General features: G+C 41.9%; 1 protein-coding gene across 2 annotated transcripts; it reads right to left on the bottom strand.

The window, feature by feature from the left end:
- Positions 1 to 27377: 27377 nt before the first annotated feature.
- On the bottom strand, positions 27378 to 61517 carry LOC148008847 (protein MANNAN SYNTHESIS-RELATED 1-like). 2 transcript variants are annotated; one of them, XM_087673989.1, is made up of 6 exons: positions 61098 to 61515; positions 60623 to 60773; positions 60291 to 60361; positions 29313 to 29398; positions 28607 to 29189; positions 27378 to 27882 (listed from the first exon to the last, which is right to left on the bottom strand). In XM_087673989.1, exons 1-6 carry the CDS (start codon positions 61218 to 61220, stop codon positions 27583 to 27585), a joined length of 1314 nt encoding a protein of 437 aa, XP_087530115.1. In that variant the 5' UTR covers positions 61221 to 61515; the 3' UTR covers positions 27378 to 27582. The 2 variants fall into 2 exon arrangements, with proteins under 2 accessions (XP_087530115.1, XP_087530116.1); XM_087673990.1 differs by having other exon boundaries at positions 27603 to 27893; positions 61098 to 61517.
- Positions 61518 to 72089: the final 10572 nt, after the last annotated feature.

The raw sequence follows: 72089 nt of genomic DNA, 5'->3' as shown, positions 1-72089 counted from the left end.
ATACATCACCATATATGTCTGAAACATAGCCCGAAAAGCATAGGCATAAGTATACATGAGTAAAATGACTTCAGCTTAGCTATGTGCAACAATGATTTACTATTCAAAACTGAGAATTTCAGCACCAAAATCAGCTCCAAATGCTATGCCAACACATCAACCATCAAAACCAAGCATCAAAGCATGTTCATATACCCGAAATGGAGCCTTTCCAAGTGCCAATGGAGGGGGAGAGCTCCTGTTGTGACTGTCAATGCTGAAGACATATATGGGAGGGCTGCTTCATTTTGCCAACTGTATATGCTGATCTTGGGGCTGCAAAAAATGGTGGCCAAGCTTCGGAGGGGTCCGGTTAAAGCTAAGGAAGGCCTCAAACAAGCTCCAGCAAGTCTTGTTCAAAGGCAGTGAGATATGAAGCAAGGGAGCTTCAATGGTGGCTGCCCCAATCTTGTTTACAACTTGTGAGACCTGAGAACTGAAGTAAATCCTGAAGAAAATGATCCTATACCTCTAATGTAATGCCCTAAAGGTGCCCAACAATGCTAGGAAGGTGCTCGAGAAGCCGGGGAGTGACGGGAGCTCGAAGAAGTCGAATATGGCTGCCAAGAAGGAGACCCAATGCAAGTAGGGAGTCGATGGGATGCAATGCCACGAACCGAGCTCAAGAGTCAAAAAGCAAAGCTCTGATACCAGTTGAAAGGGAGTGACGGATCGAAGGTTGGACTCGAGAGCTATGGCGGGAGATTAAGAGCAAGAAAGGGAGAGACTAGAAATGGGAACTCGAACAGTCACAATGTGTGACCAGGCCTTCCTTTATTCAAATTATCACTAAAAGAATAAAGAATAAAGTGATGGTGATGGGCACCCGCCACCTGTAGTGTGTAGTGGCGGTGATTGTCAGTGTAGTAATATAGGGGTGGCTAGGCAGAGGCGCCTTTATCCCCAACACACGTGCATGTACACGCACGTGCATGCGCACACACATGCACATGCACACGCACACACACATGCACACATACGTGCACGCACACCCGCACACACGCACCCGTGCACGCACGCACGTGCCCGCGCATGTACACTCCTGCACACGCACGCGCACGCGCACGTACGCATGCACGCACACACGCACGCACGTACACACACACACACACACACACACACACACACACACACACACACACACACACACACACACACACACACACACACACACACACACACACACACACACACACACACACACACACACACACATAGAGCCCATAGAATTTTATCCACCATAATCAAATCCCCTTGCTTCTCATGCACTAAAACCAACAAAACTCACATTCCAATTCTACAATCAAATGAGCACCATGAGTCAAGGCACCTTCACAATGAATGCCTATGCTATCCACTACACTACTTCCACTCAACTTGAGTAAGGCACTCAACATATGTGGAAAATTCCACTCTTAATGAGACTATTATTATTGCCAAACATATGGATGTGGCAAATATGCTAAATGCACAACTACTACTACAACCAATCAAGGCTCATTACACTAGACTATGTCATGAATAACAAGCACCTTGAGAAACAAAATGGTAGGGTTCCAAATCACTTTGGCCCATACTCAATATTGTAGACATTGAAGAAATTTTGCTTTTCATGCATGGAGGAAAAACACCTTTTATGTCAAAAAAGTTGTGTAACAATAGTAGAGTGCCATTACTTTTACAGTAACACAAAAATATCCATCCCTCAAGTCCAAAGTCACAAACTAGAGCTAGCCTAATAACCAATTCACAGGGAGATGATTACATTTTTTGCACACAAAGAACTTGAGTATAGGATTCCAAACCCTCCTCCCATTTGCAAACTCTTGAACTAACCATCTCAATGAACACCTTCACCCCACCATATGACTTTATTTGAAGATATTTGGCCCATGTATTTCAATAAGATTGCAAAATTTCTTCACATGTTATATAATCATTGAAAGGTCCTTGCATAAAAAGTGATTAACCATATGAAAGGTCAACATAGGTTCCATGTTCCATCTCTCTCTCTCTCTCTTTGCCCTTCTCTCTCTTTCATATGACATATTATCCTCTATTAATAAGGTATACTTCAAGTTGCAAGAATGAGATCAATGGGAAATTTGTGCCATGATTGATGAGTAAAATCAAACTATTAAGGGTCAAAAAAAAAGGGGATTGCATAGTTAAGCAATTAGTGGCAAGTTCTTTGAGCACAATCTTTGATTGAATAATTGCCTCCCAATGAAATGGAAAAAAATGCACTTGCAAGTTCCTTGTGAAATTCAATTGATCTATAATTATCAACCTTTCGACCCCTTATTTATAGTAAGCTTTTGTGATACTTCATCACACCCATTTCGCTTTCAATGGACCATCCTACTAAATATAAGTCATTGCAAACTTTATCACACCTTCCCACCTAACAATCTAGTTAGGATAAGTGTAATCATTATCATCTTGTTTGTAGGTTGGATTCATTTGGTCTTCAATAAATAATGTTGCATAGCCATCTATATTAATAGTTCCAAAGAAGAACAAGAGGCATTGAGTGTATCAATTGCAATAAGCTAAGTTCCACCATCAACGATCTCTTTCTTCTAACTTTTAGAGACTAAGTGGTGGATGGCCATGAGATGTGAAGTTCACTAAATTAGTTAAATAAAATATGTGTTTTTATAATGTATTAGGAAGTGTTCATTTATGTCGTTATGGTTAGCTTAAGAGATATGCAATCCCTACCACACAACTATACTGTGAGTGCTTTTGAACATTTAAAGCTGATTTGGAGCTCATGGGATCATCTGCATCATTTGGATCCTGCGTGCTAGCCAAAAATTAATTATATACCCATATAATCTGTGTTCAAACACCTAATATATCAACCATTGTATATAGTTTAGACAACTTTAGTACCCCTTAATTAGAAAATTATTGGAGAGTATCTTTATATAATTTTCTCTCTTAGAATTGAAAACTCCATGTTGAAGAGATGTACTTATAGACAAAATGTGTCCAAATTATGTCACTAGTTTGAATTCTATCATTTCCTACATGAATAAAATGTGATTAGCCAAGGATGGAATTAAATCTTGCAAAGGACAAGGTCTCAAGTCTTAGTTCCAAAATCCTATCATGTGCATTTATAGTTTGTAGAGCCTTGTCATTTGCAAGTGTTTGTAGTGGATTTATCAAAGAACAAACAAGTTGTTTTAGTCTTATTTCAACTATCCACATGAGTTAGGGTTCTTTATAATGACTATTAAGAAATAATAAACTACAACCCTACACATTATTTTGCACTTAATGATTTGCAATTTTCCTATACTCAACATTGTGTTCTTGCCATATTGATCTCTACCTTTCTCTTCATGGCTCTTCCAAGGAAAATGCTTAAGTGTGAACCTTTCTCTCCCTACCTCTTCCATCTCACCAATGCAAATGCATAAGACTGAACCTATTTTAAAGTTGTGAGAAATGGCCAAGCACCTAGTCCTATAAACTATTGCGATCATCTTAGAAGGTGAAGAAAATAAAAGATTCCCATGAACAAATCATGTAATGCAAACCCAATTGCAAAGCAAATAACAATATCTTAGCACATCCAACAAAAAACCAAAGCCCTAAAAAACAAGGTAAATTCCTTAAAGCAATAGCTACAACAAAAAGAGGGTTGATCACAGATGAACAGATGTTCACAATAATTTGAATGATACAAGTAAGAAAATTACCATGTAATGAAAGATCTAATATAATTTAAAAGAGGAAAAGAAAATATCAATCCCAACATATATGCATAAGAAAATTGACTTCTTAATGTGGCTACTAAAGCATAAATCTTATTTATGTACGTTTCTCCACTATTGAAAATATAATGGGCCTAGGGGAAGAGCCCCCATACAATTTCTAGGCACTTAAGAGATTATTTCTCTAAGGAGCTTGTGAGTATCTACTCAAGAGAGATCTTTAGACTATAAGATGAGGTTGATCCTGACATTCTGCTACTTGAGCTCAGATAGCATTTTAGTGAGGCCTTAGATGTAGCAATAGGTACAACCTTTCCAAGTCTTGCATAATGGTCTCCCTCTAGGATGATGCCCCGAATAGCTAGTATGATGAGTGTTGCAAGACTAGAGATTGCTTATAGGGCAAATGATTTTTACCATTGAGCATTAGTCTTTTCACCCAAGCATCAAATTATGGGTAACAATGAGAGGAATGAATGGTGTCTTGTATTGAAATCTAAATTCCAATTTCTTATGTGGGCCACACACTAGCCAAGTTGTGTGACTCCATCCTTTATCCAAACCTGAGTCAATGGGTAGAGAGAGTGGGCCTCATAACAAAGGGATATGATAGGTTCATGAGACACATTTCAAAATTGGATCATGTCTTCACATTAGGAGCCATTATTGAGGAGGGTGGAGCCCATGGGAGATATATGTATATTGTTGCTTTGTGGACTTTCACAAAGCTTTTGATACAATACAAAGAGCTAGATTGATGTACAAGGTTATATGTCATGGGAGTACCTAGAGAGCTCATATAGGAATTCTAGATGATTGTATCAATAGGGTGGTTGGCATAGTATTGACATCTTAGAGTCTTTCAACTACTACTAGGCATTCCGCCATTGGAGAAGTAAGGATGTTCTTGCTCATTGGCACTTTTTGGAAAATTCATTGAAGAAAACACTTTACATAAAGGTTGCATAATTTCTTACACACTCCATATGCACCACCCTCATTATCATTACCTTGAAATAAAGTAATTTTGAGAGAGAGAGCATAATGGTAGAGGGTGCAAGCTCATCCGTCTCATCCCATACATTTATATCCACATCTTCAAGCCTTTTCCCTTTACATTTGGTAGGGTTAACTTGCTTTTTTTATGCCAATACATTATAAATCAATTCTTTTTTACACCAATACATTATAAATCAAAGGAAGGATTTTGAGCACAAAACAAAAAGTGAGCAACATGTGGCAAAGTACCATCTCTAGTAGAGCTTCATAGTCTCTCCACATAGTTGGAGTGACACAAACACAATGTCTTGAAGACTATAGAAGGTAACGTTCATTGAAAGAATGCTATGTTTAAGAATGCTAGAATTACAACTTCATGAATAAGAAGCATACTTTAAGGGTACAATCTCAAATTTAATGCAAGGATGACATGTCATAAACAAGAAGCATGTCTCTACATGTGATATTTAAAATGTTTGTACACATAGAATTGTAATAGATATGAAGGAGAAAAATCATAGCAACATAGCTTCATATCATTGCACGTTAATGTGAGCATGTTTAGGGTTGCACTGCCACATCTCTCCATAAGTTAGAAGCATCAAACCCTCATTCACTCAAAAACACACTATTAAGTATAAGTATCAATATTGCACCATACGTCTCTCTAAGTAGGCACATTGACTCTTCATCCTTCTAGAGCTTGAAATAGTCCAACTTTTATCAAAGCAACTTGATGAATGAATAAATTTGGCAAGGGATTCAAGCCTAGAATAGTTAAGAACACTTAGTATTTATGCTTGTAGGAGCATAAACTTGATGCTTTCTTTCTCTCTTTTGAAAATCATCCCATGTGTGACAAGGAAACGTTGCAATTGATATAATGTAAGAAACACCCAAAGCTTTGCTCCCTTCAATGCTAACAAAACACATGTGACTCATTGCACAACACAATGTCATTAGGACTAATATTTGTATCTTGAGTTTAATCCTTTTGAATATTTTTCTTAAATTCTTTTATCAACCTTCTTCTTTATTTAACTAGCTTTCCATCTTAGTATCTAGGTTGATATCACTAGGAATGCTTGTAGAAATAGATGTAGGTGGAGCTCATAGATAGCAAGACTTTCAAGAAAAATCCAGTGTTACCTTTGATGGAAGCAGACTTGTGCCCTTAGATCCACTAGCCATGCCCTTGGCATAGAGCTTGGTGGTTCTACAACATGATGCTAATCAACCATCCACCTACAACATGATGCTCATCAACCACCCATAAGTGTGTGCTTGAGGTATTGCAAAACCAAATGAACCCCTTAGTGACATCACCAGGATCCTTCTATTGACTACAAACATTAGGTGTAGGCAGGCCACAACCATCATTCACATCAATATTACATATATTCTATCCACCTAGATTGGAAAATATGCCAAAACATAGCATTTTCCTATTTGGTTCAATTCTATGAATTTTCCATGATGTTTTCAGTACCTTTTTTTTGCTTAATGGTGAGCACATGTACTATTTGTGATGAAGCATGTTGCACACCACTATCACAATAACAAACTATCCTCATCCAAAACTAATGAGGGATGCACGTGTTTTGAATGCTTTATGTGAACACTATGCAAATCTACACTTGTCTTTGGTATCTCAAGGAAGGGGTGGCTCAGTTAGTATGCCACCTTAGTTACTTGAGTTTGGTTTGAGACCCATATATAGGGTTCTTCTATTTCTTTGTATGAGAGTTCTTTTGGCTTATACAACTAAGAAGAGAAAAACAGTTTTCAGCCTCCACCTTTTGTGTGTATTCCCCCATTGTGCAAGCAAGAAAGCTACAAGTGAGACTCCTTCCTTCTCTCCCACAATCTTGACATGGTATCAGAGCCTTGTTCGTGGTAAGGAGCTCAAGAAAGCAAGCCAAGCTCGCGGTGTTCTGGTAAGAGGAGCAGTGTTGCTTTCATTTTCTGTTTTGGGAGCAGATCTCTGCAGGTAGCACAGCCGGAAATTGCAAGAGTGCATTGTCTCAGGTTGAGACGCCCTTCGCGGTGAAGCAAGAGGGCACTATATGCTGCGGGCGTGGGCTTTAGCCCTCGACGACCCTGTTTTTTTTATTTGAGGCCATTTCGGGGCCTGTTTTGGAGGCGGAAGTTTTCTGCACGCACTCAGGAAAAGGCCATGTTTTATGCTGTGCGACCACTGTTCTATAGGTCGGTGAAAAGTTATTGTAGAAATTGCATCGTATGCTTGTGCGCAGAGAGATTGGGAGTTTCAGAATCATCCTTGGTTCCTGTTTATGCAAAATCGTCACTAAGAAGTGACTGTGTGGTCAAATACCACTTTCGCCAGTTTTGCAGATTTGCCCTTGTGAGGGTGAAGCTGAGTTTTTGCAGTGACAGAATTTTTCGCAGTGTTCTGTAATGGCGTCTGATTCTCTTTCACAGATTGTAACTGAAAAGCTTGACAAGAACAACTTCCAGGCATGGAAGTTTAGAATGACGAATTTCCTTATGGGAAAAGGATATTGGGAATTTGTTGCAGGAAATGAAGAAGAACCAGTTCTTCTTGATGTTCCCAATCAACAGCAAATGCAGGCATTCAAAGCATGGCATGAGAGAGCCAGGAAAGTTATGTACTGGCTGTCTATCAGCATTTCAGACTCTATAATTGTGCATATTCAGGATGCAAGTATGCCAAAGGAGGCATGGGATACTCTGTCAAAGATGTATAGTACAAATACGCAAGCCAGGAAAATGCAGCTCAAGCAAGAGTTGCACAATGTGCAAAGAGAAAATATGAGCATCAATGACTACCACATGAAGGTGAAGAAGATTGCAGATGCACTTGCTTCCATTGGGTCGCCAGTGGAAGATGATGATTTAGTTTCTGTGACCTTGAATGGTCTAGGAAAGGATTATGCACAGTTTCGGACATCCATTTCAGTTCGTGAAAGATTTTCTGATTTTGAGGAGTTGATTGCTCTTCTAATTTCTGAGGAGCAGAGAAATGGTGGTGCATCTTCTTTAGGAGGAACTTCAAAAGAAGCTGTCTTCTACTCAAATGCTGGAAGAGGTAGAGGCAGAGGTAGAGGAGGCCGATCTGGAGGCCGTGGTAGAAATCAGAATATGCAGCAAACTCAAGAAAACCAGTCCTATGGAGGAGGACGTGGTAACTCTAGAGGAAGGGGGAGCCAAAGAGGTCGTGGTGGATGGCAAAGATGTCAAAATGCAAACAGTAATGTTGAATGCTACTACTGTGGTAAAATGGGTCATATGGCTAAAGACTGCTATAAAAAGCAGAATGACATCATGAATGAAAAACTGGAACAAGGGAATTATGCATCTTCTAGTAGACAGGGTGATGACAGAAATGAGCATTTGTTCATGGTGCAGCACATGAACAATTCTGTGACAAGTGCAGAAGAAAGCAATGATGTATGGTATCTTGACTCAGGTGCATCAAACCACATGACAGGTCATACAGAATGGATGGAGGATGCAAGGAAAATGGAAAAACCAGGATTTGTGGAGACTGGTGATGATACTGCACATCTTATTGTGCAGATTGGAAAAATTCCCTTGTCTATGCAGGATGGGAAAAAGAAATACATGTCCGATGTATTTCATGTCCCAAATATTACCAAGAATCTAGTTTCTGTTGGTCAAATGGTTGAGCAGGGCTTGCAGGTCAGATTTAATCCTCATGGATGCTTTGTTGAGGATATGAAAAATAAAGGTCGCTTGATAGCAAAAGGAAAGAAGAAGGGCAGAATGTTTACGTTGGATGCAGACATGTCTGAATTGAGTGCAGCAATGTTTGCACATGGGACCGGTGTAGTTGCAGATATTGATATCTGGCATAAATACATTGGTCATGTTAATGTACATCGACTTAAATCAATGCAAGCTCAAAATATTGTTGCAGGATTGCCCAAATTCAAGGTTGCAGAAATGCATAAGGTATGTGAAGCCTGTCAGTTTGGAAAACAGGCAAGGAAACCATTTCCTAGACATGTTCAAGAGAGTGAGAAGCCATTGGAATTAATCCACTCTGATGTGTGGACTACTAAAGCTGCATCTCTTGGAGGCTGTCATTATTTTGTCACTTTTATTGATGACTATAGCAGAAAAGTTTGGGTGTATTTTATGAAAAAGAAAAGTGAAGTTTTTGGGCATTTCAAAACTCTTAAAGCTATGGTTGAAAAAGAAACAGGCCTGCAGATAAAATGCCTGAGGTCAGATGGAGGGGGAGAGTACCTCTCAAATGAGTTTGCAAGGTTCCTGCAGGAGCATGGCATAAAGCAGCAATATTCATGCAGTCATACCCCACAACAAAATGGAATTGCAGAAAGGAAAAACAGGCATATTGGAGAAGTATCTCGTGCCATGCTCAATGAAAAAGACTTGCCAGATTTCTATTGGGCTGAAGCAGTTGCTACAACAGTCTACATAATGAACAGGACTCCCACTGCAGTAATACATGGAATGACTCCAGAGGAGAGGTATACTGGTAGGAAACCAGATATTTCTCATTTGAAAATTTTTGGTTGCATTGCCTATGTACATGTGCGAGATGAGTTGAGATCCAAGTTGGATCCAAAAGCTGAGAAGTGCATCTTTATTGGTTACTCTCTGCAGCAAAAAGGGTATAGATGCTATAACCCTTCTACTCGTAAGTTTACAGTGAGCAGAGATGTTGTTTTTGATGAGATGAGTAGCTGGTATAAACCAGTAAATGTGATTGATGATGTAGATGCACAAAATGGTAATGCTGCACAGAATTCACAGCAGCAGTCACAAAATATTAGTGGACCTGGAGCATCCTCTAGCAGTGGTTCACATTCTTCGCCATGGACAGGCAGATTGAGATCAGGAGAATCTTCTCAAAGTAATGCAGATAATGGTATGTAGGTATCACGAAAAGGAAAAGAGAAGGTTGATTAACCCATGTTTGATGTGAATGCAGGTCACTCTTATGTGGATGGTGAATCCAGTGGCTCAGAACAGAGCATTGATGATGAGTTGGGTATTCCTTCTATTGTTACACCTGGAGTAAGGAAGACCAGGGATTTTTTGAGAGCACCTGGGAGTGAACCCACTTTGGGCAGGTCTACCAGAGTTAGGTATCCTATGGATAGGCTAAAATATGATGGATTTACAGCCATTCACTATGCATATATGGTCAAGGTGATACAGGAACCAGAACCCACTTCTTTTGAGCAAGCCATGGAAAAAGAAAAATGGGAGAAAGCCATGGATGAAGAAATGGATGCCTTGGAAGCAAATGCTGCATGGGAATTGGTACCTTTGCCTAAAGGTAAGAATGCAATTGGCTGTAAGTGGGTTTATAAGGTGAAACACAATGCAGATGGTTCTGTGAACAGATACAAGTAGTCAAGGGGTATGCACAAACATATGGCATTGACTATGAAGAAACATACCGCATTTGGATGCAGCTAGACGCATACTCAGGTATGTGAAGTCCACATTGCAGTATGGACTATTTTATGAGACTGGGGTTGAGATACAGCTGCATGGATGCACTGATGCTGATTGGGCTGGTAGTATTTCTGATAGACTATCTACCAGTGGGTATGTGTTCTCTTTTGGGAGTGTTGCAGTCACTTGGAGCTGTAAGAAACAGCCTACAGTTGCCTTGTCGAGCACAGAGACTGAGTATAGGGGTGCAGCAATGGCTGCATGTGAGGTAGCTTGGTTGCATAAGCTACTTTATGATATGCATCAGTCTACAGATGGGCCAGTTGTCATTTATTGTGACAACATGAGTAGTATACACTTGGCAAATAACCCAGTCTATCATGCTAGAACAAAGCACATTGAGGTGCATTATCACTATGTGCGGGAGAGGGTTTTACTAGGTCTTATTGATCTAGTTTATGTCAACACAGAGGATCAGGTAGCTGACATATTTACGAAGGCCTGCTTGGTGTGCAGGAATTGGGATTGAGCTCGAGGGGGAGTGTTGAGATATCGAGCTCCACTCGTGATACACCAGGGTGACCGTTGTGTATTTATGTCACCGACTTGTCAATTGCAGACGCGGTTGGTACACCGCCCATGAATAATAGCTACATGATAGCTATCCTTATCTACTCTAGTTCGTGGCTCAGTTGTATGCCACCTTAGTTACTTGAGTTTGGTTTGAGACCCATATATAGGGTTCTTCTATTTCTTTGTATGAGAGTTCTTTTGGCTTATACAACTAAGAAGAGAAAAACAGTTTTCAGCCTCCACCTTTTGTGTGTATTTTCCCATTGTGCAAGCAAGAAAGCTACAAGTGAGACTCCTTCTCTCCCACAATCTTGACAGCAAGTCCCCATGCAAGAATGCAATCTTGACATCCATCTAATACATATCCAAGTCAAGTTGTGCGACTAAGGCCAAAACCAAGCATAGGGTGGTCATCTTGACCACATGAGAAAAGAATTCATCAAACTCAACTCCATTCTCTTGTTTAAAACCCTTAGCAACAAGTCTTGCCTTGTAAGCCGGCTTGGGGTGCCTAGTGGTACTTTTTAGCTTGTACACCCATTTGCATGACAAAGCCTTCTTGCCGTTAGGCAATCCAACCAAATCCCAAGTCATATTCTTATGCAGGGAGTCCATCTCAGGGTGCATAGCCCTCTCCCAGGATTGATTGTCACCCCTACACATAGCCTTGTCATAGGTAAGAGGCTCTCTTGCATCTGTAACCAAGACATAATGCATCAAGGGCACAAATCTATCAGGTGGATGTCTAGCTCTAGTAGAACATCTCACTGCAAGCTGTACTACATGTCTAGCATCCTGTCCAACACCTTGGTCATGTGTATCAACTGCTTTTGTAGGCTATCCACTTGGCTGTGCAGGAGCACGTGGCTCCTCTTGGAATATAACCATGTGTATTTCTACCACCTTCTCAGGCTGCCTATGCATCTTGTCTTCATGGAAGACTACATCATGGTTGTGGATGACTTTCCACACTTACGGATCCCATAGGCAGTAACCCATCTCGCCTGCATCTCCATAGCCAAGGAAACTACATTTGACACTCTTAGGATCCAACTTAGTCCACTTATCCTTGGGCACATGGTAGAATTCCTCACATCCAAAGACACATAGATGCGCATAATACAGAGGTTTCCTAGTCCACACCGTCTCTGCAACTTGGAAATCCAAACCATTGGAAGGTGATCTATTTATGATATGCACAGCTGTATTGACTGCCTCAACCCAAAAGCTCTGTGGTAGGCATACATGGCTAAGCATACTGCGTACACGCTCCTGGATGGTTCTATTCATCCACTCAACTAAACCATTCGAGGGTGGGGTATAGGGGGCGGTCAACTGACAATTAATACCCCTCTCGTCACATAGGTGCACAAAGACATGTGACACATATTCTCCCCCATTATTAGTCCTAAGGCATTTCAGCCTATGCCCACTCTCGTTTTCAACCAATGCAAGCCAACTCTAAAACACAGCTAAGACATCTGACTTAAGCTTAATGGGATAAGCCCAGACTTTACGCGAAAAATCATCAATAAACGTCACAAAATACTTTGCCCCACCCATAGACTGATAGGGCATGGGCCCTCAGATATTCAAATGTGCCAATGCTAGGGGCTCACTCATGTGTGTCCTACCAGAATTCTTATGCGTATTCCTAGTCTGTCACTCATGTGTATCCTACCAGACTTCTTATGCGTATTCCTAGTCTGTTTACCATAAAGACAATGCTCACATGAATCAAAACATGCATAGTCAAGGGGAGGTAAGTATTGCAAAAACCAGAAAGTATTTTCATTCCATTCAAAGACATATGGCCCAAAAGGGCATGCCAAAGAGATACATGTGGAATGGAACCCACTAACAAAACATGGTCAATAGAGGACCCATCAACTACAAGAGGATAGAGGCTGCCAGCCTTGGCACCTCTAGCAAGCACAAGTCTGTCACGTGTGATCTTCTAGGTAGAATCCCCAAAAGAGACATGAAACCCAGCATCATCAAGCTGCCATGCAGATATAAGACTGCATGTAAGTGTAGGTACATGGCGTACATCTCGTAATAGAAAAGTATTGTCAGTAGAGAACTGCAGTCGTACATCCCCAATGCCAACAATAGCAAGTGACCTATCATCACCCAAGCGATTTGAACTAGAGACAATGTGGTAGGAATGGAACCACTCATGGCATGGTATAACATGAAATAAAGCACTAGACTCCAAAAGCCAGCACTGTGTATACATAGAGTGAACCTCGGTAAATGGCATAGCATCACAAGAACTAGTTGCTAGTATGTACTCCCCATTGGAGTCATCAGTCTCTGCATGACATTTATCTCCTCAATTTTCACACTGGATTTCGTAGGTACCATGCTGCGATTAGAGGACTTTTCCTGTACTTTGTGTTTCTCCTTCTCTTTACGCTTCTCATTGTGCAACTCATGACATTGTGGGCGTATATGACCCTTCTTGTTGCAATGATGACATGCCACATTAGCATTTCTCCCATGAGACTTGCTACGTCACTTAGACCTAAACTTCTACGAGTCTCTATGCCACGGTCATTCCCATGGTCATTCTTTCCATTACCATCTATGCCTCTAACAGTCAAAGCATGCGACACACGATAGACATCCAAGTTCTTATGGTTGATCTCTTCCTATAAGAGAGCACTCTCTACATCAGGCAAGCTCAAAATAGTAGTAGGAGCACATAAGGCAGTGTGAAATACATCCCATGACTCACTTAGAGTCCCAAGCAAAAACAATGGAGTAACCTCATCATTAAAGGTAATGCCCTGCGAAGTCAAGTTCTTGAGAATAGCATGGAACTAGCTCAAATGAGTAGACATCATCATATTTTCCTTCATGCGCAGGTCCATAAACTATTTCAGCCAATACATCTGACTTGCTGGACTTTTCTTGTCATAAAGGTTATTGATTTTATCCCCAAGCTACCAAGCACTTTGTGCTTCCTCAACCACATTGTAATGCACTTGTTCAGTGAGAGACAAGATGAGGGTGGACTTGCATAACTCATCAAGATCATCCCATTCATCATTAGTCATAGTTTCAGGCTATACATCATGCATCTCTTAGTGCCTTTATCTATGATTTTTGCACCAATACCTGCTAAACTTGGCTCTTCCAATAGGCATAATTCGTACCATCAAGCTTAGTGATGCTGAAGATAGCACTATCAGTAATAGATGTGCTTTGGCCATGGCTTTCCAAAAATGGTCAGAACTCTTTTCATTAACACATATGCAGTGATAAGTGTCAATCGAAATACCTCTCGATTCTTTGGCTTGGCAAGGTCAATGAGGCAAGGGTGCCCTACAGCTCCATTGCTTTTCGCAATTGTTAAAAACCCTCTTCTTCATAACCTAGAGATGAAGATTCATGACGGGGTAATTAAGGATTTGCCTATCAATCAACACAATAACTTTGTGGTGCAATTCTTTGTTGATGACAAATCGAATATTGTCCTAGCTAAGCAATCATCAATAAACTTGTTGGAAACACGCAACACCTTCTTCAAGCTATCGAGCTCAAAAATCAGCATGCACAAAACTGAGCTCATTCCCCTCAACTAGAAGGACCCAAATTAATGGCTCAATAGTCTGGGTATCAAAGTCTTATCTTAGGGACAGACGCTCAAGTACCTGGGTTGCCTAGTGGGAGTGGTCATCAACATGAACCAAAGGGCCGAGTGGCTTTCCAAGAAAGTCAAATATAAGCTCATGACGTGGAGATCCAAACCTATTTTTTTCACAATGGTAAATCGGTAGTTGTTAAGACCATGTTGACCTCAACGTTTATATTTCTCACACTAATTATTGGTTTTAGTGCAACCATTTGGAAAATAATGGATCGATAGCTAAGCTCGATATTGTGGAGCTTGGATGAGAATAGAGGCTATAGAGTAATAGATTGGACTCAGGTTTTTAAAAAAAAGGCAAAACGCCTTGTGTTTAAAGCTTTAGGAAAAATGGAGTCCTAACAACTATGCTCTATTTTAATGAAACAGTGGTTATGTCAAGCCTAGGTTAACACAAAAACACCTATTGGAATGAATTGGATGGGCCCACTCTTATTAGGAGTGAGAATCAAAATACCTCATTTAGAAGTGGCACAAGCACTAGCCAATGTTTGGGCAAATGTAATCTGAGATACTAAATGGGTAGGTAAGGAAGGGAGTAGGAGTGACCTATCCCTGAATCAATTGGTGTTCCTATGTCAGAAAGCTTTCAGTCCTCAGTGCTTTCCATGGGAGAAAAGCCCTAGCCTGTGAAAGAACTTAATGAGGAAGGGAATAAATAGGTGGCATGAATTGTGGACCTAGGTCAAGATGGAATTCATGATCCCAAAAGAAGCAGCACACAAATACCACATTGCTACAAGGGAATGCCTTTGGATGGAGAACATTTTGGCCTGAAAAACAGAAGACTGGCCTACTACAATGTATGAGGACATCTCTTTTTTTGTTAGGGACCTTGAATCTCAAACGAGAAAATCAATTCTCAATTGCAAGAAAGAAAAAGACTCGATTTCAAAGGATAAAGACTTCATCTCCATCATTGTAGAGAACGAGAGGAAGATATTTCCTTGGACATAACAAAGAACCTAGAAGAGAAGAGTAAGAAGAATTTAGGTAGCGACCCCATCCATTAGAATCAATGTACTGTTGTGGACGGTGTTGTGGAAGGTGGTAGCCAACAAACTTCCCACCGAGGACAGGCTCGTGAAGATTTTCAAAGGATCACCCATGGGCATGTTATGTAAGAGGGTACTTGAATCTAGTGCTCACTTGTTCTAGGAGTGGACAAACCAAAGCAATCTAGAACAAGATGAGAAAATGGACTTACATAGCTATTTTGGATGCAAGCATTCCTTGCAAAATCATACTATTTGGTGACAAGGGGAGCCTAAATGAAGAATCTTTGGATATATGGAATCTCTTGAGGGGAATAACAATGTCATGAAAATTTGGAGGGGAAGGAATGAAAGGGTGTTTGGAAGAGTGTCTTCATGGAAACAATTGATAGAAGGATGGATGTCATGCTAAGAGCTAATATTCTATCCTTGTGGAGCTACATAAGGAGTAGGGACCACACCTTCAAGTTGGGCTAGGCATGTTTGAGGAAAGTCTCAGTCTAGGTTGTCTTAGGTACTAAGGTCTTGAGTGTTGGGGGTAAATGCGCCTCTGCCTACCGCCCATGTATTACTACACTGATAATACTCGCCACTACACACTACAGGTGGCAAGTGCCCATCACTGTCACTTTATTCTTTATTATTTTAGTGACAATTTGAATAAAGGAAAGCCCAATTACACATTGTGACTATTGGAGTTCCCATTTGGTCTCTCTCTCTCTTTCTTGCTCTTGGTCTCCTGCCATAGCTCTTCCAAGCAGGCTTCGATCCTTCTCACCTTTCAACTAGTATCAGAGCATAGTTGCTTGAGCATTCCAACTTGGTTCATGACTCCTTCAGCTTCCTATTGATTACCTACACTCATTGGGTCTCCTTCCCGAAAGGTAGCCATAGCCAACTCTCCCAAACTCCCGTCACTCCCCGGCTTCCCGACCACCTACCTAGCCCATTTGGGCACCCTCAAGGAATTTCTTTAGAGGTATTGGAGCTCTCTTTTGCTATTTTACTTCAGTCCACATGTTTTGTGAAGCAGGGCAGTCATGTCCTCTTGCTTCTTGTGATAGCTACTCTCTACCGGTGACTTTGCCCTTCAAGAGGGAGCTCCTAGGGGTCCTTGACTACTCCCCCAACCTTGCCTTGACCTTTTCCAGCCCTTCCACAGGCCCTAGATTAATTTGGACCAGCATGAAGACCTGCAAAAATTTCATTTTTTACTTTAGCCCTCCCTTGGCAGTTTGAAAACACTTCATTTGGCACTTTTGGGAACGCCCCCTTGATGCTTGATATTGGTGGTTATCATTGGCATTAATTTGTGGACTGATTTACCTCATTCTAGATTTTTTTCTACAATTCACATGCAGCCACAAACAGTGTTACATTAGCACTTTATATATATGCTTGGTTGGCATTGACATTGGTTGCTCGGCTCCCAAATGCGCCCTTAATGCCAGGCGAATGTATACCTATGATGTGAGATGCTTTCGGGGCTGAATTTACTCAGTCATTGACTATTTCACACAGTCCATAGGTAGCCCAAAATAGGGCAGCCCTATGTCATTACACTTTATGCTCATGATACATAGTCATTTGATGCCTGATTATGCCTGGTTGGTGCCTATACATATGTGAAAGTATGCCTATGGTTTGTCTATGGTTTTGAGCTTGGATTGAGCCACTGTTTGCTCAATTTTGGACATTTATTTGTTGCTGGAATATTTAAGAATGAAGCTCTTTTTCTTATGTTTGGATATGCCTATTAGATTCGGGCTATGTCTTGGATGTATACATTGATGTAGTGACTCTCGAGGATTGACATAAAGCTCGGATTAGCTCTCAAATCATTGGTTGAGCTTCAGCTCGCTTTGCATAGCATTTGGATCATCATCTCTAATGTATTTATGGCATGTACTTTCCTTATGTTTGACTGGTCTTGACATGCTTGGCCTATGCCACTACTACATGCTAGTTACATTGTTTGGAGTTGGATGTTACTGAACCTTGCTTTGTCTTGACATTTGATTGCCCAGAGCTTACTTTGGCTATTGCTCAGATTGCCAGAGTTATAGTTTGGATGTACTTGATGTCTATGGATGATATGTATGGATGCTACACGGCCTATATGCTTATGAGGTCTTATTGATGCTTGATCGATATTGGATCTTCTGGCACTAGTGCTATCATATGCCATTTTTTAGCTTCTTTGATTGATATTTATGGCTTTTGTGCTAGTGGGAGCATCTTGATATGCTTGACAGACATTGAGCAGGCACTTTATGCTACTTGAGTATTCAGATACTTGAGACTGGGATCTTCACTTGGATGTTGCATGGTTGATATGCGGTGATCTTCAAAGATGCATTTGGGCTGATTTGGGCTTTGCACTCCCTGAGCATACACCTCTTTGTGTCAGGTCTTTCAAGTGTTGTGTACACTTTGCCCTATTACATAGTGGGTGTGTTGGCTTACTGATGGATTCATTTAAGAAAAGTCCAGCGAGTCAAATGTATTGGCTGAAGCAGCTTATGGATCTGCGCATGAAGGAGAATATGACTATGTCTGCTCACTTGAGCTAGTTCCATGCTATACTCAAGAACTTGACTTCGCAGGACATCACTTTTGCAGAGGATGTCACTCCTCTCTTCTTGCTTGGTACTCTTAATGAGTCATGGGATGTATTCCGCACTGCATTATGTGCCTCTACTACTACCTTGAAATTATCTGATGTTGAGAGTGCTCTTCTGCAAGAAGAGGTTAACCGTAAGAATTTGGATGCCTCTCGTGTGTCGCATGCTATGACAGTTAGAGGCAGGAATGATGGATATGGAAAGCATGGCAGTGGCAGTGGCCGTAGACAGGATTCTCAAAAATCTCGGTCCAAGTCTCGTGGGAAGTCATGTAGCAAATCTCGTGGCAGGAATGCAGATGTTACTTGTCACCATTGTGGGAAAAAGGGCCATATTAGGCCACAATGCCATGAATTGCGCAATGAAAGGCGCAAAGATAAGGGGAAAGACAAAGTGCAGGATAAGTCTTCTGATCACAGCATAGTACTTGCAAAGTACAATGTTAAAATTGAAGACATCAATGTTATGCAGCCTGAGGATGTTGATGATGATGATTATATCCTTGCAGCTTCTTCTAGTGCTTCGCAGATGACATAGATACACTCTATGTATGCACAGTGTTGGCTCTTGAACTCAGGTGCGTCCTTTCACGTGACACCTTGTCGAGAGTGGTTTCATTCATACCATACTGTTTTGGGTTCTGTGCACTTGGGTGATGACAGCTCTCTTGATATTGTGGGCATTGGTGATGTTAGGCTGCAGTTTCCTTTTGGCAGCAGTTTTGTTATGCAGGATGTACGTCATGTACTTGCTTTGACACGCAGTCTCCTGTCAGCTGGACAGCTTGATAACTCAAGTTATCATGTATCTTTTGAAGACTCTACATGGAAGATCACTCATGGAAGACTTGTGATTGCGAGAGGTGCCAAGGTTGGCAGTCTCTACTCCTTGATTGTATCAGCTTCTTCCCTTGATCATGTTTTGTCTGTGGGTTCTATCCCACATGTATCTCTTTGGCATGCCTGTTTGGGCCATATGTCTTTGAAGGGAATGAAAATGCTTTCTGTTTTGCAGTACTTACCACCCCTTGATTATGCATGTTTTGATTCATGTGAGCATTGTCTTTATGGCATGTAGACTAGGTCTACGCATAAGAAGTTTGGTAGGCCACGCATGAGTGGACCCTTGGCATTGGTGCATTCGAATATCTCTGGGCCCATGCCTTGTCAGTCTATGGGTGGTACAAAGTATTTTGTTACGTTCATAGATGATTTTTCATGGAAAGTTTGGGCTTATCCCATTAAGCTGAAATATGATGTCTTGGCTGTGTTTCAGAGATGGCTTGCATTGGTTGAGAACCAGTCTGGGTATAGGCTAAAATGCCTAAGGACAGATAATGGGGGTGAGTATATCTCACGTGCTTTTGAGCAATTATGTGATGAGAGGGGTATTAAGCATCAGTTGACCGCCCCCTACATCCCCCCCCCAGAATGGTTTGGCTGAGCGGATGAATAGAACCATCTAGGAGCGTGTACACAGTATGCTTAGTCATGCAAGCCTACCATAGAGCTTTTGGGCTGAGGCAGTTAGTATAGCTGTGCATGTCATAAACAGATCACCTTCTAGTTGTTTGGATTTCTAGGTTGCAGAGGAGGTATGGACTGGAAAACCCCCCTCTTATGTGCATCTCCGTATCTTTGGATGTGAGGCTTTTTGCCATGTGCCCAGGGACAAGAGAAGTAAGCTGGATCCCAAGAGTGTCAATTGCATTTTCCTTGGTTATGGGGATGCAAGCGAGATGGGTTACCATCTCTGGGATCCGCAGGCGCAGAAAGTCATCCGCAGTCATGATGTAGTCTTCCATGAAGACGAGATGCATAGGTAGTCTGAGAGAGTTGTTGAGATCCGCAAGGTCATATTTCAGGAGCAGCCGAGAGCTTCCGCACAGCCAGTTGGACAGCCTACAACTGTAGTAGATGCTCATGGTCAGGGTGTTGGACAGGCAGCTGGGCAGGCAACAGAACCTGTCGTGAGACAGTCTACTAGAGACAGACGTCCACCAGATAGAGTTCAACCCTCAATGCATTATGTCTTGGTTACAGATGCAGGAGAGCCTTTCACTTATGATGAGGCTATGCGCAGGGGTGACAGTCACTCCTGGGAGAGGGCTATGTAGTCTGAGATAGATTCCCAGCATAAAAATGACACTTGGGATTTGGTTTCCTTGCCTACGAGCAAGAAGATTTTGCCATGCAAGTGGGTGTACAAGCTAAAAAGTACCCCTGGACACACCAAGTCGGCATACAAGGCTAGATTGGTAGCAAAGGGTTTTAAGCAGGAGCATGGTGTGGACTTTGACGAGGTCTTTTGTCCTGTGGTTAAGATGACCACCCTATGCTTAGTCTTGGCTTTGGTTGCTCAGCTTGACTTGGATTTATACCAAATGGATGTCAAGACGGCTTTCTTACATGGGGACTTGCATGATGAGATTTATATGGAGCAGCCTAAGGGCTTTGCAAAACCTGGCAGGCAGCACCTAGTGTGCAAATTGAAGAAAAGTCTTTATGGCTTGAAACATGCACCTAGGGAGTGGTATCATAAGTTTGATGCCTTTATGCAGTCATAGGGCTACAGCCGGAGTGCTATGGATCCGTGTCTTTACACGAAGAAAGCCTGTCATGGTTCTTTATTGATTTTGGTACTCTATGTGAATGATATGCTGATAGTAGGGAAAGCTCATGATGAGCTAGATGCTCTTAAGGCTCAGCTTAAGAAGAGCTTTGAGATGAAAGATCTCGGACAGGCCGCTCACATACTTGGTATGCACATTAGACGCAATAGGCATCATGGACTCCTCTACTTGTCACAAAGGGAGTACATTCATAAAGTCCTTGTCTTCATGCAGGACGCAAAGCCTATTGGTTGTCCATTACCTTCTTATGTGAAGGTATCACAGGCTGATTGTCTGCAAAGAGATGAGCAGAGGACCAAGATGGCCAAGATTCCCTATGCATCCGTAGTGGGCAGTCTTATGTATGCCATGATAGCCACTCGTCCAGATATTGCCTTTGCAGTTGGTGTTGTCGCACGCTATATGGCTACACCTGGCAAGAAGCATTGGGATATCATGAAGGGTATCATGAGGTACCTAAAGGGCACTCCACATATGTGCATATGCTATGGCAGCTAGGATACAAGAGTCGTGGGGTACACTGACTCTGATTATGCAGGACATGCAGATAGTAGGAAGTCCACTTCCGGCTATGTATTCACCTATGCTGGAAGTGTTGTTTCTTGGATGTCCAGGGTGCAGAAATGCAAGGCCCTTTCTACTACAGACAGAGGCCGAGTATGTTGCAGCCACTGAGGCTTGCAAGGAGGCCATTTGGTTGGGTCATTTAGTTGTTGACCTTGGTATTGATGCTATCCCTACACTGCATTCGGATTCTATGAGTGCTATTCAGTTAGCCAAGAATCCGGTCTTCCATGCGAAGACGAAACACATTGAGGTGAGGTATCACTTCATACGTGGGGCCGTTGAGGACAAGTCTATTGATCTTGTCAAGATCAATAGACTTGTCAAGATCTCGACTTCATACATGGGGTCGTTGAGGACAAGTCTATTGATCTTGTCAAGATCTCGACTGACCAAAATCCTGCAGATCTGCTCACGAAAGGCCTCTCTATAGAGCGCTTTGTCTTCCTCGGGATGTTGATGGGTGTGGGATGAGATGACGTCTTTCCTCATCCTGTTGTACATGTGTGCATGTTGTACTGTCTTTTTTCTTTTTCTTTTCACTCCTCACTGGGGCAGATTCGCCTTTAAGTGGGAGGTTGTTGGGGGTAAAGGCGCCTCTGCCTAGCCGTCTGTGTATTACTATACTGGTAGTCACCGCCACTACACACTGCAGCTGGCGGGCGCCCGTCACCGTCACTTTATTTTTTATTCTTTTAGTGACAATTTGAATAAAGGAAGGCGCGGTCACACATTGTGACTATTGGAGTTTCCATTTCTAGTCTCTCCCTTTCTTTTTCTTGCTCTCCCGCAATAGCTCTCGAGTCCAACCTTCGATCCATCACTCCCTTTCAGCATGCGTGTGCATGCATGTGCGTGTGCGTGTGAACATGTGTGCATGCATGCATGTGTGTGTTGAGGGGGTGAGCATTTACCACCTCATCAACAAATTCATCCTTTCACTTTCTCACATGGCATAACCCAAAAGTTCCATCTAAGTTTCAATTTGAAAAGGCACTCCCTCTCCTTCTTGTGCCACTCCATAAAGTCTCATTATTGTAGGCCTTCTTGAAGAGTTTGATAGATTGAGGTATTTACTTAATATATTTGACTATTTAAGTGGAGGATTCAAGGCTGCTCAAGCAAACTTGTTGTTTGGGATTCGAATCCACAAGTTCCTACCAGCATTAAGATTTGTCTTAGGAGACTCATATCATGCATGGGCATATAAGCACATTGGATATTTGGACTTGTTGTAATGACATTCAAAGTAAAAGTGACATGAGAGCATGGTCAAGTATTGTTGGTCATAGAATGGACCATTGGATCTCAAGGGATATCAATATGAGCTTCAAGCTAAGGGATAGGTCTACTAAACGGCTCATTAATGCAACTTGTAAATTTTTTTGTGTCATTAAAGTATTGTTATAGTGGCCTATAAGTTTGATCAACTCAAAGAATTGGGTTTTTTATTTTATTACTTAAGCTAAGAGTTTTTTAGGTTCTTTTAGAAGGTCATCCACATTAGATAGGATTTCCAACACTTAGGGTTCTCTTAGACTAATTTTCTCATGATGAAAAGGAAGGGTTAAGGTTAGTTGGTGCAAGTAGGACTTCTTGACTACAAACACATACAATTGGCTAGTGGAGATCTAAGTGTTAGACTTTGTTCTATTATACTAAATTAGCCTTTAGCAAACTCCTCATTAGAATCAAAAGGGAGTAAATTGCTTGAAAGTCAATTCGCATTAAAATCATTAATAATTTTTGTGGACTGCAATCTTTAGTTTTAGAGCTCAAGTGAGGTATTGAATCTATAGTGATGAATTTTTTTAAAGGTTTTAACAATTACAATAACACTTCTTAGACTAGGTATGGCGCGGGTTCTTGGATACTTGATTGGACCACATAGAAATCCACTAAACAACATGCTAGAGTGCAATTTGGCACATGGTAGATTCTATATAGTTAGGATTCTAAGGTTGAAAATATATTGGAAACACCTTCCCTTGGTTCTAAGCTTCTTTCTTAAAATCAATCTAGCATGTCACAACTCCAATTGGGTATAAGTCATTTGACTTGGACTTTTGCATTTTTGCAACAAGGTCAATGCATATGATGTATAATACTTCATTAGTTTGAATCAAGTCAATTGCAAGCACATGGTTTCACTTTCAAGCATGTAGGGGCAAGATTTGAATAACTCAATATGGACCAAAAGGATCCAAATTAGTTAGACTAAGTGCTCCTTCCAAGTTACTAGTCCATTAAATGCAATTGATGCATGACATGTCTCAATTGTAAGAAAGCTCTTCTTCGTAGAATTTTTCACCTTACTTGCTTATTATGTAGGTCACACATACATATATACCCTTTTGTAATAATACTACACAAAAAAACTTGAAACCAAGTCGAGGATCTGCTTAGGAAATTTCTCCCAATAAAACATGACCACACACACACACACATAGGTAAACCATTATAACATTCTTATTTACCATGTGCCCCAAACAGGTTCAGGGGCTCATCATGAATCATCCAACCTACGAAAAACTAGCTCCAACACCCCATCGTAAAAACAATCCCAAAGTGTGATAGATTTAGCATGTTTTGTCATCAAGAAGAAGGGAAATAAAAAGTGCATCACTTAGAGAAAAAAGGAGTTGAGCATATCTATTGTGATTTGAGTACCATAATAGTGATAACAATGGCTTCACATTATAGAAACTTGGAATCATTATCTATTGATGGTGGGCCAACCACCGCCACAATAGGGAGAGTTGATAAAAGTTGTTTGTAGGGATGTGGAAAGCTTTTGTAAAAATCATTGTGGATGTACCAAGCAAGAGGAATAGGTAGCCTAAGACCATTGGCATTGATTTTATGAATTATTTTGAAAGGCCCATAAAGTAGAAGCTAAGTTGCAACTTAACCACTGAATAGGTCTCACACTCTTTGCTTCATTATTTTTATATTCCTAAATGTCTTTTTATTATGCTTGAGAGAATATATTATTGTGCCTTTGTTGAAGTTGTAACCTTTGCGCAAACTCATTAGGTATGGGACTGCCTTAAAGAGTTAGGTAAGAAATTTTGCATAATGTTTATGAGAATAGATTGTTGTGCTTTTGATAAATTTTAAGTAGCATTGTGTTAGCTATGGGGACTTCATTAGACATCTTCATACAAATGAAAATAAACAAACAAGACATCAATCGTCAACAATTTGATGTGAAATGTGTGATGTAATATAAAGGCATCTATGTTGGGTTCCTATACTAGAGTGGGAACTCTAGAAAATAATTAAGACATTAGCAAATTAACATTCAAAGAAGATTCACAAATTCCATCTTTCTATATAAGCATTGACAACAACTATAAATAGATAAGCATATAATAGAACCTTGTCAAATGAGCTTACTCAAACTATTAGAAGATGAACGATCAAGGTAACTATGGATGGATTACTTATGGTAAGGAGTTATGTATATTGAGCCTTGGATTCATGAATATATGTGCAAACAAAAACCACTTAACAAACGAGTTATGCAAGTTAAAGGATGTGTCCAATTGAAAATACTAGGTCACTTGAATACTCATCTTAGGAACTAACAAGTTCTTATATTAGTAAGCTTAGGATCTACAATGCATTACATAAGGATCACTAGAGCATGGAATTTCTTTGAGATTTTGGGATAGGTTAAAGCCTTTGACATGCTTTTCTTTCATGGTGTTGTTCTCCATAGAGCCATGCCAGCATAGATTGTGGGTGCTTAGCCACAAGGGCTACTCTCTCATGGCACTCACTAGGATACAAAAGGCTTCCTCTCATGGATCCAATTTTCACTTGAGAAAGGTCAATGAATGATAGGAAATAGAGAAGTGTGATACCAAGAAGCAATAAGAAGGGCAAACTCAATCAATGGGAGAGCATGGAACCTCTCCCTCACACCATAATCTTGGGAAAAAAAGAAGAAGAAACAAAGAAGCAATAAACCAAGAGTGAAGAAACAGAGAAACACTTGAGTTAGATCCGCACAAAAGTAGGAGCAAAAGAGTATGCACAAACTACATGTGATATCCTTTTCATTTTTTTCTTTAAAGCATGCATGCACATTTGAGTTAGAGTTGATTCCTCACACTATTACAAGGCTTATGTTTTAAGTGCAATGCAACTCTTTGAGAGATTCCTACTATGAGTTCAACACCTCATCCCATAACAAAATTCTTAGGGGCTAAAATCATCTTTCCTACATTGAGCCATCATCTCATGTGCCAAGCACTCTCAATTTTGCAAGTGGAATGTTTACTAATGATGCTAGCAAAATCTACCACAAAGATTCCCTATTGTTAGCATAGATTAATATCATGAATTATAAGATTCATACAAGGGAGGTTACTAAGGGGTTGGACTATTCCTAATGAGAGGTTCATATCTAGACATATAGTTGTTGACTTCCAACAGATAGGTTAACATAATCAAGACCTCCATAGCTACAAAGTCCATTAAGTGCCATATCACCTCCCCTATATCTTGTAGTAGGCAAAGCATTTGAAGGTCTCCCAAAAATTGGATAGCTAGCAAACATTATTCTCCCATATCATGGCCTACAAACGCACTATAGGGAGCCATAAACCCAACATAAATCCTCATATCATGAGGTATCTTAGAGGGGGATCTAAAAATCTCTCTTTAAATTAAGGATTATAGAGTGAACCTTGCAATATTGGGATTGGTTGTTGAAGCTCCTCTAGTGGATCAAAGTGTTTTCTCCAACAATAATAAGTCCATGCCAATGATATGGCTATCTCCTAACATTGGAACAAAGGCAATCCATTTGCAATTCATGACCAGTGGACCAAGTAGTATGTGTAACAAATCTTGGTTCTAACTAGCAATTTTGATGGCTCCAAAGCCAACATTGAATTCCCAAGCATTAAAGTACGTGGGCAAAAGGAAAGTGAGAATGTCAACACGAGTGTATGTCTAGTTTATATAGCATGTGCATGTGTGGGGTGAATAATAAGCACACATGTAAGGTCTAAACAAGGATACAACACCAAATTCCATTATATAATATGGCAAATCACCACATCCTCATGAAATATCCAAAAGACATTCATATATGAATCCTCTTAATCCTACCCATACCCATATACTAAGATCAAACCTCCAAAATGTTAAACATTTCACAAGCCCAAAGTTGCATGCTTCTAGCAACTTGTGACATAGCTCTACAAGTCTTATTTAAGATGGGTCCATGCAAGTGATGAGGATGAAACCACTTCTACTTCTTCACTATATCTCTAAAAGCATTGAATAAACCAACTCTAAGTTGGCACATCTTGAACATGTGAGAAAAGTGGAGAATGCACATGTGCATGTTGAGAGAGATCCAAGGACGATGATGGAATGGCATAACAAATGGACATGACAAATGGATTGGCCCTTCAAACCATTTCAACCCTTTTCAAGCACACTTTGTTGTCAAGGCTTGGCAACACCTATTTTGTTTTTCGTGATCTTTCCAAAACATACAAAAATATCAATTACTACTATTGAGCCGAACTAAATCCATCGCTTAGCCAAAACATTTACTTCATGAGAGATTTCAAGTCCTTGGCTTTTCTTGCATCCCACTTTCATTAGCTTAGTTTAAGCTCTTGTTCATTAAATTGTTTTAGAACTCTTTTAGTCGATTATTTCTAATCTCTTGGTTTGTTGAACATGAAGGAAGACTACATGGATTGTTTGAGGGCTTGTTATGAAATTATAATTTTCATCCAAATGGATACAATAGGTGAGTCTCCCCACAATACTCACAATTTTATGCAGGAAATGAGTTGCTTTGGCTACTAGAAATGCATTCGATTAAGGTCGACCTTATAGACAACATTAAAAGGAGCATCAAGCATTCGAAATTCTTTAGTTAATGATGAAGTCCAATATATTTGGTGACGATGAAAGACAAGACCAAAAGAGATGACATGCATGTCTCGTGAGGAATTGCCATTTGTGCCACATACCAGCAATTTGTTGCAAACAGTTCACGCAGTATATTTGTATTATTATTACATCAACAATGTGCAGTTTTAAAAAGATGTCCTCAGCTTCCATAACCGCATGGCTTACATTGACACAAGTTAACTGCTTACTTAGAAACCTGCACCATTATACAGAGAATGCTCTTCCATGCTGCCAAAAACTAATGCCACCATTGAGTCTCCCCCAAAACTTCGTTCCTTTAATGTTACAATGCTTTGAACTCATGCTTGCATTGATAAAACAGTGTCTAAACTTTTTTTCCTTTAATGTTACAATGCTCTGAACTCAAAGCTCCTGTTGATAGAACAGTGCCTTATAAGCTTGAAGCAGCATTACAAAAGCAGGAGTACACAGCATGATCTTTCTTTGTTACAAATGGTGACGTGACTTTCGAGACCTCTAATTTTGATGAGCCTTTGTTATCCATTGGTACAAAAATTTGTAACTTTCCTATAGCTATCCGTTCACCACTGATACTTACATAAGAAACACCCAGTACTGCAGGTACAAAAACATCGCTTCGAGTGCAAACGTAAAAGTCAATAGCCCTTTCAAATTGTGTGTTCCCAGAATAAAGGATTTGTTTCTCTTCGTTGAATGGCATGCTGTACTCCTGCAAAATAGCTGGCATTATGTTAGCTTGTTCTGTGAGTCTTGCTGCCAGTATTCATCTGTTTTGTCATGAAAATCATGGTACAGTGAAGTAGCAGATGTAAGACTAAAAGGAACTGAGTTCTAGTGTTTCATTCAGATGGTGAGTTCACGAGTACCAGTAATGCAATACTCCTGACCATTCCTTAAATCATGTTCAGACCTAGACGGAGCTAATGGGGGTCCAGAAATGCTTAGTTACACCACCTCATTGCTGCAAGGGCAGCATCACATTCAGGTGGATGTTGGAGGCCCCAACATCATGACCAACAACTATAGAAATGTGTGCTATGTAAAATGACATGAATGTTCTCAAGCCAACAGGATATAGCAACATACCCAAAGCTTCACAAAGGGAAATGTATTATCCTACCAATGCCTTGCGATTCTTGACAGCTCTACAGTTGCACAAAGATGGTGACTTGCAGACTGCTGATTTATTCAGTACAATGAACATTCAAAACAATGATATCCATTGCAGCCAGTAAGCTTAAGTTGCATACTAATAGTTGTTATCATGTGAGACAACACAGGAAGTAGGACAGCAAGAATCTGCCATCATGACCCAATCAGGAAAACCAGAAACTTGTCCAGCAAGTATAATCTAATGACCAACAGGTCGTGGCTAAAGAAGTGAAAGCAAGAGATGTGAGGAAATTGTATATATCTTGCAGAAGAGCACTTACTTTAGTATATATGTTTGGGAAGAATTGCTTAAGTGGATCAAGGCTTTGATTCCATCTCGACTGAGTCAAATAAATGGCTGTGTTGGAAGAAAACCCTAGTCTTTGCAAAAAAACTCCGACTTCATATGCATCAAAGCATTTCTTATTTTTTGAGCTATCTGATTGGCTACAGGTCTTTTGCCTCAATACATCTGGCCGTAAATCTAGAGCAATAAAACGACCACCTGATGATTCACCAGCTTCTCGCAATCGACTTAATAGCCGCTCTCCCAGCTTTTGCACTTGTGAATGAAAGCGCAAGGCACTATATGTCACCAAGCACTGGATTGCTTGCACTTCTTCATTGGGTACCTCTTTCACCTTCAAATTTGATGCAGGAAAGAAACTTGTGACCTGAATAATCAATTTCTGTTTGAAAATAGGTTGTATATTCTCTTCAATGTAGTCTGGAGTAACTTTGTAAGGCACTTTCACAATGGTTGGAGTCATTGACCGCACACCTTCTGGTAATCGTCCTACAACTCGGACCACATCTTTCAAACTTGATATGAAGTTATTCACATCATAAATTTTGTCAAAATCACTGTCAATCACAAGGCAGGTAGTTAACATACAAGAAAACAGTAATTGTAGAGAGAGAGAAGACCAGCCTCATATGCGACTGCTGCCCCTGAAAATAATGAATTTTTCAACATCAATGTCTTACCCATTTGGTTCCTTTGCAGCATCCTTAAGTGTTGGCAACAACAAAGTAGCTCCCAGTATTCGAGCTACAATGACAGCATCACAAACCTGCACATAGGAATAGACATTACATTACAGTATTTGAATTACCTCATGGACATGCAAATAACATCTAAGCTACCAGGAACAGGAAACAGGAGGAACAGCATAGATTCCAGGAATGGGGTGGGAATACTAACTTTAAAGATGGGTGAAATTTGTACTTTTTCCTGATTCTGAGATAAACACTTCACAAGATTCAAAGACACTTCACAAGCATCACTTTGAAGACCACATTGCACTAGTGAAAATCAAATGGACTTGCACCCTATATTAAGATCACTTGATGCTGCAAAATGAGCTTCAGTACATACTACAGGAAAAAGTCTAAAGAACCATAAGAATAGACAGAGCTTGAAGGCTGAACTGTATATCAAGAAAGAGCCCAGACCCAAGTGGAATGGCCAGTAGTAAATACAAATGTCAAGTCAAAACATTGAACATGCTGGAGGCCATAGATGGCAATCTGTAAGCTGCACTGTCCTTTGCAAGCTCCTCCAAAAAATGAGCACACACCTTATTGACTCTACTTATGTGCCCACAAGTGCATAGCTTGCACATCCATCTATGTGCTCCAATGTGGGCATCGCATTCGAATTTCCCTTCATCACACCATGATCACTCTGAGTGAGTTTCATCTATACTCGCTGCTTGGGAAGATGACATTGAGCAGAGGAGCTCACAAACAGAGGCCAACATCTGAGGCAGATGGAATTCCTCTTTTTTTTTTGGTTTTGTTTTTCCACGGCACTTCAAGTCATGACCTGTCATGAGGCACAAAAAGGCACAGCGGAATGGCACACAAGATATATCAATAAGGAATCCTTGTATTTATGGTATCGAAAGTTACAACATTGAGGCACATCTTAGGACTACACCTTCGTGATGCCACACATGTGAGGGTTCACCACTGAGCACAAGAAATCACACGTAAAGTGAAAACCAAACAGAGCTCAAACTCACTACTACTCCTTATATAGGTGTTTCTGGCTCCAATGCCATGGTATAGCTATAAAGCCCATACCCTTACACTACCTTCACGGGACTTCAAGTCATAACCTGTCATGAGGCACAAAAAGACACAACGGAATGGCATACAAAATATATCAATAAGGAATCTTTGTATTCATGATATCGGAAGTTACAACATTGAGGCACATCTCAGGATTACACCTCGTGACGCCGCACATGTGAGGGTTCACCATTAAGTATAGGGAATCACACGTAGAGTGGAAACCAAGCAGAGCTTAGAATCACTACTACTCCCTATATAGGTGTTTTTGGCTCCAACGCCATGGTATAGCTGTAAAGCCCATGCCTTTACACTCACCCCCACTTAATGAATTGTTGTCCTCATCAACCTGAGGGTGGTTTCTTGACTCATTCCGAGGTCTTAACACAACTTATGCTATCAAGCTGATCAATGTCTAACGGTCTAGGACTTTGACTCATTAGCAGAGGTCTTAATGCAGCCTTTTCTATCAAGCCAGTCAGTGTCTGCCACACTATGACTTGGGGGTCTTAACACCACTTATTCTATCAAGTTGGCCAGGGTCTACCCATCTAGACTTAGTTATTTTATTCTATTTCATTCCACTCCACCCTCGACCCAATTACATTTGAGGAGTGAAGGCTTCATGGTCCTAACTTGAGGTGGCTTGGCACTTATGGCTTTGCATGCCAAGCTTTGTAGGCACGTGTGGAAAATCAAAGTGCAAGCCAATATTGAAGTGTCTGCACAAGAGGAAAAGGAGACACAAAGTACAAGAACATGTCTTACTTATAAAGTTGCTTATGAGTACAACTAGGGTCACCTCACTCTATCAATTGATGTAGACCCATGGGCTGTTTATATAGCCTCAACTGGCTAGGGTTAGGGTTTCTCCTTTTCCTCAGGACCATTCACACCTACCTGCCCTTATCCACTCCTGCATAAGGAGAGTAACATATGCCTATACTCTCAACACCCCCCCTCCCAATGCAAGGTGGCATTGGAATACAAAGCATAAGAGAAGACCCCCCCTTAACCCAAAATAGGATGCCTTTATAGATCAAGCTACAAGGATGGTTATAGGCGCAAAAGATACAAGACTTAGAAGAGTCGATCATCGATGGATTGGGTGACAAAATTAGCCTCCAATTCCTTAGGTACTTTAAGATAGTTAGGACATTTACTGGTAATATGTCATGTCTTCTTATATTTATTACATTTCATCTTTTCTGGGTATTTTTTCCAACAATTGTTTACAATATGCCCTTTCTTCTTACAAAAAGTACACTTATTGATAACTGTATGCACCAAGACTTGGTCATGGGGTGTTGAAGTAGATGCCTAATTGGTGCTTCCTTCTTTGTGATTCCTTTTTTCTTCATCCAAACAGGATTGGATGGTACTTGCCAAGGTAGGATTGGGAATATTAGTAAAAGTTGTTACAAGTGTGGGAAAGACCTTTTTGACAGCTTTTAAAAGAATGGCAATAGCATCCTCATCATGGATTGGTGCTTGCACTGAAGAAAGTTGTGTTATGAGGCCCTTCATATGAGAAATAAATTTTCCCAAGTCTGCTCCTTTATATTCCAAGCTGAAGGATTCTATCTTAAGAAAAATCTTAGTGTTTTTACCTGTAGCACCATAGAGCTTTTCAAGCTCATTCCATTTCTCCTTGGCAGTGGAGAGCTGATCAACATGATGAATCAAGGATTCATCTAAGTGTAACATGATCATTGCTTGAGCACGTTGATCATTCTCCACATCAGAAGGATTTGTAGAATTAACAACTCTAGTCCCTTGAATGAGAGGCCAATAACCTCTCTCCATCATTTTTTACTTAATGAGTACTTGACAGGGGTGAAAGTCTTCCAAATAGAACTTAGGGTTTGATTGTTTTCCTTGGATTTTGTGAAGTGAACTTAGACTGCACTTCTGGCTTCTCCTGATGATGTGGCTTATTAGAGGAGTTCTTGGTAGAACAAGGCTGATCAATCAACTCTATACTATGGGATGAATCAAAGGAGAGTACAATAATACTCATTTCTCTGATTTACCAACAAACAGTAAGAAACACCAGCTAAATGTTGAGAAAGCATGGAAATTCTCCTTATATTGGAGAGGATAAGGGTGGCTAGGTGTAAATAGACCGCAGGACAAGGGAGCAAGGGGAAACCCTAACCCTAACTCTTCTAGAGGCTATATAAACAGCCTAAAGTACACACTCACAGTTGAGGAGAGTGTACTAGTTGTACCTTGAAAAACTGACAAGATCTTATTCTTGTACTTGAGCTCTCTCTCTCTCCCTCTTGTGCACACTCTCTCATGCTTCCAACTCTGATCTTCCACATGGTATCAAAGCCATCTCTGATCCCTCAGCCTTTCTGCACACCTAAGTGCACAAAAAGAAATCTTGTCTTCTCATTTGCCCTCGTTTCCACCATAGCCAGCTTGACCCACCTCTGTTGGAGGACCTGGGGAGAGCAAAGGAGAGCACTTCAGCTCCTGACTTCTTCTAGAGATATTCTCTTCAGCTCAGGGCGACTTGGAGTGGCACATTAGAGACCGACATAAGGCGTCGTGGAGGGCAGCATTGCACAAATTGTGAAATCTAGCGCAGTTTTGACAGCGTACTGTTCAAGGGCTTCGTGCTTGCTGACAACGGCGCAATCATGGGGGCCACCATAGGGCTTTCATAGCCCCCCTAGTGGGTCAACTCCCTCTAAGAGGGTTTGAAGAAATTCCTCCTCTACTAGCTGCTATGAGCAAAACCCTAACTGTGAGTTTCTGGCAGTCATAGCCAGGAGCTTCAAGCTTACTCATCTTTACATTTTCTCAATCTGGGCATTATCAACAATGATTTTAATCACTGAAAAACACTTGTAAAGATTTGTTACTGCCCTCAGGAGCTTAAATGCAGAGTGTTTTTCATTCCATGGACAATATTAAGCTTGTAAAGATCAACCTGCATTATGAGTACTAGAATGGATGCTAGTAAGAGTACTTCTTAGCACTACTAATGCATTCAACTAATGCTCCTTACTGTTTGCTGCTGGTAAATCAAAGAAATGAGTGTTATTCTGCTCTCTTCTGATTCATCCCATAGCATAGAGTTGATTGATAAGCCGTGCTCCACCAAGAACTCCTCTAATAGGCCACATTATCAGGAGAAGCCTGAAGTCCAATCAAAGCTCACCTCATTGAAACCTAGGAAAACAATAAAGCTTAAATCAAGGATTGTTTGAATAACAGGACCTCCAAAATCCTATCTTGAGATATTACATATGTATGATTTCCAACCTTTTTCATCTCTACAGCTTTAAAGTTGGTTATCCTTTGTAGAGCTATCAGTTCTGCTATTTGGTTTGTACTTGGCCACCTGTAAAGGACTAGACACTGCCATTGCTCAAAGCAATAGGTAAGACTTTCCTATAATGGCCATGGCCTATGCAGATGTAAGGTATCAAATTCGCAAGTTCAATGGAAAAGATTTCTATCCTTGGCAAGTCTTGGTAAAATATAAAATGATGGAACAAGGCTACTGGCCCTTCATAAAAGGAACCAAAGCTATTGACCCATCCAGTTCTCTTGATGTAGAAGATGATGAAAGGGCTCAGGCCATCATCATGCTTCATTTGGATGAATCTTTAATTCATCATATTGACCAACTCTCCACTGCCAAGGAGAAGTGGGATGAATTTGAAAGGCTCTACGGCACTACAGGGAAGAACTCCAAGATCTTTCTAAAGATTGAGTTTTTTAGCTTGGAATATAAACAGGGAAAAGATCTAAGCAAGTTTATTTCACATATGAAGAGGCTAATGGCACAACTAGCCTCCGTTCAAGCACCAATTCATGATGAAGGTGCCATTGCCATCCTTCTGAAGTCTATGAAGAAGGTTTTTCCAACTCTTGTGACTACCCTAACTAATATCCCGAACCCAACCTTGGCAAGTACCATCCAATCATGCCTGGATGAAGAGAAGAGAAACCATACTGAAAGGACTTCAACATTTATTTCCCGTGAGCAAGTGTGAGTCCATACAGCTTCTACTAAGTGCTCCTTCTGTCACAAAAAAGGATATATTGTAAGCGATTGTTGAAAGAAATATCCTGACAAAATGAAGTGCAATAAATGCAAAAAGACCGAGTATATCACCAATAAGTGTCCCAGTGTTCCAGAAGTACCTAAGGAATTTGAGGCCAACTTTGCCTCCCAATCCGCAGATGACTGACTCTTTTGAGTCTTGTAACACTCTCTACCTATAACCTTCTTTTATAGCCTGATTTATAAAGGCATCTCATTGTGGATTAAGAGGGGGCATCCTATCATGCTTTATCCAATGCCACCTAGCATTGAGGGGGGTGTTGAGAAAGCATGGGAACTCTCCTTATACTGGAGAGGATAAGGATAGCTAGATGTAAATGGACTGGAGGACAGGGGAGCAAGGGGAAACCCTAACTCCTCCAGAAGCTATATAAACAGCCTAAAGTGCACACTCAAACTTAAGGAGAGTATACTAGTTGTACCTTAAACAACTAACTAAGCAAGATCTTATTCTTGTACTTGAGCTCTCTCCCTCCCTCTTGTGCACACTCTCTCATGCTTCCAACTCTGATCTTCCACACTAAATACATCAGTAGTGCTAAGAAGCACTTGTATCAACTTCCATTCTTCTACTCATAATAAAGGTTGAACTTCACGAGCTTAGTAGTGCCTATGAGATGAGAAAAACCTCTGCATTTGAGCTCCACAAGGCAGTAATTGATCCTGCCAGAGGTTTTTCAGTGATTAGAATCACTGTTGATAATCCCCTGATTGAAAAAAGTGAGAATAGGAAAGCTTGAAGCTTCCTAGCTATGGCTGCCAGGAAACCCACAGTTAGGGTTTTGTTGATTATGGGCAATAGAGAGAGAATTTCTCTGAACCCTCTTAGGTGTAGATGGCCCTCTTGGGGGCTATGAAAGGCCCATAATAGCCACCTCCATTGCGCCCTATGCTGCTCGTGGTTCAGCTCGAAGCAGGTCGCTGCCAGAAATTGCACCAAATCTACATCTGCAACAATGCCATGCTCCTGTGACCACAATGTCAGGGTTTTATGTGTCACCCTACTGCACCTTGAGCTGGGGAAGTGATCTTCAGAAGGGGTCTTGAGCTGAAATGTTCTCTTCTGCTCTCCCCAAGTCCTCCAACAGAGGTGGGTATCGCAGGCAGCTATGGAAGTGGAGAGTTTGATGAAGAAGATGAAGACTCATGTGCACTTAGTGATGGATGATGTTAAGGAAGTTGAGGAGATCAGAGATGGCTCTGATACCATGTGGAAAATTAGAGTGCAAGCTAACATTGAAGTGTGTGCACAAGAGGGAGGCACAAAGTACAAGAACATGTCTTGCTTATAAAGTTGCTTATGAGTACAACTGGGTCACCTCACTCTATCAATTGATGTAGACCCATGGGTTGTTTATATAGCCCCAACTGGCTAGGGTTAGGGTTTCCCCTTCCTCTCAGGACCATTCACACATGCTTGCCCTTATCCACTCCTGCATAAGGAGAGTTCATATGCCTATACTCTCAACAGCGCGGTCCCAAGTTATTACACTATTGGGGTCAAGGCGTGGTGGTGCGGTTGTAGCCATGTTGTGTCACACCTTAAGGGAGGCAATCCATTGAGCTCCTCCTTGCGTTGTTCCTCCCTTTCTTTATGCCATCACCTTGGGCCTTGGGGACTTGGGTCTCTTGGTTCGTTTGCCAAGACACTTTGCCCTCACCGCCAAGTCAAGAGCTTGGGTTGTTTTCCTTGACCTCCTGGCCGGATCTTTCTTGCTTGCTCTGAACTTAGACAAACCGGTTGGTTCAAGCTTTCTCTTGCACGGAAGGTGCATTCTCGGTGCATGGCACCTCTTTGGCTCTTCTGAGCCTCATTTGGAGTTGAGGTTCTTGGAGGGAAATGGACTAAGTCGTTACACTTAGACCAGATTTTGGTTTGCGGAAGTAGAGGTATCCTTGAAGTTCTTGGGGTGACGTCCATATCCATAGGATCGGGATGACAACTCCTTGCACTGCTTGCGTCTTGAATGCCAAGATCTCAATCTTTGCCAACATTGAGTATGGTCCCAACGGGTTCCATAGTCCAAAGACATTCACCTTAAGAGTGAGTTGGAGAGTTCTCCAAGGCTCAACTATCAAGGTTCCCTTCCATGGCACTACGTTACCTTGATTGGACCATATTGCGAGCACTCCCTCATGCTCTCCCTTCTTTGAGGCTTTGTCCTCTGACTCATTCTGTCCAAGCCCATAAGGGTTTGCCTCGTTAGGCTCAGAGGCACAGCCAATGACTCCATTGCCGAAGTACACTTGGTTCCTACTTTGATCTGAGTTGGCTCGGATGGGATGTGGCCTTGGATCAAAAGCTTGGTTCGCTTCGTCCTTAGCCATGAGTTGAGTTTGGGGGGTTTTAGAGGCATCTTCATTCTCATTACGCATCTTGGCTCTAGTGGCTTGCATCCGTTTCTTAGCATTTGGTTTGCCTTCTGCTTCGTCTCATTCTCATTCTCTTTCTTCTCTATCTTTTCTTCTTCTTTTTGGCCTACTTCACCTGGGTCTATCTTTTCTTGCTCTCCTTGTTCTAGCCTATCTTCTTTCTTTGGCTTCCTAGCCCTCCATACTCGTTCTTCTAACTTGCCTTTTCCGTCTCTTTCTACTTAATCTTTTTCCTAACTTTCTTCTTCTTATTTTCTTCTACTTGTTTCCTCATATCTTGTTCTAGCTTTTCTTTCTCTTCTAGTTTCTTCCTAGCTAACTCTACTTGCTCTTCTATCTCTTTTTTTCTCTTTTCTTGTCTCATCTTTGTTGGGATAAAGGCCCGGTTTAAACCCCCTTTGTATAGTACACACACATTGTATATGTGAATGCACCCTTTGCGTGCCCTAAGTATAAATACATTTTATTCTTTGTGTACCAACACATTGTTGGTACACTCTTATCGATTCATACTTTCACTCTGCTCACACTCTCTCCAGCCGTCACACTCTCATGCTCACTCCTGCTCGGCTCCCATCTCTCTTAGCTGTGCTCTTCTCTCTTCAATTGGTATCAGAGCCCAAGGTTCTACACACTTCCAAGGACCAAGGCGCAGCTGACAAGTCATGGAGGCAGCTTGAGGCAGAAGGCCAGTCGGGTCTAGCTGACTAGGTGCCAGAGAAACCAGTCGACAGCTGCAAAGGGCAGGTCCAGCAAACGATGGCTGCAGGTCGACGTGAAGACCAACGTAACGGGCAGACGACTAGGCGACTGGCAATTGGACATTTGCATCGTGAACCAATCGAACACGACTAGCAGGCGTGAACCAAGTGACGGCTACAGCGAGTTGGGTGTAGCGAGAAGCCATCAAGTGACGATTGACCGGCGGAGGGAACCAACAGCAGACGTAAATCGCGTCAGTCACGTGACGGTCAATGCATCCCCCTGTCAAATTTCTAAAAATTAAAAAAAAATCATTTAATTTTTCAATTACTTGCCTTGGTAGAAGTTCACACGCCAGAGGCACAGATCTCAATCTGCGAAGATTCGAGCCAAAAATTTGGGGCTTTTCCCAAATTTGACATCATTTATACCTGTCAGTGATTTTCGAGTCAGAAATTGCAAACATTTCGAGTGGTGACCTCGATTAATTTGGAGATTTTGCCAAATTTGTTGAAATTTCGCTCTTTTGAGTAAAATTTCTTAACATTGGATCCCTGAACTTTGGGGCTTTTCATGTATTGGCAAATTTTTGCTCAACTGGGTCAGATTGGCTAACATTCATGCAATTTTGTACTTGAAATTTTCGGGATTTGCGCAGAATTTGGTAAATTTCTGCATTTTTGCCCGTGTGGTAGTTGGTTCATGTACAAACAACAAATATTTACTTCTCGTTGAGAAGAACAGCTGTGTATTTTGCTGGTTCAGCTTGTGCTTCCGCAGTTGTTCATGATAAGTTGGCCCCAACCTCTTCCACTTCATAAATCAAGAGTTTGATGGAAATCAAACGGTTTGATGGTCATGGCTTTGACCTTTGGAAAGACCGTATGTAGGGCATTTTGTTCCTAAAGGATTGTGAGGATGCTTTGCAGGAAGATAAACTCTCACTAATGTCTGATGCAGATTGGACCAGAGTAAATAAAAAGGCTGTGGCTTACATAAAGATGGGTGTCATTGATGACATTCTGACAGACATTAGAATTTAGATACAGATTATGCAATATAGGAAAAGCTGAAAACTACTTATGAGATCACCACACCTGTTAATCAGGTGCATTTAATGCGCAAGTTGGTAAATATGCGACTAAATGAGTCAAAGCCTGCAACTGAGCACTTGAGTGCATTTACAAGGATTCTAAATCAACTCAAAGATGCAAATTTGGACTTTGATTATAAGTTGAGGACGATCTTTTTTATCATGATGCTGCCTAACTCTTGGGAGACCTTGGTGGTTTCACTCAACAATAACCCCAATCTCTCCTATGATGGAGTGAGGGGTTCTATCTTGAATGAAGAAATTAGACGTATGTCTAGTAGAGAAGGCAGCAACTCAGCTTACAATGTAAGAGGCAGGGCTGAAAAGAAAAATACAAATGCAAGGCACAGAAACAGGAGCAAAAGCAAAGGAAAGAAAAAGAGTGACATTACTTGCTATCACTGTGGTTGGAAGGGCCACAAGAAACCTGATTGTAGGTATTACAAGAAGGAACAAGAGAGAAAGAAAAATGCAGGAGATAAAAAGAATAAGAAAGAAAAGACAGATGCATCGAAGACAACCAAAGGCAAAGAAAAGGCCAATGTGGCCTCTAGTGTGGTCATAGAAGAGCTTTCACATACACAGGCTGATGTATTTGCAGGATATGCAAATTACCAAGGCCGATGTGATTTATGCACTTTTGTCAGTTGATGATGGTGTTACTCAAACTTGGATTGTAGACTCTGGTGCCTCTTTCCATGTAACTCCTTGCTTGAAGTGTTTTGCTATGTTCAATGCAAGCAGTTATGAAAAGGTGTATCTTGGAAATAACCATACCTGCAGCATTGATGGGATTGGCATAGTATACTTGTCTTTAGACAATGGTCAAGAGCTTGTACTAAAAGATGTCAGATATGTGACTGGCATTAAAAAGAGTTTACTATCTGTTGGTCAGCTTAACTTCCATGGCTACACCACACTGTTTGGTGGTGGTTTGTGGAAATTGGAAAAGGATTCCATGCTAATTGCAAAAGGAACCAAGAAGGGCACTTTGTATTGTTTGCACTGTAAAGCCTTGAATGGCAAGTTTCTTGCAGTTGCTAAAATATGCAGCCACTTGAGTCTTAGGCCATATGAGCCAAAAAGGACTTGATATCCTTACCTCTCTGAAGAGGGTTGATGGAAAAGACTCTAAACTTGACTTTTGTAATGAGACCAGTTTGAAAAGCAAATAAAATTTTTCTTTTAATCTAGTGTCTCTCGTAAGTCCAATGTCTTGGACTTAGTGAATTCTGATGTATGTAGTATGCCCGTGAAATCGTTGGGCAGTGCTGCATATTTTGTCTCCTTTATTGATGACTGTTCCAAGAAGATTTGGATGTACTTACTGAAAAAGAAAAGTTGAGTGTTTGTTGTTTTTAAAACTTTTCATGCATTTGTGACCACTCAGACAGGTAGAAAGCTAAAATGCTTGAGAACTGATAATGGGGGTGAGTTCACATCGACTGAATTCAAGTCTTTTTATGACTTATATGGTATTAAGAGGGAGCTTACAACCCCTTACAACCCTTCTTCAAATGGGGTGGCTAAAAGATATAATAGGACTTTACGTGAAAGAGTGCGGTGCATGTTGTCCACTACTAATCTCCCTCATGAATTTTGGGGAGGCACTCAAAACCACGGTTCACATTTGCAACCGCTCTCCAAACAGGTCCTTAAATAATGGCATCCCTGAGGAGGTTTGCTCTAGCAAATCGGCCTCATATAACCATTTATGCATATTTGGCTGTGATGCTTTTGTGCATACTAGGGATGAGCTGAGGAACAAACTTGACCCAAAATCCACCAAATGCATTTTCATGGGCTATGGTGATGAGGGTGACAGAAGAAAAGCTATAGAAGCTGTCCACTGAAGAATATCATGTGATCATGGCTTATACACGAAAGAAGATTGAGCTCGATCGAAGGATTGCCCTTCAAGAGAAGCTACTCAATGAAGATATGTATGAATTTCTCTCTTCATTAGTGAAGTATCATACACATGTTCTAGATCCATCTTATCTAGTTTTCCTAAATATCTAGATATTGTCTTCCTAGATATTCTTTCATACTCTTTCGTCCACTCCGGTGCAAGGTACTTTAGATTCGTCTTTTGTTCCTTCTTCTTTTACTTCTGTTGCTTTGCGATATACTGGTAGGAATCATGAGGAAGAAAAAGTACAATCTGTTGACTACGAAAAAGGTTCTCTTGAGGACCAATTCTTCTATGTTAACACACGCCGTGGGGATTTTTAAAAAAAAGCCAGGTACCTCTTCTTCTATTCTTCTTTCTTTTCAGTTTACTTCTCAAAATCAGAATGAATTTGGTGTTCCTATTTCGAATTGCATGGTGCATCATCTTCATTATCATTTCATTTTCAATCATTAAATGGTAAAAATGAACAGAATGCATCTGCACCTTTCACACCACAAATTCAAAACCCACCCATTTCACCACATTTTTCCATTGCTTCTGCACTTCTATTTACACCATTTACATTCCCTTTTCACACACCTTATGTTGCACATCACACCACACCAAGGGGTTATGGAAACATAAGCATCGCCTTTAGGACGTCAGCCGAGTGGTGTTCCATCTTTTTCTCACACACTTTTGGGATCATTGCAGCTTGGGTATCCCCCCCAGTCTCTCCCAAGTGTGGATCAGTTGGTACCACAGCTTGCCTCCATGGCATTACCTAGTGGACCTTCTGGTCATTCTGCTGTGTCCCAGTTGAACTTTGGACATGGCTTCCGTGTCCTAGTGCCTCCTTCTCTATCGGCAACTTATGGTAACATTCATGTTCTAGTGCCTCCGCCTCAATCGGCACTCATTGGACACTCACAGCCTAGTTCTGCCTACCCACCTCTTTTTCTTCCTCCTTCCTATCAGCCACTTCCACTACCACTCTCTTACCCTCCCCATCCATCTTACCCCATTTTCATGACACCTCATGGTTCTACCTCATCTTTAGCCAAGCATGCATTCAATGACAAGACTCGTTTCAATGGGTCAAACTTTACCACTTGGTCAAATCTGATGAGACATGTCCTTGACTCACAGAACCTATAAGTATGTTGCCCTCCATTCAGTCCTCAATCTCGTTTGTGCAGGTTTCAGACGTTTTCAGCTTGCTGTCCACACCCCTCTTGCGGAGGACGTCGTAGTCTCAGATGTCCCTTGCTGTCGTCTACAATTTGGCTCCTGCTTCCAATCCTCCACCTCCCATTTGCTGCTGTTTTCAGCTAGGCGACTGTTACTGACCACCTGCACAGCTATCGTACAGCCTGCCACGTCAACATACTACTACCTTTGCAAGCCCCAGCTGTCACCAGCACAGTTTTCTCACTCATGCTGCTGTCGTTGCAGTTTTCTCACTCTTGACTGCTATCGCTGCAATTTTCTCTCATGTTTGCTGTTGCCATCATTTTCTCTCTCCTCATAGCTGCGTTTGATAGTCTTCTCTCTCAGCTTGTCGCAGCAGATTTTCTCTCTCCACCGCTTGCATTTGCTGTTTTCTCTCTCTTGCAGCCTGCGTTTTTAGTCTTTCTCTCTCTTGCACTGTCATCTGCATCAGATCTAACCTTCCTTGGCTGCGTTTGCTAGTGTTTGACATGTGGAGGTCGCCTCACTGCGATTCGGGATCCGTTCGGAGTAGGATACACTCTCCAGCTCATTACCCTTGTCGTGATCCTTGAGATACAGGAGTTCAAGGTTCAGTATTCATTCATTGCATAGTGTGTTTATTGCATGAGCATTACATATTCAGTATTCATATCATTTCATTTATTCACTCTGTTCATTGTCTCCGAGTCACCCTAATCCCAATTGTGTTCTTTTATCAATTTGTGCTTTGCGATTGTTATTTGTGTTTCTATGTTAGGGTATTTCTTTACACCCATTGACTGGAGGATTGTGTTTCTCTCCGTTCATTGTGCAGATTCCCCACAGGTGTTGCTGCTTGATTCAGAGAGGACAGTGTAGTTATCTTTTGAGCTTCGGCTCCGCTGTATGAGCTTTTCTTCTCATAGCATGATTCAGAGTATCATCACTGTGTTCTTGTGTTTCTGAGTTTCTTCTCTCTCTCTCTCTAAGTGTTTGCCGTATACAGTATGTTTCTCCCTACAAACCCTAACGTGTCTCTTGTCTCTTTGTCATTTTTTTGACTGCTAATCCTTTTGACTCTTATTTAATGCTAAGTGGTATAAAAGGTGTTCACACTTAAATGCACACTTTTACACACAATAGTGTGTGTTCACACATGAGAATAAATAAAGCTAACAAATCACCCTTTGGGTCATGGGTGATTGAACCTGTGATAGGAAACATATGGAAAAGGAAAAAGGAAGGTTTTTCTTTGAAGAGACAGTGTGCTATCTTATATATTAATTTTGGAATGGAGATACATAATTGAGAGAGATACAATATGAGGTAGGTCATGACGTGGTCTACTGACAAGCTCAGGGACCTGATGTAAGACATGGTTCAAAAGTGCCGTGCATGGCTTAAGAGGCTGATCAAAAGTGTGTGTGGCTTAGGGGCATTGGGCACAGGACCAGAGGCCAAGCAACACCATATTGGGTACGTTGTTTATCTTGTTGCTCGTCTTTCTTCCTGTAGCATTGGTCAACAATGTGGCCAATATGCTTGCAATATCGACACTTGGGCGGTTGTTTCTTCGTGTAGAAGGTTGTGGGTGCTATGTCAACATCTTTGTTGCGCCTTTTGTCATTAAAAAGGATGGAGACCATTTCTTCATATTTCATCTCTCAAGCCATCTTGAGAGTTGTCACGGTTTTATGGAATTGTGCTTCTTTCATCAAGCTATTAAGAAGTAAAGCCTTTTTATCATCATCATCATCTAGATGGTTATTGAGAGTGGTCAATTGTTGGTAAAGAACACTTTAATGATCGAGATGCTCCTTTAGAGTCTCTGAAGGATTGTAATAGATACTAATGAATTGCATCTTCACAAATAAATTGGAATTATTAATCTCTCCCCCAAATGTGGTTTGAAGCCCATCCCACACCTCTTTTGCCGTTTTTGTAAGATCAAGGTGATGAAGAAGGTTGAGGTTGTTAGAGAGGCCGAGCTTGATGATGGTGAGTGCACTTTCATTCTTCTCGAGCCATTCTTGATGAAGTTGTGCATTGCCCTGAACGTGCTCTGGCTTGTTGGTGGAGATGACTCTCCATGCGCCTTCTTGCATAAGTATGGGTTGAATCTTTGTCTTCTAGATGGAGAACCCGATGCTCGAGAGTTTTTCAATTGTGATGCCATATCTCGACATCCCAATGGTAGATGGCATGGAGAGAGCTCAAATTGAAAAAGGGCCCCCAATTTTTATTGGGTAGATGACGATACATTTTGATAAAAATTGCCAATTGTAAGGATGGTGATAGGATCGAAATGCAGCTGAGAGTGCAGTAGACAGTGTGAGAGTGAGAGAGACAGAGTGAAGCACGGCACCCAATCCAATAGATTGAAAGAGTGTAACATGAAAGTACAAAGTACAACCCTTAAACCTTAGGGTTGTAGGGGGTGTTCACACCCAACACACGGTAAGTGCCCATAAGTGTGTAACATAAGCACATAAGCACATACGAAAATAAGACTATAAGTCTGGGGGAAAAAACCTCTCCTACTGAGAGTAAAAAGTGCCCGAGTGTCCTATTGATCATTGACACTCCCATATGAGCGTAGGTGTAAGTGAGGCGTGAGTCAAATACCCAACAAACCCCCTGGAGTGAAGATTGATCAAGATTACAAGGATCATCCGCCACCAAAGGATATCAAATTTAAAGCATCGCGAAATGCTTCAAATTTGTCACGAGGAAGAGCTTTGGTGAAGATGTCTGCCACATTACTGGTGGTAGGATAATAGACAAGGCTGATATCACCTACATGTAGCCTCTCTTTGACAAAGTGATAATGGATCTCAATGTGTTTCGTGCGGGCATGAAACACTGGGTTTCGTGCCACTGCAATGGCACTCTGACTGTCAGTGAACAAAGGAGTAGGCTCCGTAACAGATACATCCAGATCAGCTAGCAAGCGTCTAAGCCATACGCATTCAACTGTGGTAGTGAAAGCTGCCTTGTATTCAGCTTCACATGACGATGTTGCAATAGTGGATTGTTTCTTGCTAAGCCAAGAAATGCAAGAAGAGCCAAGAAAGAAACAATTGCCACTAGTGGAGTGACGTGTATCATAATCACCAGCCCAATCAGAATCACTGTAAGCATGTAACTGCAGTGGTCCCCCCTTGGCATAAAGCAACCCAAGAGATCGAGTACCCTGCAAGTAACGAAAAACACGCTTGACAGCTTGCCAATGTGACATACGTGGCTGATGCATATACCTGCTCAAAGCTGAAACTACAAACTGTATGTCCGGCCTAGTGTTGCATAGGTAGATAAGACATCCAACTGCAGGAGCATATGTATGTATATCAAACAAATCACTGTCATCATGTAATGACAGTTTCAGTCCAGGTTCCATGGGGGTACAAACTGGCTTGCAATCCTGTAAGCCAAACTTCTCAAGAAGTTGCTCAATATACCTTGACTGTGATAGCCCAATACCTCGAGCATCATGTATGAACTGGATGCCCAAGTAGTAATGCAAAACTCCCAAGTCAGACATGTCAAAAGTTTGCTGCAAATTTTGTTTGAATGCTGAAATCTGATCAGCATGTGTTCCAATGAGCAAAAGGTCATCAACATAAAGACATATAATCAGCATAGATCCCCCTTCTTTACATACGTAAAGGGAAGACTTAGATGAGCTGTTTAGAAACCCCTGACCAAGCAAGAAAGCATCTATTTTTGCATACCAAGCTCTAGGAGCTTGTTTCAAACCATATAGTGCCTTTTTTAGCTTGCATACCAAATGTTCTGAGCCTTCAACTGCAAAACCAATGGGCTACTGTACATAAACTTCCTCCTGAAGTTCCCCATGTAAAAATGCAGTCTTGATATCCAGCTGATGCACTGTCCAACCATAATGTGCAGCCAAAGCAATCATAGACCTGATGGTCGTCATACGGGAAGTAGGAGCAAATGTCTCCTCATAGTCAATGCCCTTTTTCTGTGCATAGCCTTTAGCTACAAGCTGTGCCTTGTATTTATCAATGGATCCATCTGCTTTCCTTTTCAGTTTGTAGAACCATTTCGTTCCAATGGCTTTCTTTCCAAATGGCAAAGACACCAAATCCCAAGTTTGATTCTTAGTGATAGAATCTAATTCAGCTTGCATTGCTGCCATCCAATGCACACTGTGTTGTGCATCCTCAAAACATTCAGGCTCTTCATTATCAAAAGTACTTGCCGCCATAACAAACTCCATGGTATGTGCTGAATCATGCAAACGAGTTTGCCTTTTAGTACAACCAGCCATGGGTGCATCCAAAGGACTATCTTGCATAGTCTGTAAATACCATCTAGGTAACTATCTAGCTTCTTGACTGTGTGCAAGCTCTTGCTGAATTTCAGTTTCAGCATTATGCTGAATATTCCGATCAGCCAATGGCTGAATTTCTGCACTTTCCATAGGAGCAGCTGGCTGAACATTAGGTTCATTTTCTGAAGCTCCAACTGAATCACCAAAAGTAATGGGCAGCAGCCCTTCAAAAACATCACGGGCAGCCTGATATGTGTCCAAACCAGCCAAGGATAATTCTGATTTTTCATCAAAAACAACATCCCTGCTGACAAAAACCTTCTTTGTAACGGGATCATAGAGTCTGTAGCCTTTGCTCTCATTGCTATATCCCATAAAAATGCACTTAACAGCCTTGTTGTCCAACTTTTTTCTAAGTACCTGTGGAATATGGGCATAGGCAAGACACCCAAAGGTACGGACGTGGCCAACAGAAGGTTTACGACTGTTCCAAGCCTCAAAAGGTGTGATGGTCTTCAAGGCTTTGGTGGGGCATCTGTTCAAAATATGGCAAGCACACATGACTGCCTCCATCCAAAAACTATGAGGCAAGCTCTTTGCCTTCATTCAGCATACATCTGGCCATCTCCATGAGTGACCGATTCTTCCTCTCTGCTACCCCATTCTGCTGTGGAGTATAGGCAGTAGTGTACTGATGGACTATGTCTTTCTGCTTCAAAAAGGAATTCAACATAGAGGACATGTATTCCCCCCCTCGGTCCGAACGGAGAGTCTTAATTTTGCATCCAGATTGATTTTCAACAAGTGCACTGAAAGCCAAAAATGCATCATACACTTCTGACTTCTTTTTCAAACAGTAGACCTAGCAAAAACGTGTAAAGTCATCAATGAATGTCACAAAATAGTAACAACCGCCCAATGACATTGTTTGCATAGGCCCACAAACATCTGAATGCGCACTGAAAGCCAAAAATGCATCATACACTTCTGACTTCTTTTTCAAACAGTAGACCTAGCAAAAACGTGTAAAGTCATCAATGAATGTCACAAAATAGTAACAACCGCCCAATGACATTGTTTGCATAGGCCCACAAACATCTGAATGCACCAACTGCAATCTGGTTGTTGCTCTGAAAGCAACATCACGGGGAAATGAGAAACGATGTATTTTTCCCAAAATGCATCCCTCGCATAAGTGCTTAGGAGGTCTCTCCAAGAGAGGTAAGCTATCTAGCATCTGAGTACGCTGCAAAAGCATCAAGCTGCCAAAGTTTACATGCCCCAAACGAGCATGCCATAACTCCGCTTGTATCATAGCAGGAGTAAGAGTGGATGTCAAGTATGCCGACTGATCTACTGAAAGAGCATCCAACTCATATAAACAATGACACAAAGATCCTGTCAAGACCAAAGTCATGCGTTCTTTATCTTTAACCATGCAACGGTCATCATCAAATGTGACCTGCAAACCACAACGTACCAAAGAAGAAATAGAAAGCAAATTCTTCTTGATTCTAGGCACAAACAAAGCATCCTGCAGGCGGAGAATAGAGCCATCAATGGTTGTGACCTGAATCTCTCCAATACCACGAACAGGGTATGATGCATTATTGGCACACTGTACAGATTTCCCAACGGGAGGTGCACTAACTGAAGCAAACAGATCTCTGCGAGATGTAATATGTCTAGAAGCACCACTGTCAAAGAACCAAGTGTCAGCATCCTCTGTAGAGCTAAAGTGCTCTATTGGCCCAAGAGATGTCATAACTGCAAGTGTAAAAACAATAGTCCCTGTCCACAACAAAGGACGCGGACTCACTAGCAGTGGAAGGAGTATTAGAAACAGACATTCCTGACTCCTTCTTCTTCTCTTTGGCAATGCGCTTTTTGCACTCAGTGATATAGTGGCCTGGCTTCTTACAATAATTACATTTTCCCTTTTTAGCTTGCGTCCCCCCTTGTATCTGATTCTGTGATGTGCCCGAAGTGCCAGAACTCTGTGGAGCATTTTTCACCTTGCCGTTTTTGCCTTTTTGTCTTGCCACAAAAGCCTGCTCAGAGACTATAGCATCCACACCACTATTTTTCCTTGTTTGCTCCTCCTCTAGAAGCAAACTAACTAGCTGAATAAAAGTGAGTGGGTGCTCGGCAATCCTCATGGTGAGGTTCAATGCAGTATGAAAAGACAAGTACGAAGGAGGTAAGGAATTCAAGGTAGTGGATATCAACTGTGCATCCGAAAAGTACTCATCTACATTCAGGAGCTGCTCCCTCAAGTCCTGAATCTTATTCAAGTGATCCTGCATAGAATCACCCTCATTCATCTTCAAAGTCTCTAACTCTTTCTTCAAGAAAGAGAGCCGAGTCTCATTCTTTCCTGCAAACATATGCTCCAAAGTTAGCCATGCATCTCGTGAAGAAGATGCTGAATGAATGTGAGAGATGATGGACCGCTGAATTGCCAAAGCAATCAGCGACAAGGCCTGTGCATCACGTGTATCCCAAGCTTTTTGAGCTGCAATTCTTGGAGGAAGTGGTTGAGGTGGAGCGGGCTGAGGTCCCCGTTGTCCACGTGCCCCTTGAGGAGGAGGAGTAACGGGAGCTACAACTCCCGGTCGAGTTTCCTCTCCACTGACATAATCCCATAAATTCTTGGCCACTAATACATTCTTCATCATGAATGACCATAGCGAATAATTGTTTCCGTCCAATCTGTCTTCCTTGGATACATACGTAAATACATCACCTCCCTGATTTGCCATGATGACAAATTTCCAAAGACAAATGAGCAATGTCAAAGCAGTAAGGACTAGAAATCTGTAAATTTCCAGAAATTGCAGCAAGCACACGTCTGCAATTAATGTGAAAGGGCGTACTCTGTCAAAAACTGTCTTTAATGCACGCTTCCCAAGGTGCAAACAGTGCTTAGCAACATTGTAATATCAAGAATCCCCAAAATTTCTGCCTCAAATGTGTTCAAAATAGTCTTTCTGTGACTGTAAGTGCAGTTCATATGCAAATGTTCTCAAAATACATAAAAGCCCCAAAATTTCTGATGAATGTGCCCAGAAATTTGCATCTAATTTGTCCCACACATGTATCCTATATGCTGTGCCTGCTGCGTATGAACCCCCTCTTCCAAAACTTTGTTCTGGAATAAAATGAAAAAATATATATTTTTTAAATTTCTAAATTACCTGACGTGGACAGAGCGGACAGTCAGGTCGTAGGCAGGCTGGGCAGTCGGGCGGACGCCTGTGGACAGGGCGGACAATTAGGTCGCAGGCAGACAGGGCAGTCGGGCGGGCGTTTCACGTGGACAGGGCGTGGAGCTGACTGGTAAAACGCGGCGCAGCAGTAGTGAGGCAGCGCCCAGGCCTGGTGACGACTGCGCCTGCAGCTGGCAGACGTGCTGGAGGTAGACGTGCTGGAGGCAGGCGGCGCTCAGGCCTGATGGCCGACGTGCTGGAGGAGGACCTGGCGAGTGAGCTACTGGGCGCTGACGACTCTGCGCAGGGAGGCTACGCAGGCACAGGTGGCGCCTTCAGCTAACAGTCGATTGCAGACTGGCGACTCTGGGGCAGAACTAGCGGGAGCTGCAGAACTGACGGGAGCCACAGACAGTGGGGGCTACAGTCTGCAGACTGCAGACTGCTCTGATACCAAATGTAAGGATGGTGATAGGATCGAAATGCAGCTGAGAGTGTAGTAGACAGTGTGAGAGTGAGAGAGACAGAGTGAAGCACGACACCCAATCCAATAGACTGAAAGAGTGTAACATGAAAGTACAAAGTACAACCCTTAAACCTTAGGGTTGTAGGGGGTGTTCACACCCGACACACAGTAAGTGCCCATAAGTGTGTAACATAAGCACATAAGCACATACGAAAATAAGACTATAAGTTTGGGGGAAAAAACCTCTCCTACTGAGAGTAAAAAGTGCCCCAGTGTCCTACTAATCACCGACACTCCCATATGAGCGTAGGCGTAAGTGAGGCGTGAGTCAAATACCCAACACCAATTTCGTGTGAACTGCCCCTTAAGAATTTTAAAACTTCAATTAATTTAAGGTTTTAATCAAAACCTTATCTTTGTTCGATGGGGCTGATGATGATTGAGACGTGGAAGGGCAGCTGTGTGCCTGTTAGACTTACATGGGCAGGACAATCGTGACACAGCGTGTGGCTGGATGTGCATGGTCAACGAACAGGTCACCTTTTCAGCCAGGCGTGAGGCGGGGTAGATAGGCTGAGCACAGGTTGAGCCATGTAAGGCAGGTTTCACGTGGAGGACAGGGTGCAGGGCATGCGCACAGACAGGAGGCGATTCACAGATATGATGGACTTCAGGCTCCCGTAGGTCTACAATAGAGTGATCAAGTCAGCCTCGTCCTCTTCCTCTCTTCTTCTTCTTCCGCCTCTTCTCCTCTTCTTCTTCTTCTTCAGGTCAGCCTCTTCTTCTCTTTCTTCTCTTTCGTCTTCTTCAGCTACGGTTGAAGCACCATCAATAGTAGGTTCACAGCCTTCATGCAGGGCAGATTGTGACAAAGGGCAGCGGTTGAGCTGATGGGCAACATTGAACAGACAGCAGCTTAAGTGAAGTTTGGCATTTTGGAGTAGACAAATCGGTCAGCTCTGATACTGCTGTTGGGTATGGAGCTCACATGTGTAACCATTAGGCTATGGCGGAAGGAACTCCATGGGGAGAGAGAGCTCTTGCATGTACACACATACTAAAAGATAGATTGATGAAATAAGTGATATGAAAGTACAAGTGATAGGACTTGAATATATAGGCCAGTATATGTAGCTAACCCTTTGACCCTTATTTAATGCTAAGTGGCATAAAAGGTGTCCATACCTAGACACACACTTCTCCACATAATAATGTGTGTTCACACATGAGAATAAATAAAGCTAATACAATTAATTGTTAGAGAATGAAAGACAGTGAATGAATTAATCAATTCACAATAAGTCAATCACAAAATGAGAAGTGATGAATTAATGAGGGAGAGTACAACGCTCAAGCTGGTCACAATGAAAATTGCGAGACTTATGTGCTAATGATGCACAAAGTGTCTTTTTATGGTAAAATGAAACCCTAAACAGATTAACCATCACAAGAAACCCTAACTAAAACCCTAATGCTAGTGTCACTTAGTGTCTAGGACACTAGGGGCAACAACTACATTTAATGGCAGTTTAAATGCTTAGGGAACTTGGACCATGGATCAAAGGGCATGGCTTTTAAGGTTGGAGTATTCTACCATCAAATTGAACTCTTTGACAACACATTGAAGACAACCTAGGTGCTTTGGCTTGAGCATTGCATGTAAAATGGCCCATTGTACATCCAATACTTGGTGATGTTGTTGCAAGCGATCAACATTGAAATGTGACTTCCTTGACATTGACATTGAGGGGTGATTTTAATGCCATTTAATTGCAAAAGTTAAAGAAATAATCTTAATATTTTAAAAAATTTTAAAAATCAAAATATGACTAGAGTTAGATAGTAGCCATGCACATGCAGTAGATGAAGAGAGAGAGTTAGAAGATGAGAATGGAAGGGCGAAAGCACTTGGGGCAGGGCATCCGCTACACATGAAGCCAACACTTCTACTTCAGATGATGATATAGGTGAAGGAAAAGAAAGAAGATGGGAGTTAGAAGAGAAGAAAGAAGAAAAGAGGGAGGATGAGCTCAACCCAAATCTTGGAACACCTCTACCCCAACAACCCAAAGAAGAAGCGAAGAGCGAGGAGTAGCTTAGCCTAGATCTTAGAACACCTTGATCTCGACAATCCCAACCCCAACAACCAACCAAACTCTCATAGTTCAATGATGATAGTCTAGGAAAAGAGTCGAAGGAGAGAATCATGCAAATATGGGATGAGATAGAAGAATGTGATAGGAAAGAAGAAGAAAAAGATTTATTAGATGGAGCCATAGAAAAGGTCAAGGAAAACATTGAAGAGAGAAGAGCACAACTAAGAAAGATGGGAGTCGAGCAGGATCTATTTGATGAAATGATATCACATATCTATATGCTTTGTGCGTGAATGATACATGGCATTCTTAGCTAGATACACAGCACTTTGGCTATCACATCCCAAAACTGCAGTACCCATAGACATGCCAAGATCCTTAGCAAGTTTGCTCAACCATATAGCTTCCTTAGAAGCTTCAGTAGCTGATATGTATTCAGCTTCAGTGGTACTCAGTGCAACGATGTTCTGCAACCTGGAACACCAAGAAATAGCTCCATCAGTAATTGTAAAGACATACCTGTTGGTGGACCTACGAGTGTCTAAGTCACTTGCCATGTCTGCATCACAATAACCCTGGAAACTAAGTGCATCCTGCCCATAGCAAATACTTTTTCTTTGTGTACCCTTAAGGTATCGAAGAATACACTTGACAGCCTCCCAATGTGTTTTGCCAGGATTTGACATAAACCTACTAACAACTCCCATTGCATGAGCAATGTCTGGACGAGTAGCAACCATAGCATACATAAGAGAGCCACAAGCTGATGCATAAGGAACTCCCTTCATAGCTCCACGTCATCTTTCGGGCTGTTGGCTTTGCTAAGCTTGAGATAAGGAGGTAAGGGTACCCCAAAAGGCTTAGCTTCAGCCATGTTAAATCTGTCCAGTACCTTTCCAATGTACTTTTCTTGAGATAAAAACAACAATTTCTGCATTCTATCTCTACGAATCCTCATGCCCAAAATATGTTTTTCATTTTCCAAATCTTTCATGGAGAAGGCTGATTTCAGCTGATTTTTGAGAGCATCCAAGCTAGTCTTCCTTTTCCCTAGCTAGCAACATATCATCACATACAAAACAAGTATGATGGGCCTGTCATTTGTATTCTTTTTCATGTACAAGCAATGATCTGCATGGCTGCGTGTAAACTCATGAGATAGCATAAAAGTGTCAAACGTTTTGTACCACTGCTGTGGTGCTTGCTTCAATCCATACAGGCTGTGTTTTAGTTTACACACCATTTGCTCTTTTCCAGGAACTACAAAGCCCTTGGGTTGTTTCATGTAGATTTCCTCATCAATGTCACCATGTAAGACAGCTGTTTTTACATCCATTTGATACAGCTCTAAGTCCAGTACAACAGTGAGAGCAAAAAGCACACGTAGAGTGGTCATCTTCACAATAGGTGAGAAGACCTCTTGGAAGTCAATCCCTTCCTTTTGTGTATACTCTTTCGCAACTAATCTTGCCTTGTACTTGGGTTTCCCATCAACTTTCTTTACTTTGTACACCCATTTGTTTGGAAGTGGCTTGCTTCCCTTCGGCAATGACACAAGATCCGAAGTATCATTTGCATATAGAGATTTAATCTCTTCCTACATAGCAAGCTCCCACTTATTGTTGAACTCACATGACTTGGCCTCTTTGTATGTAAGAGGCTCACCCTCATCTGTAAACATCCCATAATGCAAGGAGGGGTCAAACCTATGTGGTTTCCTTCTTACACGTGTAGACCTGCGTACCCAATGATCAACCTTTTCAAGAATTGGGTCTACATCTGGAGGTACATTATTTTCAGCATTTATCGGCTTCTGTAAGACATTTTCAGCATGCTGTTCATGCTGTACAGCACCTTCATTTTCATTTCCAGCACCTGGATTTTCATAATCAGCAAGCCTATCTTGCTGTCCGTGACCTCCTTGTGCTTCTATTTGCTGTCCATCATCATCTGGCTAAAAAATAACCGGCTGATTATCAATTTCAGCTTGTGGTACAGCACCATGAGGCTCATTTTCTGAAGTAATAGGTGGCTGCAAACTCTGAAATTTCACTTTTTTCATATCTTCATTAGAGGCTAAAGTACCTTTCAGCAATTTTGCCTCATTAAACACAACATTACGATTGGGAATAATTTTCTTGGACTGGTAACCACACTCTATAGCCAATTCATCGGCCTTTACTTCTTTTCTTCTTTCTTCTAAAACCCAAATCTTAAAACCGAGCTATGGAATACTCAATTTGGTCACCTCCATTACGAGAACTTTAGGAAGGCAACTAATGGTCACCTTGTTTGTGGATTACCGAAGATTGGGGCGAGCCATCTGCCATGTGTGCCTTGCATTTGTGACAAGTAGCATAGAGATGCAATTCTCTACAAGGCTTTGCAAAGGGCAAAGGAGCCATTGGAGCTTGTTTCATGAACCGATGAGGGCAGTGAGGGCAGAGTCCCTTAAGGGAAGTTTGTATTTTATGCTCATTGTTAATGATTTTAGCAAGATGAGATGGACGTATTTCTAAGAGTTGAAATTTGAAGCATTCTAATACTTGTAAGGATTGGTTGATCTTCCGCAAGAGGAAACTCAAGTATTGAGCTAAAACACACTTTACAACTGATTAGCATCTTTAAACAGCCCCAAAACACACTTAATTAATGAAAATGTTAAAAAACACAAAACTGGTGCATGGTTTGAGAGAGTTTCAATAGTCCCCCAAAACCCTAATTTTTGGGGCACCCTTAAACATCTATAAATAGACAGGCTACCCACCATTCAATCTCATTCTTTATGTGCAGGTTTCAGCCATCAACCTTCACCCACATGGCGGTCTACCCTTCACATCTACTACCACTCCTTCCACACCTCCTCCAATGCCTAGCGTCTTCATCCATTGCTGCACCCATTGTCTGATGCCTCACACTTGGCTGTGTTCGGCATCCTCGTTATCATCAACCCCTCTCGCTACTTGCGTTTGGACTCTACAATCCCAAGCATCAAATGGAAATCCACTCCTCTAGGCGACCTTTTGGAGCTTGGTTTGGCCCTCCCCTTCCCAGGCAACAATTGGTTGTGGCATTCCTCCTCCAAGTGGCAGGTCTATTGCTGCATTTACAGCTTCTTGCTGCCGCCCTCTACCCCGAGCATCATCCCTCTTGTCACCTCAATCTCCTGACTCCCTGGTGATCAACATTTGTATTTTCTTCGTGCACTCCAACTGGTGATCACAACACTTGGGATCCATCTCCAATGGACATCACTCTCCAACACTTCATTGCTCAGCCCTCGGGCATTTTGTACACACTTACATTCATTTACAGCATTCATTCACTTCAAAGTTTCTTCTCTATGTTTTAGTTTCGAGTTTTGCGTTTAGGGTTTGAGTTTTGCTTGTCTTTGTTTGAGTCTTTGTGCTTCAGTCTTGGTCTTACATGTGTTTCCTTAGTGCAAACCCTGGCATATCTTCACATGGTACCAGAGCCAGTGCTCTTCTGAAGAGTATCCTGCGATGATTGTGGAGGCTAGTCTTTGTGCAAGACTCATATGTGACTCGATTCTGACTCATAATGTCTCAAGCACCTTTTTCTAGGCATCCTATGATGCCCTATCAGGCTTCTCCATCATTGAAGGCTCTGAGAAGGCATTATGGTCTCGAGGAGGAGGTAGATACACCTTCATCTTTACCATCTTCTTCTTCTCATTTTGGTCATCTTACAAATGAGGAGTTTAAGGAGTACTTGCACATCATGTACAATCAGGTTTACACCCCTCCAACGAGTGCTACTACTCTGTCTAGACTAATTGGTGAGGCTGTTCATCTCCTCACCCTTAGAGGGACCATGACATTTGGCGCATCCACCAATCCATCTCCTTCATCTCAACCAAGGTTTACGTCAGGTCCGTAGAACCCTTTTGAGTCGTATGAGCCAAAACCCTCCCCTCTTTCTTCTTTTGTTGTGCACCGCTGTCCATATTCTTAATCAATTACCTACATCAGCCATGGTTGATTATGACACCTTTTGAGGCTTACTTTGGTCTCAAACTGAAAGCGTCTTATTTTAGGATGTTCGCGTGTGATGCCTATATTCACATCCCAAAGAAGCAGAGAGAAAAGTTTAAGCTGACTTCCAAAAGGCAAGTGTAACCATAGGGATACAAACTTTATGATCTCATTTCACGGAAAGTCTATGTTGGCCCAAGTGTGAAGTAATTGCACAATTAATTGAGAGAGAATGAAAGATAATGAATGAATTAATTGATGCACAATAACTCAATCACAAAATGAGAGGCAATGTATTAATGAGTGAGAGAGAATACAACACTCAAGGAGACCAAAAGAAATAATGCCACACGTATGTGCTTATGATGCACAAAGTGTCCTTTTATAATGAAAGAAACCCTAATGGCTTAACTATCACAATAAACCCTAAATAAAACCCTAACCCTGGTGTCACTTAGTGCCTCAGACATAGGGACACCAGCTGCATTTATTGACAATTTAAATGCTTAGGGAGCCCCAATAATGGATCAAAGGGCATCGAACCAACCGAGGTGTGGCATTCAATGGCAATGGCTATCAGGAAGAAGATCAGGAGCGATGGCAATGGAGGTAAGTGGCTCTAATACCACTGTTGGCCCAAGTGTAAAGTAATTGCACAATGAATTGATAGAGAATGAAAGATAATAAATGAATCAATCGATGCACAATAACTCAATCACAAAATGAGAGTCCATGTATTAATGAGTAAGAGAGAATACAATGCTCAAGGCGACCAAAAAGAATAATGCCACACTTATGTGCTAATGATGCACAAAGTGCCCTTTTATAATGAAAAGAGACCCTAACAACTTAACCATCATAGGAAACCCTAAATAAAATTTTAACCCTAGTATCACTTAATGCCTAGGACATTGGGGCAACAATTACATTTAATGACAATTTAAATACTTAGGGAGCCTGAATCATGGGTGAAAGGACATGAACATGTAGCCCATGAGATGATATACAGAGTAGACAAGTTGAAGAGTTTCTAGTTGTAGGGGGGGTGTTGAGCATCCCATACTTTGAGATCCAAGTGAGCGTTGGGCATCTAAGCTGGTGCCTTCAAAGCCTATAGCTCTTAAGGCTCCACTATCAGTGGAGGAGGAGATTGCTTCCCCACTAGATTCACCCATTGAGTCGACACTAGCAAATATTCCAACAACTTCATTAGAGGTAGAGCAATGAGAAAAGTACCGACCTCCTCCTCCTTGGTTACGTGATACTCTCCATGATACACGGATTGAGGGAGTTCTTGAGCAGTAGCAGCAGTAGGATGGCCCATAGAAATCTTGGAGGAACCAAGCACATTCCACCAAGCTTGTTTGTACTAACTATTGTTTGATGACTCATGCCATATAGGATAGGGAGTCCAGCTCCATGAAGAAGGTTTTGCAGTCATAGCATTGGAAGAAGGGTATGGAGCAAGAGTTGGAGGCTATTGAGTAGAGTGGCACTTGGAATCTTGTGCTGCAGCCCATTCATCAAAAGGTAATTGAAATTAAGTGGGTCTTCAAGACTAAAAACCACAATGATGGCACTCTGCATAAGCACAAGGCACGGCTAATTGCTAAAGAATTCGCACAGTGGCCAAGAGTGGATTTCCATGATATCTTTGCATTTGCAATTCAAATGACTATCATCAGGGCCATTCCATGTTGAGCAATCTCCTGGATTTCCCTTATCAAACAACCAAGTTTATAGGTTGAAAAAGGCCCTTTACGGCCTCAAATAGGCTCCACATGCTTGGAACCAAAAGATAGACTCATTTCTCCAAGGGAAGTTACGATATCTATAACCAGCCTTCCTCCTCAGATAGGGTAGTAAATAACTTGATTAAGTATTATTTACAATAATTAACAAATTCACAAAACTAAAATGCACACTTTACCATATAATCTTGGACATTAGACACCTTGTTGGCCCCAAAATTGGAGCCCCTTTCGGTATTTATTTAACTTAATTGAAGAAGAAGTTGATGTACAATGGGATTCACCCAATCCCTTTCGGTATTCCAACTCCCCTTGCTGTCCAAAATGACCAACAAGTCTTCAATCTGATTTGCCCCTTGATTCGGGCAATCAATTGGCCTTCACCTGCTTTAATGGAGATGGAAAATGCCCCAAATTCATTGATTTGCTGGTCCCTCCATCTGAATTTGACTGAAACTGCTTCAATCCTATTGAATCCAAGTCTTGGAGCTTCCAATTTCTAGCACGCTTCCCAAGGATGCTGCTAAACCCCAATTTTTGTTATAGATTAGGGTTTACAACAAAGAAATCTGAAATTTCTCAGCCTCTTGTGATCTCAATGCTATAATCTTCAAAGCAAGGCTGTAGAAAGGCGGGGAGATGAGAGAGAATGCTGAGGAGAGAGAAAATTCAAGCTTTCATTGAGAAGAACTGAAAAAAATCTATCATTTACTACTCTTGCCTTGTCTCAACAGCTTGTAGATGCAAAAAACTAAAGAAAATCGGTCATTTATTACTGCTGCCCTGTCTCAACAGCCTGTAGATGCTGTCACCTGCTATTGATTGGTCTTCTCCTACCCCTAGCTGCCTCAGAAGGTCCTCCAATGGCTGCAAATCAGACCAACAGCATCTCCTTCCCCTGCCTTGCGGGCTAAATCCACTAAAAATTCCTCACCAGCCTCTAAAGACGTTTTTCAGTCTTGTATGGGCATTTTTGATAAGTAACAACCTTCCCAAATGGTTTTTCTAGCATTATACATAATTAAATATTATTTTCAGTCTTCAAATGCTAAAAATTAATCTAATAATTATTTTGGTGCCCTGAAAAATAATCTAATTGGCCAATAATTAAATTAGCTAGGCAACTTCCATTCCTGAGTGTCTCTGCACCATCTTTGACCATCAGATTGGTGTTAAGTACCATTAAAAGCCACTTCTCTAGTGTCACCACAACTGACACTTATAGCCAAATGAATGACCTAGACCAACAACTCACACCAAATACCACCAAGTACCTGTGCGGCATAACTTATAAAAACTTTTGCCTTTGACATCCCATGATTTCCTCGGATCCCGGGCTCATAAATTTACTCTAATCCCAATTACACCACATGTCAAAAATACATATCCTCATGATAGTATCAATGTTCCTCTACTGATCTCCGATTGTGGATCCACACATCAACTAGAAGCCATGCTTTCTTTGTGCTTTATGTGGAAGATTTATCTTGACAAGTGACCGTGACCAAAAGATCAAGCAAACGAAGAAGATACTACATGAGATGTTCGAGATGACAGACATGCGACTTCTCCACTTCTTTCTAGGTCATGAGATTTGGTAGACTCTGAGAGGGATTTTAATATTGTTGCACTACCACTTAAAAGAGGTGTGTAACCACTCATAAGTGATTCGCTACCACTTAGAAGTGCTACGCTACCAATCATGAATTTTTTGCTTCACTTAAGATTACTTACAATTGTTTCACCGTAATGCACTACTTACAATCCCTTTGCCATAGTGTGTTACCACTTACACTATGCAAGTGCCGCAGCATGTGTGAGAGCTTTTGACCATCTTCGAGATGAAGGGGTGTTTATCAATTTTCTCTCCCATGGGTCTGTACTGAAAGGCTATGGTCCATGTCAATTCACCGATGGCAAATGCTACCTACTACTAACTGTTGATTGGGTCATTGATACGACTCCTAAATACTCTAATTAATTTGTGCTTTGTTGTAGGTTTGCTTGGAGGGTTTATGAGTGAACCCAAGCTAGTTCATTGGTAGGCTGCTACGAGGATTTTGTGGTTCCTGAGGGAAATCCATGACCTAGGTATTTATTATAATGTTAGGTCATGAGTCTATTAAGATACAAGATTTGATTTGGACAAAGGTTGTTTCAACAAAGTTGATTTTCCTTTCAGCAAGGTGCAAACTTGCCAAGTAACATCATTGGTTTAGTTCGTGTTCATTACATATAGGGTCCCAATTGAGTTGCATCTATTCATTTGAGCCCACCAAGTCTTTGGAATACCAAAGTGCCTTCATCTTAAGGATTCTTGATTTGGATAACTTGATTGATTGTCCGTCATTTGGGTGCCTAGCCATTTGTGTCCACTTGTATGGCAACCCACTTGCATCTGTGCACAGACACCCTTTAGTCTCACACATTATTCATCAATACTAAAGTGTTTCCTCCATCTCTCCCATTTCTTGATTGCCTTCACTTGTTTATTTTGGTATACCAGTGTCTATCCCACTAAATCTTTTAGGTTCATTTTGTTTCCAACATGTCACATAGGGGTTGATGAGATAGTGTCCACCTCTATTTTGGTCATGAGGGATTGTTTAAATATCTCCCATGTACTGTGGGAGTTACGAAGGTTCACTAACATTTTGCTGCTTGGTCAAATCAAACAAAAGACAGTCAAAAAAGCATGTTACAAAAACTTCATCCAGCACACTTAACATCTTGTGTACCTGCATTCGGTGATACTGCGGGCCATTTGACAGCACGACCAGCACATAACCCCAAGTCTTCCCCTCTCTAGCTGCAAGAAGGGCCAAAATTCAAAGTTCAAACCTTTGTTTCTAAGAATGTACTTTTTTTGAAGCTAAGGTGCCAGTTTTCAAGCAAGGAATCCAATAAAGAATGATTGCCACTATACAAGTAGTTCAAATTCGCAACTAATAAAACAACACACCCTACCCCCATGTGTGTGCACACAGACAAACAGAAACTTTCAAGGTAATGTGCAGAATGTGTGCAGCATTGACAGTAAGTACTATTCAACATGTGAAAAGATGCTTGCCCTTGATAAACCTGCTCCAACATGGATGAAGCACAGGTCCTGGTTGCCCCCACAACTCTTCTGGGGTCTCATCTTGTACTACCATTTTGGCAGGCTTGCCAGTGTGCTCTCCAAATATATGATGTCCTGCTGAGACCATCAAAGCAGTTTCCTGCACAGGCAACATGCAACCATTTCCTGACCATAATCACTAAATTTTTTATAGGCTTCTTGAAAGATCTAAGGTTTTAGACACTCTGAAAAACACGTGCATTTCAGGCTTTCAGATCTCTGAAAAGTTTAAAATTGAGCGCTCTCTCTCTCTCTCTCTCTCTCTCTCTGAGGACCATAATCACTCAATTTTTGATACACTCCTTGAAGGATTAAGGTTTCAAGCACCCTAAAAAACACGTACATTTAAGCCGTTCAGCTCTCTGAAAAGCTTTGATGTCAGTACTCTCTCTCTCTCTCTCTCTGTGTAAGTGTGACAGGATACCTCGGGGCTGTTGAGGAGCTCTGTCGCAGGGGAGAGAGGCCCATTGCCGATCAGGTTGAGCAGCATGACCAGCATGCCGATGCTCAAGGCTGCACCACAAATCTGCTTCGAATCAACCTGCATGATCACACCTCTTTCAAAACCCCGCGATGGCGCACAAATGCCTATTCAAATGCCTTCTCCGGAGTACAGGCTCCATTCCTGAGGACTTTCATGCATGTGTAATTTCTTATGAGAGATAATTGCCCTTTGCGATTTCCAAAGTTGCTTGATCTGTGAAGTTCTCGTGATACAATTTCCCTTTCGAGATATTCAAATCTGCAATTTCCAAAGCTGCTCGATCTCTCTATGCTCATGGTGACCGTTGACACGGATCAGGATTCAACATTACTCTATTGTCCTTGAATACTCTCTGACATCAATGCTAATGATTCTTTTATTAACTTTTAATGTTAGATGATAGATCTATCTAACTCTTAGGCAATAGCTATTAGCATGTACCAAGTTCCAACCCAAGGTCAATTGGCAACTAGTGGTGAAGCATGTTTCGAGGCGGAAGGCCTATGTTGTAAGTTGTAACTCCCACTTTTGCTAGACATTGTAAAAGAGGCCAAAAGTCAATGTGGTCATCAAAGGTGTTATTCATCCCTTGGCAATGATGTGAGCCCCAGTTGCTATGATATGGTTTCTCATGGCAAACTTGTTGGAGTTCACTTAAATTTTCACCTCTCAATTACCCGCCTATGCTCTAAGTGTTCAAGTTCTAAGACCCTGAAAAATAAGAAGTTATGATGGGCATATCACATTGGTAGGGTTCTCATGGCAAACTTGTTGGAGTCCACTTAAATTTACACCTCTCAATTACCCGCCTATGCTCTTAAGTGTTCAAGTTGTAAGACCCTAAAAAATAAGAAGTTATGATGGCCATATCACATTGGTAGGGTTCTTAGTTAAACACTACATGAGGTTTAACTTTTTAGACTAAATGGTTACGAGATGGCTAAATGGATTTGACCATAGGGTCAAGTGGAAAGAGATAAGGGCCAAGGCACTCGCACCTTCTACACTCATTGTTCTCCATCCACCATTCATCCAAATCACTATTGAAGCTCATCGAAGCTACTTGGAAGCTAAGACCTAAACCCACCAATTCCCTTGATTAAGTGGGATATGTGAAACCATTTTATGGCAATGTGCAAGGGCTAGGTATCAATTATAAATTTTGATTATCCATAGAATATCATAGAATACGAAAACATAGAACCATTGCCAAACAAATAACTCAATACTCTAAAGGCAAGGGGTAGGCATATCAATCAAAAAACATGCTGATGATACTCTAACATCTACAAAATCTCTAATAAGTGCCTTCATAGGCAAAAATCCCTAGAATCCTAAACTATGAGATGGCAAATCATCTTCAAAGACATGAGAGATAGCATAAAAGAGCACCCTACAAAAATCCATAGAGCATTGCATCTATACCAACATCCTACACATAAGAACCACAAGAAACATGTTTATGAATTTGCTCCATTTTACCCTATTTGTTGTGAAGCACAAGGAGAGTCTTCATGGTCCATCTGCATCCAGTAGAAAATAACACATCAGGTTGCCAATTGTTACTGTCCTTCCTACAGCACAGAGGAGTGGAAAATGGAAAAAATGGAAATTGCAAAAAAGGCGCAGGATAAAAGCAGAAAAAGGTGCCTTGACCAGTAACCAGTCCCTGAAAAATTTAAATGTTCGGGCACAACCCTCAGAAAGCCGCGGTGTTGGCCCGAGACAACAAAAGAGAAAAAGGGCGCACCATTAAAATGTGGGAGCGCCCCCGAATCTTTGTAAAAGAGTGCCAGGCTCACTCCTGTGCAAAGTGTACGCATTAGTTGGGAATAGGATAAATTAGAATGGTGGGAAATGGGAAAAAGGGCCTAGGCTACGGCCGGCCATGTAAAAGAGGGAAAAGGGGATGACCGCCCAAAAAGGATTTAGGGCTTTGTATATAAAGTTGAAAAGTGAATGAGAAGCTCATTCTTTGGTGTGTGGCAAAAAAAGTCTTCTTTTTCCTCTCTTCTTCTCTCCTTCTTGCTTGTGTGTGCTTTTGAGAGAGGAAGTGTGAGAGTGTGAGGGAGTGAGTGTGTGTGAGAGTGAGGGATCAAGAGGGTGAAGCTCTTCACCATCTCCTCTCCTCTTCTTCTCTTCTCTTCTCTTCGCTTATCTTCTCTTCTCTTCTCTTGCGCGCGCGGCTATGGAGGATGGAGCTTGGAGATGGAGGAGGCTTGAGGATGCTTGAGCTAGCATCAAGAAACGTGGAGCTACCGGAGTGCAAGAGAGAGGAGGGTACTCGATCGAGCATCAAGGTAAGCTCATTACACTCGTAGGATCGACGGCGCGTCGGCTAGGTGAGAGATAGCCATTAGAGCTCACTTGGAACGCTTGAAACAATAAGCGGTCCGTGGGTCTTGGCGGTTGAGCGAAAGCGCCCACATTTTGGTTCCGTTGTTGCCGGGACCAACGGATTCAAGCTTGAGCACTTGCGCGCCTCATATCGAGCATCGAAGTAGGGTATTCATCCCCGAAACAGAGCTTGAGATAGGTAGGAAGTTGGATGTTTTTTATCTTCAAAACAGGTAAGTATTTTGGGATATTCTGGTTGTTTGATGATTGGAAAACATGGAGAAATTAGTTCAGTATTTTGCTTTCGATTTATGTTGTGTTTAGAGTAGGTTAACAGTAGGAAATCACACCCGAGAGGCATAGGATTTGGTGCTGTAAAACAGGGAGAAAATCGGGGAATACAGGGGAAAAATGGAGGAAATGCGCATTTGAATGTGTAGGAATCGCTAGGAGAGTGATCTGTAGCATCCGGGGAATGACCAACAGGGTTATAAGTTCTGGAGGGGCAAGGGAATCCTCATTTGCAACGAGCTGAGTGAGAGAGAGAGAGAGAGCTAGAGCTTGGACAACCGTTCAATCGATCAGGGCACGGAGTGACGTTGCATTCGGCGATCCCCAGGTACATCGATCTCTCCCCCACCACTCTAATATCATTACTAGTGAATTTTGTGGTCTATAGTCATCGATATCTTGAGATTTTGGACGAATCTGTGCTCGAAAGTTCGTCGGGCCGGCGGAATCGGACACCCGACTCAGTGTCCGATTCTCAGAATCAGACGTCTGATTTTGAGACTCGACGCTCGGACAACCGTCCGATCGGACCAACCCGTCTGACTCGGACACTCGGACGCTCGGACCAACCCCGTCCGATCGGACGAATTAGGACACGTCAGCAATCGGACCACCCTGTTCGGTCCGATTCCCAGAATCGGACCAGCCCATAATCGGACCAGTCCATAATCGGACCACCCAGAATCGGACACTCAGACCAACCCCGTCTGATCTAACCACTTATCCGATTTTTGAAAATCGGACATCTAACCTCCATCCGATTCTGAGACTCGGACTGCCCAAACTCGAACCCACCTGGTCCGATTCCCAAAATCGGACCACTAATAAATCGGACCACTGGTAAATCGGACGTCCGATTCCCAGAGTCAGACACACAAAAAAAAAGGAAAAAATATCAAAACTTGACCCCACGAGCGACTGAAAGCTTAACCTGCTCCAGGACAACATGGCGAACGCCTTGTAGGTAGTTCCCGACATAGGAGTCAAGACCAAGGGACAGGGGGACAGTGCTGGAGTACTCCCCAGCGACCTAACACATTGAGAACGGAAACCCAATCGGAGGACCTGTGATCGACCCCCCTAGTGAACGATAAGAAGCAGCGCTGACCCTAGAACCCACTAGAATGGCCAGAACTTGAGCAACAAAGCCTATCAGGCCCGAAACGAGCGAGAGTGAGTAAGACGCCGAGGAATTGCTTGCGGCACTCACATTGAATTTCCACACTTGAAGTACACTCAAGAAAGCTGAAAGCCTGATTGGGCACAAGTGCACGAGAACCGACGCACTCACCGAGTGACCATAAATTGAGGGTTGTATTCAATAATCAAAGGAACTCACTCAGATAAATCACTCCAGGAACCCACCAATAGAAGAGGACCCAAGACATAGACAAACAAGTGAAGTGCAGGGTAGGACCAAGCAAGGAGCGCCAACGACGAGGATCTGTCTCAAGACTATTCAACCTGATCGACAGCGCAATGGGGCGTAAGAATTCGACCATGACGGAAGAAAGCTCAGACCATCGGTCTAATGAGGAGCTCGATTTGAGTATATTCCCAAATGCTATACAGCAGATGGTAAGCAATTACGACGCGCATGCCCGATACGAGCACCGCGGCAGGACAGCAGACGCAATTATTGCAGACCTAAAGACCAGGGATGTTTTGAGAGCACCTGGGAGTGAACCTACTTTGCGCAGGTCTACCAGAGCTAGGTATCCTGTGGATAGGCTGAAATATGATGGATTTATTCACTATGCATATATGGTCAAAGTGATACACGAACCAGAACCCACTTCTTTTGAGCAAGCCATGGGAAAAGAAAAATGGGAGAAAGCCATGGATGAAGAAATGGATGCCTTGGAAGCAAATGCTACATGGGAATTGGTACCTTTGCCTAAAGATAAGAATGCAATTGGTTGTAAGTGGGTTTATAAGGTGAAGCACAATGCAGATGAATCTGTGAATAGATACAAGGCAAGATTAGTAGTCAAGGGGTATGCACAAATATATGGCATTGATTATGAAGAAACATTCAGTCCAGTTGCAAGGATGGCAACCGTAAGAGCAGTCATTGCTATGGCTGCATCAAAGGGATGGTCTTTACATCAGATGGATGTAAAGAATGCCTTCTTGCATGGTGATTTGCAAGAAGAGGTCTATATGGAGCAGCCACCAAGTTATGTGCATGTTGTTCATCCTGAGTTTGTTTGCAGGTTGAAGAAAGCCTTGTATGGCTTGAAGCAAGCACCTAGAGCATGGTCTGACAAGATAGGACAGTATCTTGTCACTATTGGCTTTCAGATTTCCAAGGCAGATTTCTCACTTTATGTGAGAAAAACAGAGAAAGATATTATGCTCCTTGTCATTTATGTTGATGATTTGATTATGACAAGTGACAGTGATGAAGATATCCTTCATGTGAAAATGCTATTGAAGCAGAAGTTTGAGATGAAGGATTTGGGAGAGCTGCGTTATTTCTTGGGCATTGAGGTGATTAGATCACCAAGTGGGATACGGCTCTTGCAGAGGTAGTATGGATTGGACATGCTGTCCAAATATGGGATGACAGGCTGTAAGCCTATTTCATTTTCTTTGGAGCAAAATGTGAAGCTGAGCACAGATGCAGGTGAGCTTCTAGAAGACCCTACTATGTACAAACGTATAGTAGGAAGTTTGATTTATATGACTATTACCAGGCCAGATTTGAGCTATGTTGTTGGATTGGTAAGTCAATTTATGCAGGCTCCAAGGAAACCGCATTTAGATGCGGCTAGACGCATACTCAGGTATGTGAAGTCCACATTGTAGTATGAACTATTTTATGAGACTAGGGTTCATATACAGTTGCATGGATACACTGATGCTGATTGGGCTGGTAGTATTTGTGATAGACGATCTACCAATGGGTATGTGTTCTCTTTTGGGAGTGCTGCAGTCACTTGGAGCAGCAAGAAACAGCCTACAATTGCCTCGTCGAGCACAGAGGCTGAGTACAGGGATGCAGCAATGGCTGCATGTGAGGTAGCTTGGTTGCATAAGCTACTTTATGATATGCATCAGCCTACAGATGGGCCAGTTGTCATTTATTGTGACAACATGAGCAGTATATACTTGGAAAATAACCCAGTCTGTCATGCTAGAACAAAGCACATTGAGGTGCTTTATCACTATGTGCGGGAGAGGGTTTTACTAGGTCTTTTTGATCTAGTTTATGTCAGCACAGAGGATCAGGTAGCTGACATATTTACGAAAGCATTGGGCGCAGAGAAGCTGCGCAAGTTCAGAGACCTGCTTGGTGTGCAGGAATTGGAATTGAGCTCGAGGGGGAGTGTTGAGATATCGAGCTCCACTCCTGATATGCCAGGATGACTGTTGTGCATTTATGTCACCGACTTGTCAGTTGCAGATGCGGTTGGTACACCGTCCATGAATAATAGCTAGATGAAAGCTATCCTTATCTACTCTAGTTCGTGGCTCAGTTAGTATGCCACCTTAGTTAGTTGAGTTTGGTTTGAGACCCATATATAGGGTTCTTCTATTTCTTTGTACTAGAGTTCTTTTGGCTTACACAACTAAGAAGAGGAAAATTGTTTTCAGCCTCCATCTTTGTGTGTATTCCCCCATTGTGCAAGCAAGAAAGCTACAATTGAGACTCCTTCCTTCTCTCCCACAATCGTGACACATTAGTGGTAATACATATAAGCAGCTTCTTTAATTAACCTATTAGCCACATGTTCCTTTACGTAATTTCATGCACTAACATGAAAACAATTCCAACAAGTTCCTTGGAAGTAAACTTTATATTAATATTTTAGCTAAGATACAAGTTTCATCCATAGGACCTTTTTTGTGATCCGTAAGGATGCATTTTATTTTCCTCCAAGTTTTTTCCCTTGCACTAGTAACAAGGCCTCGAGATTCCATCTCAATTTCACATAGATCATTTGAGTAGGACCCAGAGGCAAGGAATTTATAGCCATAAAGTCCCCCATGGCATCCAAGCATCCTCCTACATTCAAACTAATCTACGGAGATACCTCTCGTGGTGGGTCCAGTCCATATTCCCATCACGCTTATTTAGAACCCCCTTGTATAGGGTTGGCAGCCAGCTGGGGGTGGTTTGGCGCATGCCCTCCATAAATTTAACCCAAATTTCAAGTTGATCCTAGTGGGTTCATCGGCCACAAACGTTCCATTGTGAGGCAAACTCGAGAAACCCCAGGCAACAAACCCTGTAACATTCCATGGGAGTGCCAAGTGATGTCACTTAGATTTATCTCTCAATGGACTGCTAAAAATGTGCCTGGTATGCTAACAGGTGGGCACATTACATCTCTCTCCCCCCACTATCTCTTTTCCCTCCATGTAAACTACATGGTAGTGGCCCACCAACTCTTGCCGCCTAGGCTGGAGGAGAGGGCCCCCATCATGCCCTCCCCCCCATATAACACTCCTTTCCCCCTATAAACCCCCCCTTTTTAAGCAAAGGATGCCACCTTTTTTTCCCCCTGCTGGGAGGGAGGGAGGGAGGGAGGGAGGGAGGGAGGGAGAGAGGGGGGAAGGAGAGAGAGAGAGAGAGAGAGAGAGAGAGAGAGAGAGAGAGAGAAGAAGGATCAAGGAGTTCCTCTCCTCCTCTTCTTGGAGAGGAGTCATGAACACCCTCCCTTCCTCACTATTTCCGCAAGAAGTGACCAGATTCAAGTGGCCCTAATGGCCTTTTGTGATTATTTGATGGCATCAGTAGCACGGGGCTACTATGGGGGGGCCGTGATGGGGGCCCTCTCCTCCAGCCTGTGTAGCAAGAGTTGGGCCACTACCATGTAGTTTACATGGAGGGAAAAGAGATAGTGGGGAGAGAGAGATGTAGCATGCGTGCTGTCAGCATACCAGGCACGTTTTTAGTGGTCCATTGAGAGATGAATCTAAGCGACACCGCCCAGCACTCCATGGAATGTTACGGGGTTTGTCGCCTAGGTTTCTCGAGTCTACCTCGCAATAGAGCATTCGTAGTCAAACCCACTAGGATCGACCTGAAATCTTAGTTCCTAGTGGTCAAGGTCTCCTGACAGTATTCTAGCGTTTGGTCCTGGACATCCTACTTTGCGCAAAGACACCCAAGCCGAAGCAAACCCATGCTATACTTGGTTCAAAGAGAATGGAAAATGAGAGGGATGCACCACTCAACCTCTCTATCATATTGCATAGTCCCATTCCAATCCCCTAAAATGGCATGAATTGGGCTCTAACCTAGCACTGCCTAAAGGTCACTAAACGATGGTAAAACCTTGTGAGAAGCCTCCCAGTTTTTTGGGACCACCCTGCCATAGGATGGACCCGTCAGGAGTTCCGCCCACCCGCTTCCTTTGATAGCTTTAGTTTCTAATTAGGTCCTATCACATTTATGTGTGACATTCAAAATCAGCTTCCTTAATTAGGCCTTTTAGGGAATAGGGTTTGTTCACGTAATTTATGGCACAAACACGAATACAAGTTCAATATAAGCTCAATCAAATTCCTTAACTTATCTTCACGTAATCTTTGTCTCCTACCCATATAGGAGAAATTATGTATTCCCTTCTCTCTGACAAAAGTACCCTGTCCAAATAAATTCCACCCATTATCTAGAATAGGATCTTCCAATGCCCTAGACGTTGGGCTCATGGCAGTCTACATTCCGCACTAGGCAAGGGATGTGTCCAGAGCTCCACCTAACCACCCCAAGTGACCTAGGAGTGAGACACAACTTTCGTGGTTGGCCTTTTCACCTCTGGACCTTCAGCCTGTGAATCGAGTAGTGCCCTCTCGGATTAATCCACGGTGCAATCTTGGAGATGATCCACCCATGCAAAATATCCTTTCTTTATTAATCCAATTAAGCACAATCAAGGCAAGTAGCCTAGTATCATCTTCCAAGAAAACATTATTTTATTTTCCAATGGCAACTTGTTATCACTAACCCTTACCACACATTTACCATGAAACACAAGCACTTGGAATAACCATCCAAATCACATCCAACAATCTGTTTAATGAAAAAGTATTTAGGATGTTAATCAATCATAAAAAACAATGGTATCCTTTTCCAAACATTGCAGGAATAGTCGCGATAACCTTTCCATCGCGTATTTGATCTCCCCCTTGGGATCTAAGCAATTTCATGCAAATTTTACTTACTTTGGCTAAGGCACATGCTAAGGTCTCATAAAACTATGCAAGAATGTAAATTCTATTGAGCACTTATATTGATTGATAACCTAACCTTATTCTCAGCAAGTATGAAAGCATCAGTCTTTCCTTTGCCTCAGGTTTCCCTAACATATTGAGCTCTATGCTTGCCTTTGAGACCCAGAGTTATCTGTATCTAGCCCAATCCCCAAATTTGGATTGATAAACATAGTGGTTATCGGGCGGATCCCAAGGCATCTTAGTCTTTAATCCTTATTATCATTGTTTGTACTAGTTAAGCACAACATCAAGATTCCCAATCTATCAGCATGAGCTATTAGCGAGAGCTTGGGCAAAGGTCTAGAGCTTAGAAAATGATTCTCTTCTAGAATAAGTTGCTTGCCATGTAATCCATCAAACATGCGAGTTGCGACATATACCTTCTAAGTGATGAAAAATGCACCTACTATTGTGAGGACGGGAATGCTTGAGTCATATATTTATGAATTCATCGTATAGCATCTAAATACAATGGACTTCTCTTGATATGCGCATTTGGGGAATTCAGTCTTTCGAATACTTGCGATGTAGTTTATTCTTTTTAATGTCCTATTCTCGTATGGCATAATACGGGTCTAATGCATCTCATGAAAGAATAAAAGCAAGAATTTATCAATTTGGAAATACATTACTTACAACCGGTACTGCTGTTAGATGGGCAGTGATGTCCTCGCTCGATGCCTTTGTTTCGGGATTGCCATTTGCATGTGACATCTTCCACTTGGGGGCCATTCTCGATCTTCATCTTCCTTGGACGTGAATCACACAAGCCTTCTATGCTTTTTTTCTTGATTAGCAAGCCAAATTTAGGAAGAGAAATAAATTGTGGTGGGGGATAATTTCACGGAAAAGGGGAGTAGGTGTGTGTGGCAACCCTCTAAGGAGGGGAAGAGAAGGAGATCCTTCTCAAGGGTTCTCTCTCTCTCTCTCTCTCTCTCTCTCTCTCTCTCTCTCTCTAGCAAAGCCCGGGGGGTCCACTAGGGTTTACCATATGGTACCACGTGAGTGTAAGGGAGGGGGGTTATTTAAGGGAAGGAAGGTACATTTTATAAGGTAAGGTCCCATAAATAGGGGGTAGGTAAGGGGTTTCTTGCACACAGGTGACGTCTCCTTATTACTACTAGTGAATCCCCCGTGCAGCAAAGGGGGACAAGGAGGTGGCATCCTTTTTCACTTAAGGGAGGTTTTATGAGGGTAAGGGGGTATTATGTGGGTGGGGAAAGAATGAAGTAGTGTCCACCTGATTCCTTACAATGGGGGGGTTATAAAGGGGAGAGGAGGGCTATTATGGGGGGGGGGGGGGGGGAGGTGGTGGAAGAGGTCGAATGGTAGTGGTGGTGGTGTTTGCCACCTCTTACGGTGTGCATAGCGACAAGCAGACTATTCGAAGTGTCAAGATTGTGGGAGAGAAGGAAGGAGTCTCGCTTGAAGCTTTCTTGCTTGCACAATGAGGGAAGACACACAAGGGTGGAGGCTGAAAACAGTTTTCCTCTTCTTAGTTGTGTAAGCCAAAAGAACTCAAGTACTAAGAAATAGAAGAACCCTAGATATGGGTCTCAAACCAAACTCAACTAACTAAGGTGGCATACTAACTGAGCCACGAACTAGAGTAGATAAGGATAGCTATCATGTAGCTATTATTCAGGGGCGGTGTACCAACCGCATTTGCAACTGACAAGTCGGTGACATAAATACACAACAGTCACCCTGGTGTATCACGAGTGGAGCTCGATATCTCAACACTCCCCCTCGAGCTCAATCCCAATTCCTGTACACCAAGCAGGTCTCTGAACTTGCGCAGCTTCTCTACGCCCAATGCCTTCGTGAATATGTCAGCTACCTGATCCTCTGTGCTGACATAAACTAGATCAATAAGACCTAGTAAAACCCTCTCTCGCACATAGTGATAATGCACCTCAATGTGCTTTGTTCTAGCATGATAGACTGGGTTATTTGCCAAGTGTATACTACTCATGTTGTCACAATAAATGACAACTGGTCCATCTGTAGACTGATGCATATCATAAAGTAGCTTATGCAACCAAGCTACCTCACATGCAGCCATTGCTGCACCCC

This window comes from Lygodium microphyllum, unplaced genomic scaffold, assembly GCF_053477565.2.
Source record: "Lygodium microphyllum isolate KBCC unplaced genomic scaffold, Lygodium_microphyllum_v1.1.10 scaffold_63, whole genome shotgun sequence".
NCBI lineage: Eukaryota > Viridiplantae > Streptophyta > Polypodiopsida > Schizaeales > Lygodiaceae > Lygodium > Lygodium microphyllum.
This window is presented reverse-complemented; position numbering and strand designations above follow the sequence as displayed.

Bases quoted from the DNA above. Each gene is read 5' to 3' on its own strand.
- LOC148008847 (XM_087673989.1), bottom strand. From the start codon at position 61,220: ATGCAGGTTGATTCGAAGCAGATTTGTGGTGCAGCCTTGAGCATCGGC. The intron at 60,774-61,097 runs GTATCCTGTCAC...TTGCCTGTGCAG, and splicing joins AGCTCCTCAACAGCCCCGAG to GAAACTGCTTTGATGGTCTC. The intron at 27,883-28,606 runs GTAAGTGCTCTT...GCTATTTTGCAG, and splicing joins TCCCAAACATATATACTAAA to GAGTACAGCATGCCATTCAA.